The following is a 72,089-nucleotide window of genomic DNA, read 5'->3' as shown; positions in this document are numbered from 1 at the left end:
GCATTCGTGTCCTCTAGAATATACATACTTTCCTCTTCTCTTGCTCTTCTTTTTCACTCCACAAAAAAAGTAGGATCTCTCTCAGTATGGGGATCATGATGTCCCCATTCAAAAAATCTTCCCTATGTTCCCATAATGTCAAGGGTGCAACTTGGGCACCTAACCTTACTCTACATGAGGCCTGGCCCTAAGATGGATCTATTAAAATCTTAACAAATGGGCAACTTAAGCTTTCCCATGTTGTAGCTACATAATAGTTTGATGTGAATGCAATGGCATTAGAAATAATATTTACTAAATTTAGACACTAAAAATTATCTTCTAAGGCAAAAACACCAATGTATTCCTACTACTGTAGTTTGGCAATAAAGTGAGCTAGTAAAGATCAAGAGGTTGAACTACAAACATAAAATGAAATTTCTTTACCTACTTTTGAAATTGTTTCTTATATCCTAGTGACTAATCTCTAAACCTATCATGTATAATACAATACAAAACATGAATTCAAGCACCTTCTTGCCAAGGCTGAAATAGGAAATAAATAGCTAAAATCCCTTTAGAAAGTAAACCTTAAAGGGAGGAAGAAAATTAATAGTTCCAGTAAAATAATAAAAAAACAATCACTTTGCTAGAGTTAACCAATGATAGGAAAAGCAATCCTCTAGAAAGTAAACCTTTAAGTAAAATGATAGTTACAGATCTAGTCATTCACAGTTTAACACTAGTGACATCATTGATCACACTGTAGTTCTACAGGTCTACATCTCTATTTTCAATCAAATTGAATGTCCAAAACACTTTGGGCATTCAATCAGATTAATAAAATTCCTCTAGAAAAGTTCAAAGAGGTAAGATTAAACCCATGTACATCATCTTCATCATCTATCTTGTGGAGCTCAATCCAAATATCTATAAAGTAGAGGTAGTGATCCTTTGGTCTTTAGGAAACAAACCAAAATCCAAAAAACAAGGGGGTGAACAAAAAATAAAATCAGAGAGAAATATGTGAAAATTGTTGCCATATCCATAAAATAAGATGTGAAAAAGAAAAACAACAAATACATACCAATTAAAAGGCCTAGCCATTGGTGAAATTGACAAGTTCTTCTCTACTTTTTAGGCTTAGGGCACACTAATGGGGAGAAATTGACTAGTTTTCCCACCTATTTGTACCCTCTCTCATGAGTATTTATATTTTCTTGGCTAAAATTCCTCTATAGTACATGATAGGTTTCCCTGAAATTGACAAGTTTTCCACTTCTTTTGTACCCTCTTCCGCAAGTATTTATTCTTTGTTTAGCTAAAATTCCTCTACAAAGTACATGATAGGTTTCCCTTTAAACCTATCATATACAATACAATATCTATATTCAGGGGACCTTCTCATGATTGGTGTTCTCTGCCACTTTTGCACCCTCCACCCTAAACCCCAAAAAAGACTCAAGCCCCAGCACCCCCACTCCCCAACTGTTGCATTGGGAAGACCTATTGCAACATCCCCTCCCTCCTGAACTAGTACAATAGGATCTAAGCTTGCTTTTGGCAAATGACACTCCATTTTGGTCACTTTTCTTCTTCTATGATGTGCTAACCTGTCTTGGCCTCAAACATGCAATGATCACCAATACACCTCCAACAACACTCAACACAAAAGCATACTTCTAACGTGCTCTCAGCAAACACACCTCCCACAACACCCAACACATAAGCAAATCAACATGAATTCTCTACCACTAAGACCCTTATATTTCCTCTAAAAGGGCAAAAAAACCCTTGTAGTTTTAGTAAAATGATAAATAAAAAGCAATCACTTTCTAAAGTTCAATGGTAAGAAAAAGCAATCCTCTAGAAAGTAAACAATTAAGTAAAATGGTAGTTGCAAATCTAGCCACATAATAGCAACCATTACTTTCTTGTATCTAATCCAATAAGATAATAACATTTGTATCTAATATATTTGAGCTGAAAGTCTAATAAACTAATCTTATTTAGTCACATCAACAACTATGAATGCGTAACCCAAAACAAATTGTTACAACAAACATTATTTAGGTTTTGCATAAGATGAAACTATGATCTCTCTGCAAGTAATGAATCACCATTTAAGCTTATTCACATTCTTAGGATTGCCATATCATGTGGTAGTTTCTAGTCATTCCATTCCCATACTATTAGATTCATGTGTTAGGCTTCAAAATGTGATTGCACCACATTAGTATCCTATATCCCATAGATAATAGGCTGATTATTTTCTCTACTTTTTGAAGAAAACTAGATGTCAATAAGTTGGGAGGGATTGGTTGTGTTTAGCAAAAATGAAAGCAAAGGCCTCAATCTGAATTTCCAACCAAATCCAAACGCAAGCCCAAGCTGACGTTAAATGAGATCATGATTACCATCCAAAGAACTAACTTAATTGAATCAGATTAGGTTGGTTGGGTCCCTTTTAGTTTCAAATACAATGTTAGCAATTTAACACTTCAACCATTAAACCAAACAAAAAGTTGTCGTCAATACATTCCCAGAAAATTATGTGGTGAATTAACTAATTTTTTGTTATGTTTTGCTATTTTTACTTTAATAGTTAACAATTTATATTTGAAATTTTGGGCTATGAAAAAAATGAGGTTATGATTGTTTTTTCAATGAATTGTTTCAATCACTACGGGAAAAATGATTTTTAACGGCTAAAGGTCCACAAAACTACTGCTAGAAACTTTATTGGCAATTGGCAAATAGCTGCTAAAAGAACTGTCGCTAGAAGTTCTAGCGGCAGTTAAAGAACAAAAAACTACCACTAAAAGATGAACTGACTACAGCTATAAGTGCCTTTTAGTGGCAATCACGACTATTGCCAAATCTCTCTCTCTCTCTCTCTCTCTCTCTCTCTCTATATATATATATATATATATATTATAACCTATTTTTTTAATTTATTTCTAATTTTCTTAAAATTATCTGTTTTCTCTACATTTATATAAATTAAAATGAAACACAAAAAAAATCAAAACATCAATTACAATTAAAATTTAAAAATATATTATCTATTCAAAACTTTTGAGTCAAATACATTTTTGTTTCAAATTGATAAATTCTTGGTTTGTACAAGAGATGTTCCCTTTACAATGCCATTGGATCTCCTTGGCCATTGCTAAAAAGAACTCCATCTGGATTCATCTCTAGTGTCTTTGAAGCTAGCCATGTTGAAGGGACAACTATTATTTCACATTCGTAAGATGCCAAGCACCTTAGTATGTTGTGCTTGATCCCAAAATCATAAGCAACAACCTTCATTATACAAATGCACAATTAGACAATCCCACCATTTTTGCCCAATAGAGCATGAACGTGATCACATCTTTCTTCTCACAAGGGACAAACAAGTTGCTGTCTGGATGAAAGTGTGAGCCCGACTTTCCGAGACTTTTACTCTAATGTAACATAATTAAATTGCAAACAAAGAAACCATAAGAAACACATACATAAGTTGCTCTAATGGATTCTGAAGCAATCAGGAAATAGCTAACTTACCAGCAGATAAAAGGAAATGTAAGCATGGGACAAGGCACCATGAAATGCAACGTTCGGGTAATGTCCAAACTCTTGTAAATCTTCTCCAACAACTGTAAAGGAGGAGATAATCAAATATAAATAAGAAATTAATAGCAAAAAAACACTAAGAAAACAAGAGCATAGAAGAATTTAAAGAAAGAAAGAAAACAAGAGTAGACAATAGGCCGGTACAGAAAATTAATTGATGGGATGCCATGATTCGTCATTCTCAACATGCCCATGGTTTTGATGGTGAGTCATGTTGCTAATTCTCCTGAAATGCCATCACAATGCAATTCGTTGAATCCTAGGATTCCTAGAGTTGATATTTAAGTTTATGAAATATCTCAAAGAAGAAATAGAGCTATTAGAATAATACCAAACCACACTATTTAGCTTTGGTTTTTTAGAGAAGCTCCCAATCACACTATTTAGCTGAGTTCCAATCAGCCCCCCCCCCCAACGTCAAACAGCACATCCCTATCGTGTATTGGGAACATCTCCTGACGATGAAATCATCATTTCTGGTATTATCATGGTGGGATGTGCTGTGGGACGTTGTGGGGGGGGAGGGGGGGGGAATCTTGTGGGGGGCTGATTTGAGAAGATCCCATGGCCGTTGCGGAATCCAAAACTCATTCTGTAATACTGAAAAGAATAGAAGCAGGGGACCTCCCCAATCATGGCCAAGTACAAAGAGAGTGAAGAACATAGCTCCCTGCACAACCTAGTAAAGCAGCCAAACAACCCAATTGTTGATGTAAGTTGTAGTTGCTGCCAATTCAAAGACGACAACAACATCCCTAACGATGAAGCTCATAGACTGCCATGACCCAACAGTGTTTGGGAATGACAGCTCGGACGTCAACTAATCAAAACAGAAGAGGGGCACTGGGATCAAACTCATCGAACTTCACCAACCCCATTAGCGGCATTAATCTTCTCTTATCCTCTATCCTCATCAACAAACACGAACCTCATAGGAGCGTTCACCTTGAGTGCCCAATCTTAGTGTCTACACGCACTCGAGACCTAGATCAGAGAAAAACTAACATCTGTTCCATGAAATTCACCACCTTTACAAGAAATGAATCTAATATTGGTGGGGTTGTTGGATAAAACTCTGGTTCCACGATAACTGTAAAGGAGTGATTCTTGCTCATCCTTTTGCAATTCTTTGAGCAATCACTTTCCGCCCACCCTTGGTCTCCTTATTGTTTACACCCAATAATAACATCAATTAAAATAGTAAAGGTTCAACAATTTGTCATTTGTTTGCACCATGATATCATAGATGAAAAGGGATGGACTTACTGAGCAAAGAATCCATGGGTTCTCTTACGCTTGATGTAGTTGGGTTGGTATGTTCTTTTGGGAAGCAAGAGCATTGTTGCACTGGAAGAGCCTTCTCCTAAATAATAAAAATTTGCACAAGTTTAAGATATTAACAGTATACACGAAAACTAAGAACCATAAGGTCAGAGGCATCAAAGTATAAACATGATTCAGACAATCATGTCTATTCCTAATCATATGATATGTATCTGGATTTTAGGATAAAAACTTCATAACAAATGAAAATTCAAACCTAAATTCCATCCAAGATTTCCTTGTTTTAACATATGGATCTAGACCTACCAAGCAAGGGTTTACCAAGACATTGTTGGCCTTTATCCTACTTTTTCAGTCTGATGTATAAGTTGATATTTTCGCTTCATTTCATTTCATTTCTTTTTCTTTGAATGATTTTAAAACAGACATTTTAATTTTTAAGCACATAAAAAGCAGAAAAGTAACTCCATGTTTACCAATGGATTTATCAAAGGATCACCACTACTTCTTGGCTTCATTTTTATTCATCTGTTCTTTTAACAAATACATTTTTTTCCTAGTTTTTATGACTTTCAAAATATTTGAAAATTGTCATGCCACAAGTACAAATGACATACTAGAATAAATAACTAATAAAATCAAATACCTCCTCATAACAATGACTTAGGCTGAAATAGTAAAACCATCATACTTGGGTGTTACCAACGATTGCCAACCCTGGATCCAAGGCTAAAAAATCAAAAGGAAAACAATACTAGATAACATTTCATTGAAAATACCATTAGAGCTCTTATATGTTTCTAAAGCAGTATTAGACCAATAACAAAGTATGCTAACCTGATACTTAAACTTCTAATCATTAGCTGAAGGGGTTTATATTAAGCAACTATAACTTAATAGCCCATCTTCCCTCAACCCTTTGTAGCATCCCCTTCCTATTGTCCAAATCAGAAATCTTTCTGACACTCCATACAAAACAAGCTAAATTCAACAGGCCATAAACTCCTTTGTTCTCCTAGGAACAGAACATCTGTGCCACTCCATAACACCAAAAATCAACCCTAGTAAACAAGTCTGTTACTAAAACCCTAGCAAATATGACCATCTGGTTGACAACCCTGCTCTGACTACAGAATAAGCAACAGATCAATGGTTACTATTTAACCAATCAGGTTAGAAAAAGAAAAAAAATTAATTCTTTCCAATAACTAAAGTCTATGTCTGGTTAATCTTTTGTAGAAAAATCAACCTATCAGTTATCTCATTGGCTATTTAGCATATTCTTTTAGATTGCTACAAATAGTATATAGCCTATTTTGTCAATGCTAATAGATTTTGTTCCCCAAAGCTATGAAGAATTGTAATTTCAAATTTGATGCAATATGCCAAAAATTACAGTACTTTTTACACAATCATCAAGTTCTCTTATCAAGGAATGTTCAGATTTTCCTGGGTTATTTTGTAAGCTGAATAAAAAAATATGGTGAGGTTGAGGTTTCAAACGATGTGACAAAAACATTAGAGGGTAATGATACTGCAAGATAACATGGTCATGATAAACTTCTTTTGGAACTTCAACCTTCTCAAAGAGGCTTAAAAAAAGTCAAATTCTGGAAGCAAATTTTGTACTATGGATAGCTGGTAATAAGCCTCTAGGGCCTCCACTTGAATACTATGATCAACCACTAGCTTTTCCTATTGATGGTAGGGCCCAAGTAGAAAACACGAAATCTATTTATCATCTAATTAATTCAAAAACAAAAATCTATTAAGTAATGAGGAAATCCAGGTTTGACCATTACCATGGGTCCTCATGACCTTAGCTACCAAAGGAAACACTATTCCATCCTAAACTAAAATGTGTGCTTCATATGTTCAGGCAAACAAATATTTATGAAAACAAAAGCTTGGTAAAAGCTGAAAAGTAAACAAAATTCATTTCTCTTCCAACATCCAGCATGGTGCAAGTAGTTCTATCAACATATAACAAAAGATCGCAACATATTTTACTTGGCCATTGTTGTTTGAAGGGACAAAGAAACTTTTAACTCCTTCAGATTCTAAAATCTTTGACATCCCAAACATCTGGAAAAACTCCAAAATACATCCCATCACAAAAACATAGTAAATTTACCTACTTGGGCAAGACCAAGACCAACTGCTTACCTACCTTCTGTGTTATCCTCTCATCACAAAAATTCAAATGTTATTCTTCTTGCTATATCCTTTGTTTCTTGATCCTTGTTGACCACTCGAGCACGAAGTGGGTCCCCTCTTGATGTAATTTTGTTTACCATCAAAAGTGCCAGAGATTGGATATTGATAGGGCAGAGAAACTCTTTGAGTGCAATGATCAAATGTATGCAATTTCATTTGTTCGGAAACAACAAAGAGGAAGATTAATAATGCCAGTCAAGTGCATGTTTTGAAAATTTAATTTAGGACATTTTGTCCTTCAACTGTTTTCGTCAATCTTAAAAAATTAAATGCTCTAATTAGGTAATATAAGTAGTTTAGTGAAACCACAGGGTATAGCAAGTAATTAACCCTATATTCTATTTAACTACTAACATGTATATATCCATTTATATTTTGTACTAAGTAGAATGGTGTCCATATAAACTAAGTGTTCCAAAAATCTTAACAGGAAACATATAAAAAAAAGTTCAGTACCAATCGGAAGTCCAACTGCTTGAGAAGCAATACAGCCTTTACTCTTTCATTTGTGGGCTCAGAATCCAAGAATAGCTTTTCTTGAGATGGAAAAAACAAAAGAAAAGGAAAAGGAGGCATGAAATTGTGATGTGCTCATCCTAAAAGAAAAGTTCTTTTATTAGTTACTGTTTATGTTTTATTGGTCATCCTAAAATAAGAATGTGGAGGCTATGGTGAAGAACATAGAGAATGAACTTCAATAGTATAACCCTTGGGAGAATAAAAAAGTTCATCTATAACATCCAATGTTAAAATCAGATAACTGTTCAAAGGAAACCATCAAATGGATTTGTTCCTATACACATTGCCATCTTATCAAAGTTTCCTTCTGATTTTTACATCTTATCCCATAACTCCTAACAAACTATTTAATATTGATAACTCTGCTCATTGCACTGTGTTAGAAGCAGAATATTAATCCTTGATAGATGTGTAAACCCTTGTATCCAAAGGAAATATTTAAATCAATTAAATTACTACTATCTAGAGTGGGGAAAAGAACACAACTTCTGACTAAAGCTAATCCAAATTTTGGATTGCCTCCCAATAAAGAGGTAACATAAGCCCAAAAAAAGTGTACCTGAAGTTTCTTTGTAACTATACTCATTGCTTCTTCGGATGTTCTCTTGCAATCATGGAAGGATGAGTCCCCATATGCCTAGACAAGAAAACAATAAGAACTATCTTTCTCATGAACGAGAAAATTTAAGTTATAAACAAAAATAGAATGCAGAGGGGGGGAAAAGGAAAACGCATAAAAAATTAACCTTAAAAATTGGTGTGGCTCCAATAAAAACTTGACCGCATCTGCATAAAATTTTGATTTGATACACTTTCCAAGTCGAATGGGAAGATCATAAATGAATTGCTCTTTTCCACAAAACATGAAACCTCTAGTGACTCATACATGGCCAATAGACCAAAACTTGCATGAACTATCAGATATGAGAAAAAGACACCCCACAACGTGTTGTCTTATCTAAAGATAAGCCTTGATGCTGCATGTGGATAAAAATGTAGAACTTCCTTAAAGCAAAACCAGATTTTGATACCAATAACTTGTGCATAGTGGCACATAGCCTCCACTTAGCATGTCCTAGGTGAACTCTTAGGTGGATTATGTCATTCGAACAATTTCTCATTTCAGGACTTACAAGACAGTCATGGCACAAATAATTCTATGGTTCAATTTATACATGTACTTTCCTTAGAAGGTTCCTGGTGTCGTGCAATTTATCTATATGTTCTCTCTTTTCCAGAAGGAACGTTTTAACCCTATAACTTCTAGATTGCACAGGCATAATCTAGAAGGGATATATCAATTAATTCCGTTGGGTGGAGAGCTGAGACAAATCCAAATAAGTTAGGACAATGAGAGAGAGATTACCTGACGCAGACGTTGTTGTTAGGTGTTGTCTAGGTGAAAGTTCGAATGTGAGAGAGCAAGCAAGTGCGAGAGAGAAATAGGGTGGGACAAGAGTGAGAAGGGGTAGAGACTAGAGAGGAGGAGGGAAGTAGATCTAATTCACGCTAGACTTTTAGTGGTAGTCGATCCTGTTTATAGCGGTAGTTTTAAACATATGCTGCTATATAGTATTATTTTTAGCCCCTTTCAAAATTGCCGCTATTTCTTAATTTTCCTGTAGTGAATTTAAATCTCTTGTTGGGAATAATTTTGGTAGATTTTAATGTTATTTATTACTATATATTTTTGGGAGTTTATACTATGAGTTATAGGGTTTTAAAGGCTTATAAAGCTCCTAAACACAAATGTTACCATTGATTACTGATAAGTAATTTTTATTCCCCTATTTGATTGCTTTAGAGAAATTTTTGTTGCAATCTTAATGTTTATTTTTCTTGATCATTTGATGGTAATAGGTTAAAGAGAATTAGTGACAAACTTAAGTTTATTTTCTTTTTCATGCATATTGTATCCAGTACAATCTACATACTCGCCTTACATTCTAGTTGTATTCACTATAATGAATTAGATAGGGGATTATGCTGAAATCAGATATCAAATTAGGTGAAGCATTGCAACTTAGGTTACCAACTTCACAGTTATAAAATTGTTGTATGTCTTCTACTTAGGTAAACCGGTTTTGTAGATAGTGTGATGGATACAAACAACCACATTCTGATACCTATTTGCTTTACAAGTTTGTTGAATAAGTTGTTGGTAGAATTAGACCTTCCTGAACCTGAATGGTACTTAGTTGAGTTGATGTTGAGTATTGTGTCAAACTATCATTTCTAGTCAATGGAGAGGAATGGAAACTTATTGGAGATCCCAACCTCTTAATTAATGAATATTGACAGTCTGCCTCAAAGAGTGCAGTTGGTGGAACTAAGCAGGAATATCACATTGACATTGAGGATGCAAACTTCATTTATGAAGGAAATTAACTAGCATTTACTTCCCTACAAGCATTAATTTCAGGGATATAACTGATAGAAGTATTTCTCACATTGTGTATTTTCTTTCTTGAGAGCTGAGATATTGTAGATTGTAGTAAATTTTATAAGTAACATGTACAGGTGCCTACATAAAGACAAGTAGGTAAAATGACAATCACCTTTTTTACCTTGGGAGTAACAACCAAAGGAAGGGTAAAATGGTGGATTAAAGGCCTAGAAGTGCTATGCCTTACCAAGAAAGGTTGGGGAATGAGGGCAGTTGGTTGAGGATTTGTCTAGCTGATGTGATTCACACCAGTAGGGCAAAACCACTAAAGGGTTTAAAGGTTAACTTGCTGTTATAATTCAAAATAGCAAAACCAAAGAGAATTGAGATGGCTTTAGGTTTATTACAAGACTAGTAAGTGGGCACACATGGCAATTCTAAATGATGAAAATGATAGTAATAATGTATCCAGAAATTTTTATAAACTTTATGTATTTTTTATTTTTATTTTTGTTTTAATTATTATTCGAATGTAGATTGCCAATTCAAAATCTTATTACATAAACACCTCATACAAACATATGATAATTGGATTGAGTTGAAGTTTCAAGTATCATTGGCAGGCCTACCTACTTTGCTATATTCTTCTTTTTGTAATGTTTTATCTCTTTAGTGTATTTTTTTTTATTCATTTATCAAAATAAATGTAAGATTTAAATAAAGGGAATTGAATGGGGGTGAAAAGTAGTAGTTCAATTTACAATTTAAACCTCACAATTAAATAGGAACTAAATTCAAAAATGAGTATTTTAGTCAAAAGAAAGTTCTAAAATCTTATTCGTATTTTTAATAGTAGTGTAAATATAAAATTATAAATGTGTTAAATTTTTTTATAACTTTTTTGTATTTCTATGTGTAAAAAATATTTTTGATTTGTCACACTTTTTGTTTAATGTGATAAATATATGATATTATACATGTGCCTGATTTTTTTTGTAAACTTTATGTACTTTTTCATTTATATATTTATATATTTTATTAATTTTTATTATTTGTTTATGATATTAAAGGTTAAAACATTTGACCCAAAAGTTGAACTATTAATCTAGAGGTGTAAAACGGGCTGTGTTGGGCCGGCACAACATGGTCCACATGCGGCCCATAGGCCGTCCTAGGCCGTGCCTCCCTCCTCTAGGATATTTTGGGGGTCGGCTTGATATGGCCCATGAACCAAGCCCGTGCCCTGCCATGGGCTAGGCTGGTCCGTGGGCCGAGCCGTGGACCAGGCCAAAGCTATTTATTTAAAAAATTGAAAAAAAATCTTAAACATTTTATTTTATATGAATTTTGATGTATACAATTGTTTATATATACAATAATTAAATAAAATAGTATAATAAATTTTAAAAACAATTGTTTGTTTTATTAATATATTATATACTATATATTATTATATAATTATAATTTATATAATATTATATATAATATATATATAAATATATAAATATATATGGGTCGTGTTGGGCCGTGCTGCAAGTGGCATGACCTGATTTACACCCCTATTATTGATCCTTGCCAAACAGTAAAATAAATTCATTTTTTGTTGGTTCTAAATTATGTATTTCATTTTCATCATCAATAAAATTAATTCTTGTTTATTACACTCTTTTTTAATTTGATTAATAAAAATGTCATAAATGTGTCTAATTTTTCTACATTTTTGTAATTTTCTATATCTATTTGTATTTTAAAAATTTTATTACCTAACTATCACTTCATAGGTTGATCAATTTGATTTGGATGGTTGAATTTCTTAGCCACCACTTGAATAAAGAATGCTTTTGTTTTTTAAGTCAATTTTAAAATATATAGGTTTATACTGTTAAAAATATTGACATAGATTTAATTAGTAGTATTTATTAGTAAAAAACTAACTTAAATACATGATTTAATAAGAGAAAATGAGACTCAATGCCTTAAGTATAAGAGTTAATGAGAGGGAATGAAATGAGGTGGAAAGTAATAATTGAAGTTACATTTTCGACCCTTACAATTGGAGATGGACTAAATACGCAAATATGGGCATTTTAGTAGCCATTAAAGTTGACATTAGAACTATAATAAAATGACTCTTATACACTTTCTGAGACAAAAAAAAATAAAGGGTAAATTATTCTAAAAAAGCATTCACTCTACATCTACACTTTTATATATAGTATAGATTGATGAGAGAGGGTCTTACGAAGTTGAGTTATGAGCCATTCCAAGGTTCAACTTCAAATTTGATATATGTATACAAAATGTAGGCAAAAAACATTTTTGGTATGTGAAGTCAGTTAAGTGTGGGCTACAAGTATTTTTTTCCTCTTTTGCCCCTCTTTTGTTTGAGCTTTCCATTCATTTTTGCAAGGTTGTCATCTTGCTTCTGATGTTCTTTAACATTTGATTCAAGTGGAGAAGTATATGAGAGGAATAACAAAATAACAGTGAGGGGAAGAGAGGTAAACAATAACTAATTTCTTGGTTACTGTAACATTTAATTACTTTTTATATTCTTTTATGATACATCCCAATATCCCGTTTATGTTGCCTAGAACAATGGAATGGATTAATATGTTTCTTGTAACATAGACAAGAGAGAAGTCTATACATGGGTCTTAGAGTGAAGTAAGCATTGTTGCCAATTAAATTTCATATATTATATAGAATTTGCATCCAACCATATGATATGCCCACTTTCTATACAATATGAACTCATAGAGTCATGCACTCATGCTCCAAAATAGACACTTAAACAATCTTGGTTCTAACATAACTTAGTGATACTTTAACAATCTTTTCCTTTGTTTCTTTGTCAAATATTACTCCCCTTATTTTGCCATCATTACTATAGGCCGAAGCCTTGTTTTTCCTCTTTCCTAACTACATCTTCCAACAAATCACCTTCTATCCAGCATTTACTTAATGCTAAATGGATTATTTGGTAAATTCCTTTTGTACTCCCCCTTTGATTCCTCTATACTGTGAAGACTAATTAAAATTATAAAGTTCACAATTTTATATTTTTACTCAGACTAACTACAACAATTGAGTTCTGCTAGTAATATATAACATCAAGCTAAGCCAACAAGTTAGTCCCCCGAGGCCAACAAATTCATCTCAACCGTCCATAATGTATTTGTACTTTAATTAACTCATGCAATATTCAAGTAATGCATGGAAAATCTTAAAAAAATCAAAGCCATGTAAATTAACATATCAAATAAATCATGAGACATTGACTGTCAAGATGGCCTCCTAAAATCAGCTAATCAATCTTAGGGTCCGTTTGGTTTGCAGGAATAAGGGTCTGGAATTAGAATCAGAATGGTCCATTCCGATTTCAATTATTTGGTTGGGTGGAATCGGAATCCCATTCCTATTCCTAGGTGGAATGGCATCCCCCTCATATAAGGGAATGGTCATTCCTTCCCCTCCCTTAGGAATGAGAATCCATTCTAGCCAATTCTAATTCCAACTCCAAACCAAACCAAATAGGTGAAGAGAATAGACCATTCCGATTCCAATTCTGAAGGATTCTGATTTTGGTCGTGAACCAAATGGGCCCTTAGTCATTTAAATTGTGTGCCGATGCCGATATTTTATCTAATTTACTATGTCCAAATTATGTACTAAATCAATCATCAATATGATCTTCGAGAATTTATCTCAGCCACCTAAGTAATTAAAAAAAAAATCTATCCAAATAAATATATCAACATTTCAAAAAATAATGATATCCAAATTAATAATGCAGTATTGCAGTGAAACAACCTAAACTCTAGACCATTAGAGATACATAAGGAATAGTTGATCAATCACATTCATCCGAGTGGTGTATCAAGATTTTAGCTACATTCTAACATGTTTTAAGATTATTTTGGAATGCCATTTTAGATGGTTGAGATTAATTGATTGGTCATATCAAGCCATTTTGATGGTCATGATTTTTTTTTGTTTTTTTATATCTTCACATAGAATATGTTTTATTTTATTTTATTTTTTTTGCATTACTTGAATTACTTGGATAAATTGAAATATTAGTAACTTAGATGATACTAACTAATTTGTTGTTTTTAAGAGACTAGTTTGATAGTAGTGATTTTTCACGTTGATTTAGTATATTATTCGGATGTCTAATATTGGTTGAAATTTTGGTACATCAACTAGGTGGTTGGGATTAATTTACTTGTCTTAAGAGAATAATTTGGTGGACTATATACCTTTGGTTGGTTTGACACACCATTTGGATGTCTTACATATATGTGGAAAAATCCACACATTACTTATGATTGAGATCAAATGAAATTCAAATAAATCATATCTACAAGCTTTGTTACTATGATGATCATGGCCGAGGACTGAGCTGGAGCAATTATTTTCAGCCTAGCCCAGAAATTTTCAGGTTTAAGCCATAATATTATTTATATTTCTGTTCAAGCCAGGTCCATGCCTAGGGTATAACCCTTAACATAGATGCTAAGCCCAACTTGGACTTGCCCATAATCATCTCTAACATTGAATATACAATTGGTTCTCTATTCAATGGGCTTATGGGTGAAAAAAAAAAATAAACACTATGATGGAGGATCCATATGAAAATGATAAGCTCAGGCTCTTATATTATCTCTTTATTATTATTATTATTATAATAATAATATGATGATGATGATGATGATGATAAAGAGAATAAGGTGCTGTTTGGCAAGTCTTTTTAGAAAGATCTTTCAATAGTTCAAACGGCAAAAAAACATATTGAGCTTTTGGGTTCTTGTCTTTAAAGACAAAGACCATTTGGTAAGTGACTTGATCTATTGGGCTTTTAAAAACCATCTAGAGGCTATTTATCACGTAGAAAGACCATAAAGTGTTATTTGAAGCTTCCCAAAATTCGACGTTTCTGGGTCTTTCCACAGATGCATCCTTTCATCTTCATGTTGCAGGTGTGCATTGGGAACATATCCCCATGAATGACAACATACAAATATGGTAGATGTTCCCAACAGTAGCACGTGTTGTGAGGAGCAAATCCAGAATATATATATATATATATATATATAAACAAGGTTGTCCACAAGGTTGTCCACATCACTAAATATCTTAAATAACAAAATATTAAAAATAGCTAAATAATTATATAACAAAATGCTTAATATTATGTAATATCTTTAAAATAAAAAAAATAAATAACAAAAATATATATATTTTACATATTATTTAAATATTTAACATAACTAAATTTTAAATAGTTAAAATAGCAAAATCATGTAGGTTCCAAACAACCTACATGAGAATTTCCCACTTTCCCATATTAAAATTATATTTAAAAATGGCCAAAGAAAAATTATATATATATAGTTAATTTACAAATGGCCAAACCAAAATTGATCCAACCTGGTTGGGTTGGGAAATTTTGAACCAAAGCCGATCAGAAATACTAGAAAACCGATCAACTCGGGTCGAGTTGGGTTGGGTTGGTTTCATCGGTTTGCTAAACAGCCCTAGCTGAAATTAGTTATTGTTATTTTTGTATTGTAAAAAAATATTAAAAGCAGTATTATAAAATATAAATATTTTTAATTATTTAAAAAGTTAAAATATAAAACAATTGTATACTCTTATGTATTTCTATTGTTTAGCTTTTGCTTAATAAAGCCCATGCATTGCATGGGTCCCACTAGTATAGAAATATAGCATGGCTTAAGAGACTAAAGGGCTATGGTTTTGTTTTCAAAAACACAAACAATTGCCTGAAAAAAGCCAAGTGAAAAAAAAAAAAAAAAAAACTTAATGTAGAGGTAGAAACTTAATGGAACATGGTGATGGTGCTTCCAGTTCTTATTCCTCCTTGCTTGGATACCACCTAAAGACAAGGATCAGAGTATTGGTATCGGGTACCGTATCAAATAAGTCGGATACGGATACGCTTTGGAAACGTATGGATACGAATGAAAGATATAGAAATGCTTGGATACGCTAGTGAAATGCATACAAATCACATAAATACACTAGTAATACTAAACCAAAAGCTGAATTATCTATGAATAAGATATAAAGACATGAGAAATGCATACTTCAATAGGTTATATGAAGAGAAATATTACAATAAACAATATCAGGACTCTAGAACATTCAAACATTGTACAATAATTATCATTCTTTCAATTTTTATTAATTTTTGAGAATATTTATTAATTTAGTATTTTATTTAAATAATAACTACTTTTAAATAGTAAATATGTTTTCATTTTTAACATATTATATTTTTATTTTATACATAATTGTAAAATAAAACAAATAAATCATTTAAGGTAGATAAAATAAATTATATTTGATTTTCAGTTTTTATTAAATATTTTGGGAAAATTAAATCTTAAATTATTTGTTTCAGTTTTTATAATTATAATTTTCTGTTTTCCATTAATTTTGTTGGGAAAATCTATTTATTTAGTATTTTTATATAATAACTATGATTCCATTTTTAACATATAATTATGTGTAAAATAGAATATATAAATCATCTAAGGTAGATGAAATATATTATTTTTATAATTTTTAGTTTTTATTAATTATTTTGAAAAAATTAGACCTTAAATTATTTATTTCATTTTTCATAATACTATTTTTAACTTGTATTAAAGATGAAAAACAATCCAAAAGTACTCAATGTACAATTTTGTAAAACTAAACATGGATATGCCTCCGTATCGGTGTGTATGAGATCATATCCACCGTATCAATGAATACGGCCCGATACGAAGGCATATCGTACCAATACGCATGACTCATGGGATACGTATCCAGTTGTAGCGTATCCTATATCCATGACCACGGATACGGACCCGATACGTCCCGTATCGGGAGTATCGTATCATACCTTAATCTTTGCCTAAAAAATGGAGATGGAACTTATTTTGTGTTTGTGGTAATCCAAATGTAGACCTCATAAAGGGATAGTTAAAACTTAGTGGGGCTAAGAGAAAGGGGGTTAAGAATGGAGATATAGCTTATTCTGTGTTTGTGGTAATCCAAATGTAGACCTTATAAAAGGATTGTTGAAACTTATTGGGAAAATAGAGGCTAAGAGAAAGGGAGAATGACGTTATCATATGGGAGATGGAAAAAAGGTGTATCTTTGTTTTTAAAAGTTCAATAGCTAGTATCTTAAGTGAGAAGGAGCATTCCCATTCTACGACCCAGATTATTTTTTACCTCGCAAGGAGATGAAGAAAATACCCACTACAAGAAAATCGGTCTATGACCGCCGGCTAGGTTAAGACCGCCAGCTTTGATCTAAGGCAGCGGTCTTCAGTCCACCCCCTAAACATCTGCCGGCTTAGGTCAAGACCGCCGCCTTTGGTGGCCGGTTCAAATTGCTCTAAAGCAGCGGTCACACCGAGCCACCGGCTTAGCATTAATCAGGCGGCGGTTTGGACCGCTGGCTTACATACCAAAAGACTGCTGCCTTAGATTTCTACCAAACTCCCTCATGTTCTTAGGTGGCAGTCTAGACCGCCGCCTTAGGTCCATTTAAATGTTGTTTCCGTTTTTAGGTGGTGGTCTCGACCACCAGCTTAGATCTCTTTAGAACGCCGCCTTAGGTTTTTTTTATGTCTAAGGCAGCAGTTGTATGACTGCCGGCTCTGTCTTTTTTTCATTATTTATATCAATTTGATTTCTACATTTTTTTAGTACCTGTTTAATATAGATCTCATGGCACATAATACATAAAAATCAATTTAAATAAAAAACTTTTAATCAAATTATTAATTATTATAATATCCAAAACAAATTGATTCAATACAATATCCAATTGACATATAAAACGGTACAAGGCATTTAGAAAAAAAAATCTTCTTGAATAATGTGACACATCTTCATATTTAACTCTAGCACCCACAACTGCAACAATAGTAGAGCCACCCTTCTCTGTTATTAGGTCTTCTTTACCACTTTCTTCGAACCTAACAACTTGAGCAAATCTCTTGGTCATCTATTTTATGAAGTCACTAGATAGTGAGACTGGATTTCGGTGCTCATTGCCGTCAACAACAGGGACAACCATCAAGTTGGCTTGCTGTTTCTTCCTTTCCTACATGGCTTTCAATTCCTTGTTCCAATTTGACCTGCAAAAAATACTAGTATTAGATAGGAAAAGAAACTAAGGTTGACATGAAAACCCACATGGGCACTACATCAAAAGCAAACAAATAAAACACAACCAACAGTATATCATGCATACATAATAAAATGGGCCAAGGAACCTACAAGGTAAAATTTAGCTCCGCCCCTGGTATTCAGTCCCTGCTACTGCTAACCTCTCTTTATTCTTATTATTCTTTTCAGGAGAAGTTAACCTTTATCTAAAATTCGGCGTGCATTATATGATATAATAAACCCAACCCAACCCAAGTCAAGTAAGATTTAAGTTGAACAGTTCATGGTAATCTTCAGGTCAGATTAGGTTAAGACTGAATGTTCAGTACACATGGACTTGCTATTGTTAGCTCCACCAAACCCAAACCTGCCCAAGTTGTCCTCCACAGCAGTTGCACCTACAAGAATTAAATCTTTTTCCATCTTATCTGGTACCTGTTCAAGCATCACCTCTCTATCACCACCTACATTAGTCTTTGCCTTAAGAAATTCATTGTTCCAATTAGAATACTCTGCCACTTCTAGCTTTCTATATGCAAGTGCCAAAGTCCGCAAACCTGCTTCTCAATATTCACTCAGATGCCTACTTTTCTCCTCCAAATATGTTCTTCCATTTTTGGCTAACCGGTAAAAAATTATGCTGCATGATCCAAGCAAGAAAACATACAGTGAGTGTTTGAAGATGAAATTAATGTAGCTTTAGGAGAACACAACCAAAACGAATGGCTTGACCTATTAGAAAACTTGAAGATCTCTTGGGGAAAACACATTATACAAACAAAAAATAGCATATAAATCAGACCTGTCTGCACCTTTGCACAGAAGAAGAATCTCTCCATTTTCATCCTGAACAATAACAGACATCCGCTTCCATTTGCTACTAAACTCCAACAGATTTAGAATTTTGAACTCCATGAAAATGTTCCAACAAATAGGTGGATTAGATGCCATGAATCAAAACAATGAAAAATTGAAGACCCTAAAATATATTTGTATTCTAACCTTTCAATCAGGTGCTCAGAAGAAGGATATCTTTCTCGAATGAAGACACTTGTTTGAGTCCGTTTACAGAATTCAAAACCAAACTCTCTATCTGCAACAAGAAAAGCTCCCTCATCTAGTGATTCAGCCTCATAGTTGAAACTGCCAGTTTCCTCATTTAGCTTAGGAATTGTTGTGTGGCAAAGTGCCAGTATCCGAAAGAACAATATGGTGTCTGAATTGGGTTCTTTCAACCAATTTCCATCCATGCAGCTATTTCAACTTCACTAGAACCCATACCAAAGGCAACACCAGCAATGGAGCACTTAAGGAAGTCCATCTGATTGCATGTTAAAGTGACCGTCTTATCAAAAAGAATAGTGTGAACCTGGCCGAGCTCCTCATTCAGATTTGATGTACGAGCTTCAGTAGGATTGCTCGTCTCCTCATCATACATGTTTATGTCTTGGTTAAAGAACATTGCTTGCAAGACCTTCACTACTTCAATTGAGACATAGAATGATATGGGTATTAGATAGCCATAGAGGATAAGAGTAGTGACCAGATGGAAAGTACCTGACAACATAGGCTTTGATGGATTATACAAATTTGTAGTATCTTCTGGTTGCAAGTACCACCAGTCTGGCATCCCAAACTTTGTCTTCACAGCAAATCCTATCGAGCTGATCAGCAATATCAGAACAAGAAGGGTACAAAGGATGTATATTATTTTACCCATTTTATCTATTTAACTCCAGACATGTCACATATCTACCACACTCTTTTTTTTTTTGACATGTTTCTTCTACTCAACACTCTAATTCCATACCAGATTGGGTTTAAAACCAAACTACAAAAAAGCTTGTAATATCCATATAGAAAAGCAAAAGTTAGATACATTATTTATTTATTTATCCTCTTCTCTTCTCAAACAAAAGTGCATGATCAAACAACTCAGTCCAACTTAATAAAGCCTTAATCCAACTATATTAAACCTGCTAAAATGGGTTTGGTTGGCCTCAATTAACCCAACTAGAAGGTAAGGAAGCAGAATTCCCACTAGGCTTCAACATCAAAGCAGATCCTTTACAGAGGCAGAGAAGATCATCCATGCCATTGAATTGTAAACCTCTAATGGATTCATTGTTAGGTAGAGCTGATCGGTCCAATAACCAGTGGCTGGTATCTGACATTTCTTGAACTCCAATCTCTTTACCCCCACTATGAGATTCAGGCTACAATTTCAGTAAAACAGATACTAGATTTAGAAAACTAATAATTAAGACAAGAGTCCCTTGCTATTGTGCTTAAAAGAAGATTGTGTTTGGTGTTTTTACTCCTTTTATAAGATTTAAGCTATGAATTGCAGTAAGTAAGTGAATGGTCCAGCAAATTAATGATCAAGATTAGGGTTCCTTGCTTATGTGCTTCAAAGAAAATTATGATAGTGAAAATCCATTATATGTACTCTACATGTAAGTAGTTTCTTCCCTTCTTTCTCTACATAAAGGTATAGAACAGTGCTGAAAAGCCTCAGATCAATCATTTTTAGTCAAAATTTGTGTCAATTTTTAGGTCAAACCCACTGTTTAAAGGGTTGAGTAGAGAGAAGAAAAGGCAATACTGAAAATTTGCAGTGGCATTCAAAGAGCATGAGCAATAAATCCTATGTCATTTGGGAATCCAGATGAAATTGTTCTTCCTCCTGCTGAAGGATTGATGTTGAGGCTGCAGCTGAAGCTTTGCCAAGAAATTTGTGGAATGCAATCTGAACTTTGCTTCATGTACTATACTCATTGATGACCAAACCAAAATGACTATTATGAGACTGAGGGAATCAGGAAAATAGATGTGTATCAACAAAACGGGCTTTAGAATTTGGGCTGAATTGCAGAGTGCCATCTAAACAATCACCACTTACCAAACTCGGCCATGATGCAAATCAACAGTCATGCCACAGGAAAAAAAAGTGGAAACTAGGAATGCATATGCGTACAGAAAGAAAGAAAGAAAGAAAGAAAGAAAGAAAGGAACACAGGGCATATAGTCCATAAGAGGAAAATCCAGAAAACAAAAACAGTAACAAAAGTGTATCAAGATTTTAAACTTTTTATATTTAGCAATAAAAAAAGAAATCAGGAAATAAGCATAATTGCATGAGGCACCAGATGCCAACCACAATGCATTCAGGTTTTGCAATAAGTGATTCTAGAATACTTCACATGTATAACAGTTTAGTATATCTCATAGTAAGTAATTAGTGAATTTTTACCACATAATGGTTTTGTAGAAACAAACAAGCCTTCCTAACCTCGGAATTATGTGTATTTATGTGAAACATAGATTCATGAAAGCATCATGCAACAGAACCTAAAAAAGAGGTTCACATTTCACCATTTTTTCAGTTCTGTATAAATCTAAATCCATGAATTTTGCCAAAGGAGATTTCAGAACTTATAAACATAAAAAAAAAATATATTTTCTATTGTGAAGAAAAGTCTTCTTAAAGAAAAATCAAGTGATGGAAATAAAAGTCTTCTATTGTGAAGAAACCCAACCCACCCAAAACAAAACTCCAACTTCTAAATCTCTACCAATCTCTAATTGCTTCATATCTCCAATTCCTACTAAACATCTTTCACCCGCAAAATCAAGTGGTGGAAATAAAATCCAAAAAAGAAAAAGAAAAGGCAAGAAAACAAATATAACATCAACAAATTAAGAAAAAACAATGTATAATGAACTAAAGAAATTAAAGCAAAATTCAACCATCAAATAATTACAATTAGTACCCTAATTTTCTAAAACCCAGGGAGACACACCAAGGATTCCCAATCACAAAATAAAGTTATCAAAACATAGCAACATCCATATTATTAAAAACAGTCTAACTTGTAAATCATGCCCACCGTACTAGCATTTAACAAAAGGAGAAATGAAGTATTATCATGTTAGATAGCATACCACAAGTGTGCCCAAAAAATTCTTTTGATGGTGATATTGGGTTCCTCATATCCCACAACTGTTATAAATATCATAAAAGGATTACTTAGACTAAAATTGATAATATTTATAAGATAAGACTATGATAATAGGACCAAAATCCTTAATAATGACATATATTTGTACCCTTAGAGAAGGTGAACTGTCATCATCAGATGCAAAAACAAGCTGAGTTGCAATATCAAGATTCCATTGTAAAACAGAGCTTCGCCTTCTATTTGAATCTGACAAACTGTCAGAAACAGAAAAGCCATGTCTAAATATACAATTCACCATGTAGATTCATTACCAGAAAAGTGCCACACCACTGAAAATAGTAGAAAAACATTCACTCTCAGATAAACAATGTGCAAATTCTAAATAGGTTTTTAAAATATTCTAGAGAATAAATATATATTCATTGTCCACCTGTCGTCCCATTATGTGAAATGGATGCAAGTATATGTTGAACCTTGTCATTCCATGATAAGAAAGAAACATCACTTTGAGCACCAGAACCAACACCCTGAAAAATTTTTCACAGATTAAATGCTACAAATATCTTAAAAGAAATAGGCTTGCATAGTCAAAGCTCAAGTCAACTAAACATAGCCTTATCCCAATTGCTAACTATTGGGATCAGCCACATGAGTCCTGTCTCAAGTCTTATGAAATTCACCTCTGCAGTTTGGACTGGATAATACAGAAGAAAGTTTCTCTTTCTCTGGTATAGGTTTAGGGTTTTCCAACATCAACTGTTTCCTTTACAAATAGGTTTCCGGCAAGAATGTAGAAGTGTTGGAGGGTGAGGGAGAGTGAGTTTTTGAGGTTGGGAATGATGTTTGATTGAAGTTGCAGGTGGAGAGACTTGGCATTTCCCCAACACCGTGCTAGACTAGATGGCAGCGATGAGAGGTAGAGCTATAGCTAGCTATTGTGAATATTTTTCTACTTTAAAAATGGAAAATGGAGAGAATGACAGAGGAGGAAGAAAACTAATAAAAGAAGTGGTGCTTGATACCCAAAAAGTTCTCCTTCTCAAGCACAAAAGGATTATTCCCCTTTCTCAGTCGAAGAAGTCTGCTACATTGCTCGTGAAGAAAACTGATTCTGCTCTGCAATTTATCTCAATCGAAGAAGCCTGCTACCTTGCTCGTGAAGAAAACTTATTCTTCTCTAATTTATCTTGCTCGTGAACCTTCTGTCTTCTTCAAAAATTCTCTGCAAGGTTATCTGGAATGAGAACCATGTGTTTGACAAGAGAACCTTGTGTTCGGCAAGGACCTCTACAAGGTCCTTCTATTTGACATGAGAACCTTTTGTCTTGTCGAACAAAAGGAGCCTTTGCACGGGAGAAAGTAGAAAATTTTTGCCTCCCCGCGTTTGGTTTGTCGAATTGAAATTTAGACCGGTTTAACTATAAAATCCGCCAAAGTTATTATAATAGACTGCCGCAACAACCTGTTAAAGCCACCTTAGATATGCCTATTAGCGGCAGTCACAAGGACCGCCGGCTTTAACCGTTTTTCTTGTAGTGACCCTTGGATTTAAGACATTTTCAACTCTATTATCTGTTTAGCATTCCACTTTCAGTAATTATTTTCAGAAGTAATAATAATAATTTTGGGCTGCATGGGTCCAGCCCGGTCTGCAACTAAGGGTTGATAATATATACCCAGGCCCACCCCACTTATATGTAGATCAAGCAAGGCACCTACTCTTGCCTGCATACAATAACGTGGTTGAACCTATTGCAAAAATAAAATTTAAATCTAAATTATATTTAAAATTATTAAAAAATGTAAAGTTTTAATCTATCAATTGTATAGTTATTTTGATATTTGAAATTACAATTACGCTTTAGGCTCAGTTTGGAAGGAATACAAATGCAAATTTGTAGAGTGTATGTGAGATTGGATTTCAAGTACATTTGCATCCAAAACTAACATGCACTCTCCGATCTGAATTATGGATGACATTAAAAAAAAAAAAAACTGTTCAATTATATGACCCAAAAGGATTGTTTTCATTCACGTGAATACATCCTTTCAGGTATCCGTAACAACTCACCTGATTCAACAAATCCAAATGCGGCTTCTTTAAAAAATGTGAGGAATTAAATAATTGAGGAAGATGTTGAGGCATTACCATCTCTTCAGTCCATGCAAAGGAGGAAGTAATAATGTCATGCCTCAAATTTTTTATAATGCTTTACAATTTATTAATCTGAATATGTGATAAATAATACAGACCCATCAGTTCATGTAATGGTAAAATCTTAGATGCATAAGCATGAGAACACGGGTTCAAGAATGAGAGCGGCCGCTATGCCAAACTCTCCCACTATCCCAAATACCTGAAACCAATATCTAGTCCATTGATAAAAGATAAGAATATAAGTGTCAGTGGATCAGGTTTGGATTGGATTGGGCCTGGTACATTTGTAATGAACTTATATGGGACTGGATGATCAGAGTGGACCAAATCCAGTCCAATTGACGCCCCTAATTGTAATGGTGAGCAACACATTAATTCTTTATTGAGGTGAGGTTCAATGCAGCCTTTCTTTTGCAACATAAAGCTGGTTATGGGTGCTAGTGATTTGACTTCCACATTTGCAAAGGAGGCTGCATATGCAGAAAGACCTTATAATGGATCCTTTTGATGACTTGGAGGGGGCCAAGTCTCTCTCATATTGTGTCAGGTATGCGCTATACTTACCACAGGAACTACAGTCTTCACTGTATTACTTACTATTGTCACAGATTGAAGCTGCATATGGGATGAAGTGATAAAGCCCAACAACTCACGATCAATATGTGGAAACACACAGTTTCATTTTTGTTTTGGATGAGAAAGTATTAGTTTATATATCTTTATTTTTTTTCTTGACTTTTCCTTCAATCCTTAGCTTAATTTAAAAATAAAAAACGTGCTGCAGAAATAAGTTAGCTGATACCATCACTTGTTCAGCTCTATTGATATTAAGAGGTGGGATCAGGTAGGGTAGGTTGTGACTAATGAATCAAGATCTTTTTGGGTATATTTTTACAATTATTTTATTGTTTGTATCCTAATTTATTTTTTTTAAGGAATTGTTTAACTTAAAAAACTTAGTGCATGTTTGATTTTACTTCAAACAAGTAATTTTTTTATAAGTACTTGATAAAAGTGTTGGGACCACACATTAAGTAGAAAATAAGCATTTGTGGGTGTTTAATAAAAAAGTATCGAAAAAGTACTTATTAAAAAAGCCACTTGGGAGTTGCTTTTTTTTTTTTTAAGTACATGTTAATAAGTGGACTTGTGAAAATTTTGGGACTAAAAAGTCCCTATTTATTTTTTTAAATACTCAGAATTCCCCCGTCTCTCCTTAAACCCCTTTCTTCCTCACTCGAATAGGGTCGAGCATACCAGCGGCAACACCTTCTTTGGGAGTGACCGGCGACCGGTACCTTCCTTTGGATTTGTATATATGTATGAGTGAAGTAAGGGATAAAATTGTCATTTGTGTCAATATAAGCACTTATGGGGAAAGTAACTTACCAAACATCCCCACCTCAATAAGTGCTTAAAAACATAATAAGTGATTTGGCAAGTGGACCACAAAACAACTTTAAGTGGTTGTTAAAATAAATACTTCTAAAAAGTACTTGTGCAACAAGTACTTCTTTTAACAACCACTTAATCATCAAACAGGGCCTTAAGTTGTAAGATAAAATCCTTGAATAGGTTTTAATTCTCTAACACACCCCCTTATGTGAAAGCCCATTGGGCTTGAAACCTAGGCAGACACAGGACTACCCGTACCTTATGGTGAAATTTGATTTATAATAATGAGGGCAACAAGGATCACTTAACCAAACAAGCTCTTATTCCATCCCAAGAAACCGTTCAACCTAAAAACTTAAGCTGTTAGATAAGATCCTTGAATAGGCTTTACTGTCTAACAAATTTTGCCCTAGTGGCTATGCCTAGATGTAGACAAAATTGATCCTTACCCTATAATGTGATTTAGATGGGGCAATTCATTAAATTCTGGCTTTCATATACAAATAAGTCATCTTCAGTTATGTTGCATATGTGGAGTACATGGTCATTTTCCTTGTATTAAGTTATGTTGCATATGTGGAGCTAAAGTAGTTGAACTTAAATTTGACTACAACAGTTGATTATTTAAGTAAAACATTATTATGCTTGTGATTATGGATCGACTAAACCTTTGTCTCTATAACATCTATCGTTAATTGTTAAATTCCCTATATTTGCATATAAATGAGCAAAATTATCATGTTGTTTTGTATACAACTGTTTCTTAGATTGTGTTTAAAGTTAATTCTGGTGACTTTTTCTTGTTACTAAGAATCACCTTTCAGTATGGATTTATGAAACATTTCTAGCTCCAAGCTCATTCTTCAAACAGTGATTGAAGTAGAATTCTAGCCAAACGTAGCCTTAATGGCCAAAGCTGCATTTTTTTTCTTTTATTTTTAATTGGTAATTGACCATTTTATTTTTCTTCCTGTTATTGGCCCATTACATTTACAAGGATTCATCATATATGGGTGTCTTAGCTTTTTATGAATCATTAAGGTGGTGTTTGGTTCCATAGAAAATGATACCATGCCGCCGAAGCTACATCAGACTTTGATAAAACAGTAAAAGAAGCATCAGCATATACTGTTTAGTTAGCCATTTTCATGGAAAAGAAAAAAAAAAGTTTTGCCATTTTCTCAAAAAAAAAAACAACGAAAAAGTACGGACATGCCCAAAACAGATTTCTGAATTCCACTTGCAGATTTATAAACATTCAAATGTCAAATACCCACATTCTATGCATCAATGTCCGCCCGTGAATTGGCATCAATTCTGAACTGGCATCTACCCCAGCAGTACTTTGGGCCTAAAAATTCTGACCCTGGGCTGAACTGTCATTCTCCCTAATTAACCCATCTCAGAAAATGTCATTTTTGACAAATTTTTTCTTTTCTCGAAATGTTTGTTTCTTGGTGTGGTGGTTGACGTGGTGCCTAAACAGATTTATGAAAAAACAGCTATGGAAGCAAACGGCACTTTGCATAAATGTTTTCACAAAATTTGCAAAAACCAAACACCTCTTAAGGCTGCATATGGGTGTGTTTTTTGGCCTAAATGGATTTATGAAAAGCCACTTTTTGAAAAAGTGCTTTTTTAGTGTTTGGCTGCTCTCTAACTTTTTCATTCAAAATAGTTTATTGCAAACATAAAACATTGAATATAGTTTTTTTGGGCTTTTTTCAAATAGATTTTCTTTGATGTAAAAATCCCATTTTGAGTTTTTCACCAACTGATTTTTTTGACCGGCTTTTGACTTCTCCAACATGAAAAGCCCAAGTAATCCATTGGAGAAGTACTTCCAAATAGGGGTGTTCACATTAAATATCAAACCAACCAAATCGACCAAATCGGTCGGACCCAACCCAAGTTGGTCGGTTTTACAAAACCATTGGTCGGTTTCAATTTGTGTGAGAAAATAAATTGACAATTGGTGTGGTTTCAGTTTTCATACATGAAAACCAAAACCGAACATAACTGAGCCTGTATGTTTATGTAATTACTAATTAGTCCCTACCCTATATGTTAAATGTTGATATATTTTATTTGTGTTTTCCTTGAATTTTGAAAAAAAATGGTTATTTATGATAAAAACTAAAAACACAAAATCAATACAAATATAATACAATGGTATAATATTTAATTCAGTTTTGTATAAATTTAAATATATATATATATATATATATATATTGACAAAAAAATTCAGTTTTGCATAAAAAATTAATCGATTTAAATATATATTTTTTTGGTTTTGCATAAAAACTAAAAAGAAATAAACAAATATAAATAGATATTTCAATTTAAAAAAACATATAAAAACCGACTAAACTGGCCCTTCATATTTGGGTCGGTTTTGCTTTAGGGTCAGTCAATTTCAATTTAATCAATAAATAAACCGACTAGATCGGGTTGATTGAAGAAAATAGTTCAAACCGAACCAACCCAACCCATAAACACCCCTACTCCCAAATGCATCCCAAGTCTACATCTTCTCATGAGAAGGACCCTTAGGTCAATTCCATTCAATTTTAAAAAGCTAGGTATATATCATTCATGAAAGTGGAGACATCATTACAAAGGATATCATCAATACAAGGAGGGTCTCCTCAAACCAAGTTGTACTACAGGAAATTGATGAATAACAAATTTTGCAAGATGATGTACAACCTGTTTTCATTGCTAATGCACATGGGTGATCCAGATGAAAGTAAAAGTGAGAAGAAGTCTCATGGCTCCTACATAGATTAAAGTTGGATTACATCTGAAGTGTCCCTCTTAGGCTGCGTTTGGAAACGATGCAAATAAATGTGAATAGAAATATGTAGAGTGTAAAACGATCTATATAAATTCCGCAATTTGGGTTAGTTTTGCACCGACAAATTCATCTTCTTATTAAATAGACTTTTAGCTGCAATTGATGCAAATACGGATTCCAATAAAGCATATTCCTTTTTTATCAAAAGCCCACTTGAATGCAAATTTACTTCTTTTTTATTGATATACATTTACATCTCATTATTGATGTAAATATGCATTGGAAAATGTATTTTTTATCATTTATCAATGCATGAATGCAATGTTGCCAAATACAGGCAAAAGTGAACTAGAGTGCAAATTTACCCTGAACCAGGATTTACACTCCATTTGCATCATTTCCAAACACAACCTTAATAACAATAGTTTCCAAATTGATAATTTTGGCAAACTTTCAAACCTTTACCATGCATATGCTTCACCAATAATAGTAATACATAGATTGATCAAATCACTACATGAACTCCCTTATAGTCATGGCATTTGGCATTTGACTTGTATTTGGTTGCGGTGCAAGTTTATTTGCACTGATGCAAAACTATGGTAGTGCAAATGATTTGGATGGAAATTTTTATTTATTTTTGTTTTAAATTTTATCTTATTTTGTTTGACTGCAATACAAGTAAAGTAAAATAAGATCTGAAGTTGAATAAAGTAAAACCCAAAACATAATTAAAATGAAACTTACATTCTATTCATTTACACTCTTATGCATTTATACTAATGCAAATAAAATCGCACTGCAACTAAAAGCAGACATAGTGCCAATTCCTGTTGCAAGATCTGCAATAGCGGCATCCACATTGATTTTGAATATCCCCATTGTGGGTGCATGGTCTCCATATTTCTACTACGTACACTGTGGATGCAAGAAAATTTGTGGCTTTGAGTGGCATCACTGCTCTCCACAACAAGTGTTGTCTTGAACTCTGCAAAGGTGCCACGTTATCTATTAATGTAGGATCAAATAATAGTCTGTTGAGTGTCTCCAAAGGTGCCACGTAATCATAGTCACCTCATTAAGGCAGTGTTTGGTATCATGACTAAGGCGGTGTTTGGTATCGTATCCGTTTTTTTCTCCAAACTTCACTTCAAGTGTAGAGGGATACCCACCTTAAAATTTTACTAAAATGAATCTCAATAAGAAACAACATTATGGTGGAAGACATGTTATTATATTCCACCTTACCCCAAAGGCACTGATTACACATCTCTCCCTAACACACTATGCCCAACCCAAAAAACAAGCAAAGCAAAAGAAAAAAGAAAGACAGAAAGAATTTCCATCTTCTTCACAATTTAGAAGATCAATTATCCGATCATCAAGGAAAAAAAAAGGTGAAAACACACCTAGGAGCAAAAAAATCTCAAAAAGTTGTTTTCACCAAAAGTAACTTTCACATGAACTGTGAGGTAAAGGAAATAGGGCTGTCAACAAATTCCAAAAGTCTAAAATCCGATTTAACATCAGATCCAATTATATTTTAATATACACAACATATAACTTTGTATATAAATATAATAATATATAATTTTAGATATTATATTATATCTAAATTTATATACAATAAACTTATTATTTTATACTCAAATTAATAAAGAAATTAACCTTTTCTTTATCTAAAATAATGGAATCCGGTTGGATTAAATTTGAATCTGATCCAAATTGGATTAACACAATTCCAACCAAATAAGAAATTGCATAAAACACATAGGTCATGGTTTATTGGGAAAATGGCCATACTATCAAACACCTACTAAAGAAATTAGAAGAGTAAATGCCTAGGATATAAGACTCAAACTAATAACCATCCAACCAAAGGGAGTGGAAACAGTACTAGTACTGGATATTTTGAAAAAAAGATGTTCCAATGTGTACGTCAGTCAATTCTTCTGTACATTTTTCTGTTACTCCAAACAAGGTATCTTTGTTTTGGAAACTTAAAAGCAAGGATTTTTCCATAAAAAAGATATTAACAAGAGCATAAGAGGTGTACTTTTCTAAATGGAATGGTTTTGACCCCTAAAATGGTGTTATGCTAGCTCTTGGTGTTGGATGGAATGCAAATATGGTATTATTGATTGACAACCTACTTACCACTGGTGGGTCAGCTTTTCCAATTGTGTCCTGACACTTTGGCTTTGGGTTCTAAATCAAATAATTAAGACTCAGTATGGGCCCTTCTCCAAGTCATTTCCACTTTCCAAACAAGGATTGAGAATAGCTGGATATAACAGTGGTCAATGTGGTCCATCCCTATGGTTTGATATCAGACCAAACCCAACTCTACTGGTCTGTCCACTTCAACATTATGTAAAAGAGAAGTAGTTGCATTTGACTTGAGATCTCTTGCTCCCTATCTTTATGTAGCAGAACACATGCTTTTGCAATGCGACAAAACCGACCAATTGATGAAACCCACCCAACAGACAATCTTTGTGAGAAAATTCAATCTGGGGAATGGGCTTTGGAGCTTCACTCTGAAAACGATAACTCATGAGTCATGGTGTTGATTGAACCACCATTGAAACTAAATATGATTAAAACAACTATTCAAAGCTTTTATTTGGGTTATTAGTAATCATCGAATTACAAATGAAAAATTAGGTGGGCCTTGGTGGATATCTTGCCTTGGCTAATGTTCTAAGGCCTATGAGCTAGGGCTGCAAATGGTATCTGTTTGTTCGAATTTGAATTCGATTTATTTATCATTCCATTGAATATGAACAAACCTTAATTCGATTGAATTCATTAACTTTTCACTTTCCTTTTCTTTTTTCTTTTGGTATTTTAAGGGACTACACAATGGGGGAGCCCATCCCCCATACCCTTAACCCACCCAACCTTGGTGGCAGTGGGATTTGATCTCGAGTCTCCCGGTTACAAACAATCAGAGATTCCACCAACTGGTTCAGAGGAGTACATCCCCCAAGTGAGCACACATACAATATCAATTCATAATATATGATGCCAAAAAGGCATGATACAGGAAAGTATTTGACCAATCAAAGAAAATCCACTTGATTTGGTTAACTCTTTTTAGGATCCCCGTTAATTGGTTATAAATTTTTCTGGCATTATATCTTTCTGACATCATAGTCAAACCCCTTTGGTTTTGATTATTGATAGCTTAATTTATCATTTCTTATTCCATTTCTGAGTATAAATGTATAATCTAGATCTGATAGATATGATTTGATTCGAATTCAAATATTAGCAAATTAAATTTGAATCTAGGTATATCCAATATTCAATCTTATCTATTTGAATCCCTATCTTGAGTTGGTCAAGTGTTGTGATTAGGCTGTGGACCAGCAGGGGTGAATTTGGTGCAGACCCTCAATGACTCACATTGGAGCCCATATATTAGAAATTTTTTTGATACATTGGGCTATTCTAAAGAGTTTATGGGTTAACTATGCCCTAAGAGTGCAGCTGCATTGCAAGTTATTTGCTCCATCTTGACGACCATTTTCTCCAAAGCTCTAAATTTTGACATGCTAGAGTTGTCACAGTCATGGATCAAGTGAGAAAAAGGGAAAAAAAAGAAAGAAAAGCTACTCATAAGGCTTGCTGTGGTGGATCATACCATGTTCCCCCACTTTATGCAGGCTTTATGATTCAAAGTTTCCAAATACAAAGTTGATAGATTGAGCTCTAAATGCCTTCCAACTGTGATGAAAATGTCTCTCAAAATTTCCCCATCGACTTTTTTTACATGAAAATAAGAGAACTGAGTGAAGAATGATTTACTTTTTGTAACCATGCATTGAAGCCTCACTGTCCTCATCATGTGAAAATAGTGTTGATGTACTTCTCAAGTTCTGATCTGAAGATGACTAGTCATATATAAATTTAGTTGTAGAACAGAGCCAAATGTACTAAGACTTATTCATTAATTAATTAAGCACAATGGGTTGAAGTAGTAAGAAATGATTTAAGCATTCATAATTTAATAACCGACATGACACTAATTAAAGAGAATGGAATGGCAAAACAGGATTCATGAAGGCGACCGACCGCATATGGTTGGGACAAGGCTCGAATGATGGCAATGAATTCGATAAGCAATCTTCACTGATCACTATATTTAAAGCACAATCATCAGGGACATGAAACATTGCTGATCTTACAAGCAATGTGTGGTTCCCGCAAGAAGAGTTGCTTGATGCAACTCCCAATCAATTGTTATCTCATGTACTTCAGTCCATGGATCCTAGTTGTCTATTTGTGAATTTGATTGTGGTTGAATAGAACTTTCAGTCCTGTAATTCACATTTCTTGACTATTGTTTCATGAAGCTCCAGTTAAATGAACATAAAAGTTACTGTGACATCCACCTCTAGTGAATTGGAGATGAAAGCAGAATGCCCACAATATTCTAAATTTGAAAATGTGATACACAGCATTTCAGAAACTCAAGACCTACTTAATTGCAGGATGATGATGCACAGACAATGGGACCATTATTAAGCTGGGATTTGGATTTGTCATTTTTTGTTCGTAATATTTCTGTATTCCACTCTCAACAGCTACCAAATGGCCCCTTAAACCCCTATAGGCAAATTAAAACAAGTCTATCATGGTTCTACTTAATAATAATTTACAGGACTATGAATATTCTATTTTGATAAAGGCAAAGAACTATGTGTTATGACAATGAAGCTATAGAGAGTTTTTGTTAGTAAACAATGGCTAATCCATCAAAGAAGGATCCACCACAAAACACTTTAATGAACTGAGACCCAGGCTGTTCCATTTGTGCTGCTGCAAATGAAAGAATAATGAGATCAGTTGCAGACCCTCAGTGGGTGAGGGATTCATAAACCCCATCACATGCGTGTGTCCCCATTCTCCAATATAATCAAGGATCAAAATATCGATACACATACCATATCCATGTTGGTGACAATGGAGATGCATTGATATACACCAATACAAAGGGCATATACGAGTTTTAAAAGTTTGGGAAGGCTGCCAGCTGGGGCCCTCTTAGTATGTTAACACAAAAATAAATTAACAAATAACGGTTGAGTATCAGCCTATATCAATACACCGATACCCAAAATCACGGTATCCACCATATCGATATTTTGACCCTTGGATATATGTCAGAGTCTAGACTAGACTTTAGAGGCTCAAATTCTATTTATTGTACAAAGAGTACATATTTTTCTTATGTGCGTCGTACTAAGGCTGCATTTGGCATTCCTTATTTTAAGAATTTATTTCCTTTTTGCGGTTAAAACATTCTTATGAACACTGAGTTTTTAAGCAAAAAAGAAATAAATCTTTAAAATAAGAAATGCCAAATACAACCTAAGTACATGGCCAGTGTTATGATATTTTCTATTCATGTATTCTGATATAATACTTGTAAGTTAGAAGTGAAGCAACCAATCACCAATAGACAATGGGGATTGTGTATCAATTTGAATATAAAGTCCACTACCAAACCATGGTGCTTTTACAATTGGACAGTGTAATAAAGCATGATTTATTGATTCCAATCCAGTTTACAAATTGAACAAACAGGACCTTCGAGAACAGATGCTCTTCTATAAAAAATAGTTGGATGTGAGGTATGAGGCCTTTAATAGTTCAAAAACACTTTGAAGTAAGATTTCCACTAAAAAAATCGAATCTTCCTAGTCTTCCCCATTGCCAACTGCTATCCTTCGCTTTTGTTCTTCAATCAACTACTGTCTTAATGTCAGTAGTCCCTGAGAAGATCTATCTTGAAGACAAAACTCCTACTCTTCATTGGGGTGAACCAACAATGTTTTTTTTTCTAAAGAAAAGATCCAAAGATCACTGTTTTCATTGAATTTTGCATTGATTGGTAAATGTGTTCATGGTCATCCTCCATTGTAGGAGATTAAAGAGCTATTGGCTTAAACTTTTCATCTAACTAAGAATCTAATCATTACCGCCTTAGATTCTCACAATTCTCTCATTGGTTTTGCTAATGAGGGAGAGTATTTGAGAGTTTGGTTGCAAGAAATGGTTTGCATAAAGGACTTCCATTTTCAATTACTCAATTGGACTCATTCGTTTGACGAGTCCAGATCTGCTCCTCACACCAACCTCACATCTCTTGCATTTGTACATTATTATTCATGGGAGATGTTCCCAATACACGATGGGATGTGGCTGTGAGGAGCAGGTTCCATCGTTCGTTTGACCTAGGACTTGAACCATCCATTATTCTGGTATGGATCTCATTCCCCAAGCTCCCTACTAATTTATATAATAATTCCTACATTAGGTCTATCGCCCAAATTGCAAGTAAAGTTTGTGTAGAATGGATTTGTTAAAAGACAATCCCCAACATTAGTGGATAGGAACTGGTTGGGATAGATTTTGGCAAGAGATTATTTATGAAAACCTCTATGATTATTCCATTTTCTATACTAAAGTAAGGCACAATGAGGGTGTATGTCAATTGAAAAAGAAACATGATAAGAATAAAACTAGTAAGAAGAAAGAGGAGGTGAAGGAAAATAATGAAAATAATATCAGTATCAATGTTCCTCCTAATCCAACTCTCCAGAAATTGAAGCCCAACCAACCTAAGAAGATGAAAATGATTTTTAAGCTAGTAAGGGGTTGTTACTATTGCGATTATTCAACAAAAAGGTGCTGATAATAGCTTGGAGCATTCTCAAGATAGGAAGCCCATGGTTATGGTGAGTGTTAAGTATGAGTAATCAGAATGTTCTAATCAGGATCATATTCTTGATGATCAACCTGCTATCATTGGGGACATGTCAAGTGTTTGGGAAAATGATTCTATGAACAATGGTGCAAATTATGACACACTTGTGCAAGTCCCAGAACAACATGAGATGGAATCAACAAAAAGTATTTGATAAAATGTTGATAAGGACACAAAGAAGAACTAGGAAAATTAAGCATAGGAAGGTAGTCATAAGCTTTTTGACATAGAATTGCAAGAGATGACAAAAACAAAACAAGTAAATGAATAGTGCGATGATGACAAGCCATATCTTCTAGGGATGGTGGGTTCAGGGAGGGCTTTGTAAAATTTGGACCCTACCTACCTCCCTAGATCTCCCTACTCATACCCTCCCAAAACCAGTAACAAGTTGGATCTTCAAATACAAACTCTCCTTGTACATGAAATTGTAAAACCCTCTCAACCCTACCCTTCCCACATTTGAGAGTGGGGTAAGTTCCCACGCCTAATTTCCTATTATATGCAGGTAATAAACAATTGAAATAGCATGAACAAGCATCAAAATTTCCAATTATTTGATGAAATAGGTAAAAACACATAAATTATTCTTCACATAAATTCAAAATATTATTACATTTAACACCTAGTACATAAGTTCATATTCCTTCTAACAATATGTGGGTCAGGGAGGGTCAAGTTTAGCCTAATACTGCACCATACCCATACCCATATGGGTTGTAAAATCCCAAAACCCATCCCTGCCCCAAAATCCATTTTAGGAAAAAACCTCCTTGTTGGAGTAGGTACCCATCCAATAGGGTTGAAATTGCCATCCCTAGTATCTTTGGCCAATGGTAAATCAATGGAGTCATGTGACATGGAGATTGGAATCCATGACATTGTACACTTACTTTTTGGAAGATCTCATGGTTACAGAACTGAGGGTGTTTTTGATGATATATGCATGATGACCTCTATTCATACAACTAATCCTTAAAGGTGATCCTATGGATAAGAATCCGATTAAAACTTGTATACTCAAGAAAACAAATGGCTGAAATCAGGATTGAGTGACACTAAAAAGTAAGAGGAAGAAAAAAATTCTAAATCCAATAAGACCTAGGAGACATTTCATTCAAGAAATGTTCGTAGATCCTTTAGAATAAACAAAGGCTACCACTTTGTTATTCTTAAGTTACTCTTGTTCTTTTGTTTTTGGCATTTCCTTTGTATCAAGCTTTGGCTCCTATCTTTTTGATTTGAGGGTAAGGTCTCATGCCTCCTCCTTTTAATTATTAATAAACTCTTTTTCTTGAAAAAGATATTCACTAATAGCATATGACACATCTTGTTTGAGAGCTTACCCCTCACACAAGTGGCATCTTATTTTCTTAAGAAAGAATATCTCAAAAGCAGTTATTCTCACTTTCAAACAAAAGCTTCATTCCTCACATGTGTCTACCTACTCAAAAAAGGTTCAAACGAGTAGTTACTTCCACCCTAAAAAGGTTATAATAGTTATCTCCACTAAAATAAAATAAAAAAAAGTAAAAACTCATTTCAAATAATGTGTGATACATAAAAACGGTTATTATTTAGAAATAAAACCTGATCTTTCTTAGCACGAGTGTCAAACAAAAAAATGGATGCCAAACAAAATTTATTAGAATACATGAATAAAAAATATCAAAATACTGGCCCGGTGGCCCTGTACTTACCAGGGGTGTCATTCTCTAATTGTACTTATTGCATTAGAACAAATACAAATTGGTCCAATGAGATTGACTTAACCTAGAAAAATGCATTAATGATACTAATAATTGACATAGAGCTGAATCATCAAATCGATCTTTAAGGTAAAAATAGCAATTTGTATTGATCCACCTAAAATGTTTTAAATAAAAAAAAATATCTCATACATTTATATTGAAAAACCTAAAACATTTCAGGTAGAAACAGCAATAGTACCAAACATGAAAAACTTTGGCTGTTTGGGGGTTTCCTGCACACAATACATTACCCCACTCAGTCCCTTGTTTGCCTTGTTTACATTTTAATGAAAAAATTGACTGCAATTATTCTTTTACCCAACACCCATTTTCAACTGCTATGCATGTGAACCTTTTCTTTTCTTTTTTATGGTAGAAGTATATGAAGCTTCAAAACAGCCAACGTTGTATTTTCCAAACAGCCAAAATTTTCTCACCAAACACAACCTTAATGTCATATAATGTAGTCAAATCATAAACTTCCACTTCAATAAATTCCTCTTCCATTGCTGCTGGCCTGCAGCATCCGATAGGCCTGGCCAGAAAGAAGAATCTTCCAGTACTTCAGTAGAACACAAGCTCTTTTACTCTTCTTCTCCCCACCAAAAGAGGGATCTTTCCAGAGGGGTGGCCCTAATGTAGGTAGGTGGGGCTTAAGTCTCGGTCTCCACTACAAGCAGCCAGAGACTTTACCAGCAAGCTAGCTCAGACTTTCGTCAAACTTTTTTAGACTGTTCATCTTGTTTGTGTAAGGGCCCGCCCCGGGGCAATTTTGTACCCTATTTCTTTGGTACAACATAGGGCATGTTATGTTGGTGAACAACAACAATATAGTTAGATGCCCAAATCCAGTTACACTTAGGGGTGCCAATTGGGTTGGATTTGGTCCAATCCGATCCAGTCCAATGTGAGTCCATTATAAATGGGCCAGGTCCAATCCAGTCTAACGAATATTTTGGATCATTTTGGACGGGTTCAATTCAATATTTGGACCATCCAATCTGTTCACATTCATTTTGATTTAGATTGGCTTCAACCCAAACCTAGTCCATTGACACCTATATTCTTATCTTATATCAATAATAGACCAGATATTGGCTTAATCCAATATAAATTTATTATGGATGGACCAGGTCAATCCAATCTAATAAATATTTTGGCTCGATTGGTCCAATCCAATATATCTTGTTGGTCCGTCCAATCCGTCCAAATTGATTTTGGAGCAGACGGAGTCCAATCCAAAACCGATCCATTGACACCCTTAGTTACACTTGTATTTCTAGCTATGTAAATGAATCAAATTCAAACCAGTTAATGTTTCACATATCTGTCAAATATCAAATCGAATTTGAATCTCTACGATTCAAATATACCCCTGTGTGAATTAATTCAGTCCAATCCATTGCAACCCCACATATATAGAACCACCCAAAACCAAGACCAAAGGTGGATCAGTAAAGGGTTAGTGGGTCCGGGCCAACCTATAAAGAGAACACGGCTGAAAACAGCATTCATTCTGGTCAAAACGCCATGAGAATGACTAATAATGAAGATGAAGCAACATCCTTCATACTCAAGCTATACTTTGTAATTGGGCTTTATTGTTTCTTAGGTCTACTGTCCCCAACATTTCCGCCACTAAAGTTGAAATGGAAGGAACATGTGGGTCATTTTACATTTTCATTTCATATGGGATTTTGGGCTTTGTAGAGATGCCAAAAGATGCATATGGAGGTTGGAGGGAAATTTGTGTTAAATTCAGGCCAAAAGGATATCAGGGTGAAAAACATGACAATTTCAAACCCTCCCCTTCATAAAGTTCAATACTCTTTTTGGCGCCTTTGAGTATTTTATCTATGTTTGTAAGCAGAAGAAAGAAGGTTTCAGACCTAATCATCATCACTTTAATTGCTTTTATGGTTTACACTCTCTCTCATCATTTCCCAATAAGCCTTCTCTCCCCTTCTTACACTCTTCTTCCAACTTTATCTCCCTTTCTCTCTCTCTCGTTCTCTTATCAATATCAAATGGGGTGAAGTTCCTACTCTACCCATCAAGCAAAATGTTCAGTCAATAGAAATTAGGGTTAGGGGTGGCAGCAGCTTATGGTTATGGTCCGGACTGGTGGGACCAGACCACTTTTACCATTTATTTATCTTATAACTCACTTTATGGTAAGATATCCATGTTTACTTTTTTGGTGCAATTGTGATTTAGTCCTGTCCCTTTGTTCTCCTTATGCTACCATTGTTTATTATTAATTAATTAATTAGTAAAAGCTGTGTGTAGGTAGGTTCTTGAACCTGAGGCACTTTCCTTGATCATATTTACTTTCTTAATTTGACTTGTAAGACAATGACCGACTACCTACAATAGGTTGGTAAGTAAATTACAAAGATGTTGGTTTTTGCCACGTGGCTTTTAAGTGCATCACCTCACCTAGGCCCAAGCTTCAAAGTATCAATTGCATATCACCAACGTTCAAAATATCCATACGCCCAATATTCCGATATGGGCATATCGATGAATCAATACCCTTTTTTTATATGTTTTTTTTTTTTTAATTTTTTCTGCAACCAGTTCAGGGGGACCGGTTTAGGCCTCCTCCATCCCCTGGACCAGTCAGACCCCCGATACACCCACTGTAGGGGTGTATCAGAGGAGTGCTGGAACAATATATATCGGTCAATACGGGCTAATACTTTGAACCTTGCATATCACACGATTCATAGAGGTGATACTCTTAGATATTAATTTCGTTTTGTTGTTTTTATGCCGGTTCATACATGTTAATTATGGTCATTGTCTGTTGGATTAACCTGGGTGAACCTGTCGGAAGAACCGGAAAGACCCATCTTGGCTCTAATCGGTAACTCAACACAGCCCCTTGTACATATACATTGTGAAAAAAATGAGATCCAAGCCTCAAAGACATTAATTCTGGTTTGTCACCACAGAAGAGAAACACGAAACATTCGGTGCCAAGCTGGAGCCTCGGGTGTCCGGTATGTACTATTCCATAATAAAATAATTTCAAGAAGGGTAATTTGGTCATTGGAAGGGAATCGCACTGCTGCACCATACGACCGGTCGGCGTAATTTAAGACCATCACGAGGGCGGTTTCAGTTAATCTCTGAGATAAAAAAGGTTTTTCTTTATTTTTTTTTCACATTAAAAAGGGAAAAAAATGGAAAGAAGCGGGGCCCACTGAACGGCGACCAGCTCCCTCCTATATCGGGTTCGGGCCTTCCCTCTCTCTTTCACTTGGGAGGAGCAGATGCTGAGTGGGCCCATTACCCCCCCTAGTCGGACGGCAAGTCATCTAGTACGTGCTTTCAAAAACTTCTCTCTCATAATTTAAACAGGTTTCTGAGATTTCTCTCCTCCAGTAGTCCCATCTGTAGCGATTCAATTGCTTCCCATTATTTCTTCTCTGTTTTCGTTGGAGCTTTGCTGTCGTGGTGTCTGTGTCGCTATAGAATCAGGTTTCACTTGCTTCCGTCCGAGATTTCTCCTTCTTTCCGAGCCTTTGATGGCGAGGAGCTTTTGAACTAGGGGAAGATATGGCTTCTGGTTACAGAAATGGGAGTGCAAAGGGGGGCGTCAAGGTTGATAGGCCTCTGTCTGTCAATTCTAACATTAGGTCTTCTTCTATTAAATCCAAGCCCTCTCCATCGCCCTATAACTCGCATGGTCTTCGGCGAAGTAGTCCGGGTTCGCTTGGTGGTTCCGCTGGACCGGTGAAGGATGATTCTGCAGGTGAGGTTTTTTTTTTTCACGTTTTCTTTCTGTTTGATGTATGAAATTTGTATCAATGTTGAATTTGAATCACGTCCATTTTTACTTAAGATTGCTCAATTCGTGAGTGAAGATGACAAGATCTGTTTTCTACTAGGAGATCGACTATGAGGAAGGGTTTCGAGCTTTTATTTCGGGCTTTTTCTAAGATTGATTTGCCTGTTTTTTAGCTTGGATATGTTAACTAACGAACTTTTTCTTACATTTGGTGGAAATGAATGGAGGTCTGCTTAGATGAGAAGCTACTATACTCTTCCCTCTTGCCTCCCCCGTTTCCTTACTTTTCTTATCATTGGAATTCAAAAGTTGAAGTTTCTGTGTTGAACCGTAAAGACTGGGAGCTTCCGCTCAATAAAGTTTGCTGAAAGTGGCGAACGTAGTGGGCTTCTTCAAAACTGAGCATTTGAATTTAAGAACGGATTTGATATGGGAGGAAGTTTACAGGAAGGATGAAATCCCTGTTGTGTTCTGGAAGCATTTCCTTTTCTTTTACTGTCTTCACTTATGTTCAACGTTTTTCTTTTTCTTTTCTTTTGGTTGTTGTATGGACGATAAGGGTGAACCATTCTATGGTTTTGTAGGGCAAATTTATACTGGCCGAGATCAATGTTTTAGAAGCGAGAAGTTCAACTAAAGTGCATGGGGTTCCTAAAGCCTGAGGCATTTACCTAAATAAAATGTGGTGCCACTTAAAAAAATTAAAGGAAAAACTTGATATTTCAAATCTAAATTCTGATAGAAATAGAATATTTCAAAACATCCATTGGTTTAATTGTTTAGTGTATGGTGCCATTTACACTAAGGCTGTAGCCTTGTACCTTCAAATTCCTACATAAGTTAAACAGTTTAAACTCTAAAATCGTAGGCCCAATCTATGGAATGGTTAAATTACCTATTCAACAAGAAACTTAAGAATAGTTCATCAAAACATAGCAACAACTAAGGTGATGCGCACCGGGATTCAAGTGCGGCACATCCCACAAAATGAGCCTTGTCTGTGAGTGCACCTATTAAAACACTTGCTAAGATGCAATAATTTCCCCAGGAAAGTCAAGAATTCTTATCCAACAAAAAAAAATTTGAGTCTTTAATTTTGCATCCTATGGGGCCTTTGGGATGAAGCCCGTGTTCTTGGTTTTCTAACTGTCCATTTTTTTATATGTTTGTCTTAAAATTTCAAGTTTACTATGTGGGATTACTTGGGTGATTATTGAATCTATAATTTCCTTTCTATGTACTTCCTGGTATAGATTATTCATAATTACACAATCAGTATTTTGATCTGGTTAATCCTTGCAATCATAACATCATCACTGAGTGTCTGCAATTTTGGGCACAAAAAATACTCCAAGGTTTCATGATTAACTTCCGATGAGAAAGTGGTATGGAATTGCTATAGTGATATCTTATTAAATATTTTTCTTTGTTTACTAATTTCTATCTTAAGTTTGAGTTAGAGCACATTCTGTTAAGTATTTGTTAGGGCTGGTGTTGTTTTCTCCCATGATTTTTCTTTTTGTGTCATCTAATAGCTGACTTTTACATCAGAGTTTTGGTTGTAACTAGAAATACAAAAGCTCCTCTTTGCTTGTTAGTATTTTATAAGCTGTTTGGCATTTAAAAAAAAAGCCTTATTTGTTGATTGTGGACTCTGCATTGTTCTAATTGCTATGATATTCGTGGACAGTTTCTGGAAGAGTAAGAGTGGCAGTGAGATTGCGGCCACGGAATGCAGAGGAGTTGGTAGCAGATGCCGATTTTGCTGATTGTGTAGAGTTGCAACCAGAGGTTTGTACATCATGCTTTCGAATATTACAAGCTATCTCCATCCTTCATATCTGGGTTTGGATAAGAATCACTATTTATTAAATGTTGCTACTTTTTCTTGCTAATTTATGGTTTTCTTGCTGTCACAGCTCAAAAGGTTGAAACTTCGTAAAAACAATTGGGATTCTGACACATATGAGTTTGATGAAGTGCTCACTGAATTTGCATCACAAAAGCGGGTCTATGAAGTTGTAGCAAAACCAGTTGTAGAGGTTTGTATTACAGATCAACTAGTAGACCTTGCTAACATGATCTAGTTTCTAATTTGTTTTTTAACATGAGTTTGATGAAGTGCTCACTGAATTTGCATCACAAAAGCGGGTCTATGAAGTTGTAGCAAAACCAGTTGTAGAGGTTTGTATTACAGATCAACTAGTAGACCTTGCTAACATGATCTAGTTTCTAATTTGTTTTTTAACATGATCAACTAGTAGACCTTGCTACCTTGCCCTTCTCTTTTTACATGGGCCTGTGTTGTGAATCTGGATCTGCTGCAAAACTACTTTCTGTACAGCATGCTGTATATACAGCCACAAGAGGATATCTTTCCATTATTCATCTATGGCTTGGGCGTGTGCCAACTTGAAGTCAGGGTATTGAGCCTAAAGTTTGAGAAAACAGAACCCTAATCAAACTTAACCTACCTTGGCCTTTCTGTTTCTCTTCCACAGCCCTTTTTCTTACTCCCATTTCCCTGTCCTACCTCCTCTCATCACCAAAAAGAGAGAATCACACGTGAATCAAGATGGAGCAGAAGATTCCCCTCTGGAGTTTGCTTCCATCCCCCAAAGTTATCTTTTCCTGCAGTGATGAGGTACTTAGGTTCAATCTCTTTCTAGAAGAACCTCCTTTATTCATACTCACTGCTGAGAGAACACAAATGAACCCTATAATCCTATATAATCAATAATCCTCTGGTAAACCCAAGCATATCTACAATTAATTAAAGCAAAGAGAATACCCAACAATAACTGAACCCTTAATCAAAATTAGCAGCCCCAGTAGATGATAAAATAAGGGAAAGCACTAAGATGGTTTGGATGTGTGCATATAAGATAAGCTTGACACCATTAGCAAGTGATATATTGCAAGTTGAAACGTCTAGAAGAGCTAGGGGCAGGCCAAAAATAGGATAGGGGTTGAAGTGGTTAGAAATGATTTGAGAGCCCATAATTTAATGATGTACAAGATACTGAGTAGAGCGGAATAGCGGAATAGGGCTCATGTAGCCAATCCCATGTAATTATTTTAAGGCTTTAATGTGTTGAGTACTTGAGTTGAGCTGAATTATGTACAAGAAAAATTCTTAGGTTGCTAATTTTATTTCTGAAATTACTTATCAAAAAACATATTTCTGAACTTGTTCTTCCTTCTTGTCTTCTATTTTAATGCATTGGGTTGTTATTGTAATGGAAGACATATGAAAAGGTAACTCAACATTGAGTGGTATATGCCCATTCTTTGCTTTACATTTTCCTAAATGTCCTTTCATCTGTTTCATTTTTGATACTCTCCATGCACTAGAAAAATTTAAACAACTTAACAATGGATATTACATTAAACATAATGGAATGGGGAAACATGATTTGTGTAGCCAACCCCATATAGTTGGGATTAGGCTTGGATGATGATGAAGATAATTATTGTTATACTATTTTCTACTATATAGGAGTCCTGATGTTTTTGTCTTAAATTTGGGCAGCAAGTGCTGATATTAAGTTTCATCCTATTCTATAGAGTGTTCTAGATGGTTATAATGGGACTGTGATGGCATATGGACAAACTGGCACTGGGAAGACTTTTACTCTTGGACGGCTTGGTGAAGAAGATACTGCTGATCGTGGCATTATGGTGCGCTCAATGGAGGACATTTTAGCAGATATCTCTCCAGAAACTGATTCTGTCTCAGTTTCCTACTTGCAGGTTGTTAGCCACATAAAACAATGGATAATTGCATGGTTGTTGCATTCTGTTTAGCTTTAGTGTTGCACAGTTGTTGCATTTTGTTTTTCAGTGTTTTTGTTTTTTGAATTTGGCTTCCAACATCTCAAGTTCACTTTGGATGTATGTGAGTGTTGATTAGTTATATTCTTCATTAACATGTGCAGCTTTATATGGAGACAATCCAAGACCTCCTTGATCCGGCAAATGATAATATTCCTATTGTTGAAGACCCAAAAACTGGGGATGTTTCATTACCTGGGGCAACCCAAGTAGAAATCAGAGACCAGCAGAGTTTTGTCGAGTTGCTACGATTGGGTGAAGCTCATCGATTTGCTGCAAACACAAAGTTGAATACTGAATCTTCTAGGAGTCATGCTATACTAATGGTGAATAGATGAACTATTCTTTTAGTGCAATTCAGGCTAATTAGGGTGTCATTATATTGTTTTGTTGGTTCTTTTACCATATTTAGATTATTTTTGGAATATCGAAAGATTTACCCTCTTGATGCAGGTCCATGTTAAGAGGTCTGTCAAGGGAAGAGATTCTTTTCTTTCAAGTGATAATGAGAACACTTCTCACTTGGTAAAAACTCTTAAGCCACCCCTTCTTCGTAAAGGCAAGCTAGTTGTTGTAGATCTTGCAGGTTCAGAGCGTATTGATAAATCAGGTACCTAAAGTGCTGCTGCTACTACTAATTTCTTTTTGACGCTTGATTCAGGAAACTGATTGGTTTTGTTATATTGTTTTGGTAATGGATACCACATACTCATTTGTGTATCATTTATGCCTCAGACATATATTTATTTTAAAGTGAGATGGAGGCAAAATTGGTGTTCAGTATCCTTCAACATGTTCTTCCATGCCCACTGCATATATAAATTATATAATGTCACTAATGCCTTTCCAACCATTTCTCCATGCTTGAATGTTTTAATTCTTGAGTAAAATCAATAGTTGACTGTTGCTGGAATTATTCTTGTTGACAGGTTCTGCTTCTTGCCTACTGATGGCAGTTAACATTAGGAAGTAAAAGCATATATGACCATCCAAGCTTTATTCCAACTTTATGGGGTTGGCTACATGAATCCTGTTTTGCCATTCCATTCTGTTTAATGCCATATCCATTGTTAAATTATGAGCGCTTAAATCATTTCTTACTACTTTGACTCATGTCCCTTTTGGTCTACCTCTAATCCCTTCCAGCCCCTTCAAAGTAAAAGCATATATCCTTTTAGTTGAATAGAATTTAGTGAACAAACTCATGCTTCAAAATGCAATCATTTATTGTGCAGAACCACCTGGGTATCCTTAAAAGTGTTTCAAGGTCGCAAATATTACGTTGATTGGTTAGCTATCTACGCTGTTGTAGTTTTAACTTTTAGGCCTGTAGTATGTTCCACCACATATAATTTGGAACTACGTTCGCCTTCTGTCATCTCTTTTCTGTTTTTTACTCATCCTGTTTTTTTAGTTGCAGAATGCTACCATCTATCTCTGGATAATGTTAAAAGTTGGAGAGAAATACTCATTAGGGTGTTTTTCCATATCTGTTACATGTCCCATATGTTGAAGTAGAGCATGAAATGGGTTGGATCCGGAGCACATTGCCAAATCCATTTCTGCATCCAGATGGAGAAAATGGCTTTGAAAATGTGATGTTGGTAAAGTCAACAGATTTGAATGTTTTATATGCTTGAAGCACTCTTCAATTCAAGCATGTGAAACTTCAAATCTGTTTACTTATCTCTTAGTTGCATTACTTCATGTAGCAAGGATTTGTGGATTTTTACCCTTTTTCAATGTACTTAGCCATGTTGCCTCATGACCACTTGTTCCCTTTCATTTGGTGATTAGGATTGTTGTTTCCATTCTGATGGATGATTGGTAAAGCCATCTACTGTGTCCAATGTGGGATCAAAGTGGCTGTTTTTTTGTGGGGGTAGATACTATCAAGAATTCAAGATCTGGTTGGTGAACCAAAAAATTGGCCCAAAGTATCACCCTGATCTTTCTCCAGTTACAGTCACTTGGCCTGACATGGCTTGTGGTTGGTAGAGAATGCCCAATATTAATCCCTTCTACAGTTATATATGCCAAGTTTCTAACCTTGAATAACATTTGAACCTGGAGTAGTTCAATATTCTTGTGATAAGCCTTTGGTGGCATTTTGAAGTTTGAAATATTACCACTTGTATCCGACACTAATCGGCTAAGTGATTATCCCCCTTTTAGTCCATCTGGTTATGCTTCTAATAGGTGCACACAAACCTAGATATGTTCACAGACTTGGGTTTACACTGTTTTAGGCTCGGGCTTCGGGCTGGGCCCATTCAAAATTTAGCAAAAGCTAAGCCTGAGCCCTGCCCATGAACATGTCTTACTCGTATCTGAAATTTTGCTCTGAACTGAACAGCATTCAATGAGAGTTTGGGACCATGGTGTTGCTTTTCCATTTAGAGTCCACTTAAGTGCCATGTGGGCATTTTAACTTCATATTATCAATGGTTTGGCAGATTTAACTTCAAACCTTTGTACCATTCTTTACATCAGGTTATGGTGTTGAGGGGAGGGGGGTGTTTCCACATAGATTGTCTTATTTGGCACCTAGCAGTGCTTAAGTGTATAAAACTACAATAAACAATTGTGCATTGTGTTATGTGCCAACCATAGTTTTCAAGGCACCAAGGTGAGGCTGGGCGTTAGGCCCCGCCTTGTCGCCTAGTCGCCTAGGCGATGGATGCTTTTATATAGAAAACATAGATCCTAGGGTAGTTCCCTAGGTACCATAGCCATAGAAATAGACTTTTTTCCTAATAAGATTCAGTCGGCCATTACTTGGTGCAGTGATAAAATATCAAATTGACAAGCATGATAATTTGGGTTTGAATCTGCAAGTGTCCACTATGTGCAAAGAAATGTGAAAGATTAGGTCCATGTTCTCTGCTCCCTCCACATTGGGTTATGGCCCTTTTCTTTTATGGCTGAGCAACCAATACTTATTGTGCTATTAACTAAGGTTCTAATTCTAAATGCTGATACAGACAGATGCCGGATGGGGCGTATTGGTCTTTACCCTGAGTTGCTTTATATATATATTTTTAAACACTTAGTTTTTGTGTATTGGTGACCCACCAATACGATACATATTATTGACGTGCTGGTATGTTGCAAAATTTTGATCTTTGCAATTAACACATGTAATGTGGCATTTAAGCACATTTTCTATATCCACCTCTTGCTGTTGGGTTAAAATTTAGAATTATTGTGGTTATGCCTTATTAACAAGTTAAGTGATTGAGTGGGTGCTTTTTGATTACTAAGTCTTGTGAATGTATTAGGTAGGTATTCCCCTGGTGCGGGTACATATGTGCTTGTTTACCATGTTACTTGCAAATTTTAAACTTATGAAGTGCATTAGAAGATTACATGGTTTTTGATTATTTTTAGTATGCTAATGCTGATTACTTTGTATTTTATTATCAGAATCTTAATTATGTTGTGAGGTTTTCATTGTATTCCCTTCATTGGCAGGTAGTGAGGGGCATACACTAGAGGAAGCTAAGTCTATCAATCTCTCATTGAGTGCATTAGGGAAGTGCATAAATGCACTGGCAGAGAATAGTGCTCATGTGCCGGTCCGTGATTCAAAGCTTACGAGATTGCTTCGAGATTCATTCGGAGGTGTGGCATTTTTCATACATTGGGAGATTTTAATTACTTCTGATGTTATTAAGCAAAATAGCATGGGATGTTTCTATGATTCATGTGCAACCATTTCTTTGATTCACTACTTTTCTGTTTCTGGTATTTGAGCAGTTCTTGCTTACTCCGGACCTATTCTTTCTTACTATTTTTTATTTTTAGTGCTCCATTTCAGATCCTATATAGTTTGGATGCTGATGATGAGTACTCCATTTTAGAGTAGGGGCCATTGCTTGGTGCTATGGTAAAAACTGCTAACAAGTGTGATTTTTTTTTTTTGATTCATCTGACAGAGCCTAAAAAACAAAATTAAAAAACAAAGCACAAAAACCAAAAGACTCAAACCAAAATTAAGCGAGGGGTGACTACCCCCATAACATCAACAAACAGAAGAAAGTTAAGCTCTCTAGGAGGTATAAGGAATTCCCTATACCAAATCTTAGTGCTCCAAGCTAAATTAGCCATAAAATTGGCACATATATTGGCCTCCCTGTAGCAGTGATTGATACTAACTTCCTAATCTCTATTCAGAAGAGCTTTGATCTCCTCGCTTATTGTAGAAAGACGCCAATGGTTATCCCTACCACCCTTAAGAATTTGATTGGTGGAACGTGAATCTGACTCCAAAATGATTTTGCGGTAGCCTGAGTTCCACGCCAAGACAAGCCCACATTTGACAGCCCATATTTCTGCCAAGTCGATAGAGGAATTTCCAATTTAAGTGGTGAAGCCTCCTTTCCGTTGTCCAAGTTGATCTCGGAGAAGACCCCTAACCGCAACACCACCATTCTGGCCCTTGACTGCTCCATCTGTATTGATTTTAATCCATTGGTCACCCGGAGCTTCCCATTTGATGTCTCTCCAGACGTTGCAATTAGGTTGATTCTTGGCAGGAGCATTAGTATGTTGGGCACACAGGAAATTGTCAACATAGTTTTTTGCAAGATTTGTAATATAAGTGGGAGTGTAACTGATATTGTTGAACTTTTTTATTTTGGGCTCTCCAAATCAGCCAATTTAAATAGCTAAAATAAGTCGCCCTGAGAGCATTACTAGTCTCAAGATTACTTTCAACCCAACTCTTAAAGTTTAGTGCACTAGTGGGTGTGGGATGATTATCATATAAATTCCAAACTTCCTTACAGAACCTAGAATCCATAAACAAATGATCAATCGTTTCCATGCTTTCATTACACAAGGGGCAATCGTTTCCATGCTTTATTAGAGCATTGCGAGTGGAGAGTTTTCTATAATAGAGCAGCCACAAAAATATTTTCACCCTTGGTTGACATGGAGCTTTCCAAATCAGATTAAAAGCTTGAGCTTTAGGGAGATCATTTTCTTTTCTAATAAATGTATAAGCTGATTTAGTTGAAACATTACCATCTTTAATGTCAGGCCATATCCAATGGTCATTTTTTTTGCGACCCTAAATTTAAAGGGATTGCCATGATTTTTTTCAACTATATCACTTGGCAAGAGAGAAGAAATCAGGTTGATGTCCCAATCACCAGAAGCAGTATACAGTCTTTAAACACTCCTCAAATTAACATTTGGGACAGGCCCATGCAACCGATTCTGCCTACAGGTAGTCCTAGTAACCCATGGGTCATCCCAAAAATTAGTGTCTTCTCCATTCCCAATGGCACGTATAGTCCCTCCATAAGAAATTTACAACCTTTAGCTATTCCCTTCCAAATCCAAGAGTCATGACCTTTTACGCATGGGTCCAGAACATCAGTTCCCCTACCGTATTTACTAATTAGGACTTTGGACCACAAGTGTGAAAAAATAGGTTCTAGTCTGGGAGCAGCCACTTTGTGCAAAGACTGACAGAGGTTAGGTCCATATCCTGTCCACCCCTCCCAAAAATTGGGTAATGGCCTCTTTTAACGGTTCACATATAGAGTACATATTTTGATCAGCAACATCATCATCAAAGCCTTGTCCCAACTATATGTGGTTAGCTACATGAATCTTGTTTCACCATTCCATTCTGTTCATATCCATTGTTAACTTATATAACTTTAATCAGTGACATGATCAAGTGAAATTTATTAATATTAAAGGAAAGTTGGTGTGTGTGTTTCCCCAATTTTGATGCTTCTATATCTACTGCCTCACATTTTAAATGTTTGATATAACAGGCACTGCACGAACTTCATTAGTTGTAACTATTGGTCCATCACCACGGCATCGAGGAGAAACTGCAAGTACCATAATGTTTGGGCAACGGGTGGGTCTAGCAATTGCATTTGCAGTGTTTTATTTCTTTAAAATTGCTCTCTGTTCTTCCAATTGTTAGGTCATAACAATTTAATTTGATTATACATGTTAGAATATATGGGTTGTGATGTAGTAAATGCCATCTTTTTGTTAAATCTTTCTTTCTTTGGCTCCCTGAACAAAGTGCATAACTTATGGGTTTTAATGTGCTACCTATTAAATGTTGCTTATTGATATTTTCTGTTAAAAAAACTCCATTTTGTCATTTATATGTTTGCTTTTCTAAATGCTTCAATTGCAAATTTTAATCAGGCTTGGATGATGATGATATTTTTTTTCGAAGTATTGTTGTTTTTATTTGTCTTTCTTGAAAGAAAATTTTAAAAACTTGCACTTGCTTTGTCTGGGTGTATGCCTCTCCTTGTGCCTTGGGCGCTAGAAGGCCCTTGCACTTTTCTTGCACCTCTTTCTTTTAAACCATTGTTCTTACCAATGCACTCATCACTAAGCCTTTCTTTTTGATCAGTAACAATGAATATTATTGATAATAGAAAGTTAACTTGTATAACAATACTGACTACTCTCCAGTTGACTTGGAAGAGTAGTGTAATAGTGTTAGAAATTTGCACTAATACTTTTAAAACAGTACATTCACACTAGTACTTTTAAAAACAGTTAGAAATTTGCACCAGGCCCCGACATTCCCCATTCTAATCCATTCGTGTTAAACACCCATCCTTCCTAGAGTATTTGCCAAACTGTTAGCAGACCTATGAATCCATCCTAACGAGCCATTTGGATTGGAAGACACTTGTCTCCATGTCTTTCATTTCTCATTTTAACACATCCATCTCAACATCCTCTTTGCTGCCAAACTTAATTTATGGACTTGTTGCTTCTTGAGAAGTTATTCTAAAACTTGTAGTTCTCTTTCTGTTGTTACAAATTATTATTATTGTGCTGTTCTCAATTTTTTTTTTTGTTTCTATTCATAAGTTGGTATATCTTTCGCAGGTTGAGATTGTATTCCTGACTTGACATTGTTATTGTTTATTTGGGTTTATTTCTTTCTACTATAGTTTTTTTTTTTTTTTTTTAATTTCTTCACTTAGTTTTGTGCAATTAGAGATTCCTGACCATTGAAGATATATTGAAACAGGCTATGAAGGTGGAAAATATGGTAAGAATAAAGGAAGAATTTGATTATAAAAGTTTGGCTAGAAGGCTTGACATACAATTGGACAAGCTCATTGCTGAAAATGAAAGGCAACAAAAAGCTTTTGAGGATGAAATTGGAAGAATAACTTTAGATGCACAAAATCGTATCTCAGCAGCAGAAAGAAGCCATGCTGATGCCCTGGAGGTTAGTTTTTTTTCCTATCTATATTTATCTATGAGAATTAGCATCAGCAATATGTGTGAGCTACCATGCTGTTGGACCATGAATATATCAACTGCCTATGCATGATTTTGACCAGAGCTGAAGCTGCAATTGATAGATAGAAGCTGTTTGTGCTAGAAGAGGTAGTATACTAAAGTGGGCTCAATCTCCTTTCCCACATGATATTCAGGAGATATTGGTGGCGTTCGGTAGTGTGTAAATATCGTGGACGAGACCGTTTTGGTCCTGTCCACGGTAAGATATGGTGTTCTGCTATGTGTGGACGGTCCCCGTCCACAAAATAGCGTGTACAGGGGATAGGCCACACCCCAATTTATCGTTCACAGTATTTTCTCGTGGATGGTCCATACTATAGTGTGGACAGTTTGTTGAAAGGTTTCAGTGTAATGCAGGTGCGTTACATTGGTCCAATTACTCATTTTATTTAATCTTTAATAATTTTTAAATTTTAAATTTTTAACATTTTATCAATAAAATAATAATTTTTAATGTTAATTCTAGCACAAGTCTGACGGTTCTCCTTCTCAACTCTTTTTTCATTATTTAAATCAATAAAATAATATTTAAAATATTAATTTTTATTTTTTAATATTTAAAATAATATTTTTTAATTATTAAAAAAATGCAATTGTTGTCTACATATTGATGCCTTTTTTTTTTCAATTTATTTACCATATAAAAAGCAAAATTAGATATTTATGATCGACAGTGTAGATCTCCCATAAAATGTATATGAGATACATGGATGCCACTGTGGGTGTGGACTGGTCCGGTCCACATAATCTATCCACAGTTCAGAACAGCTGTGGTCTTTGGTGTTGTGGACCAGTCCACACCCACCAATTTCTCATCTACACTACAGAACACCCCCATAGTCAACATGCAACTCAGTGTTGTATGGACTCTATGGGGTCTCCTAAATGAATGAAATTTCATGTCATATATGTAGGGTTCCAACTCAACAGTACTATATAATATTTTTCCTTTTGCTTGCATATTTGGCATAAATGGACAGTTAATGTATATGATGAGCGGCACTTTTCTTATAGATGTTTACTAAGTAACAAAACTAAAATTTAAGACATTTTTCTATAGGTATACTCTGATAGAAACAAAAATGTCCATACAAGTATAACAAGAGGCCATTGGATAAAGACCATGGGGTTGTTTAAGAATTTCTCAATAGATGTTATAATCAGAAATTGGTGAATAGTAGCCACCTCTTCTTCCATGAAAGTTAGGGTCCAAGAGATGTGAAGGCCACCTGACAATGACTGAGGAAATATGAACTTTGATGTCATTTTGGTGGGTAATTCAGGCTCTGCTGGGATTGGGACTGTATTTAGAGATGGGAATGGCTCTATATTGGCTCTGTTTTCTGGGCCAATTGACCATGCTGACTCTGAGTGCAGAAATTTCTGCATTACTACAACAGTTGAGGTTAGCCAAGCAAATGGACATTAGGCACTTGGTGGTGGAAGGTGATTCTCAATTGGTAGTGAACTGGATGAAAAGTGACAGTGTTGGTGTGTGTGGAATCATAGGCAAGTGTTGAGGGTAATCAGACGCATAGCAAGAGAAATGGGGGTTACTTTTAGATTGGTTGGATATACATTAGCCAAAAAAGGGGTTTCCAGGGAACAAATGTTTTGGGCACCATTGTAAGAAACAAGGAATGGTGTATGAGGTTGGGTGTGAGCTGCTGGGATGCAGAAATATTGTAACTATTCTGAGTTAATAAAATTTTATTGTTAATGATCCAAAAAAAAAATATAACCAAGGGTCATATGTACATTATTACATGCTAAAATAAGTTTTGCTTTATCGTTGTATAGTATCAAGAGGATTTATTTTTGGTAGTGTGACTGTGAAATAAGTGTTTCCATAATCGGTTGTTAAAGTCTCTTAATGTTCTCTTAGTTGTCAAAGCAGTGGTTTCTCACATATATTGAAGTACATGCATAACTATACTTCTTTTAATTATACCTGGAGCTATGTTTTAAAGCTATGAGGTGTGATATGTAGGGCTGTAAAACAGATCAAGTTTGGGTCAGATTCAGAAAAACCCGAATCCGGTCTGGTTAATGAAAATGGGAATCCGAATGTGTTCCGAAATCTGATCAGATTTAAAGATCCTGGATCGGATTCAAATCTTATTGGACTTGAATCAGATTCGGATTTAATCCTACTCTGCTTAATTTTTTTTTAAAATAAAGAAAATTAAAAAAGTTAATTACTTTTTCAACTTATATATAGAATAAATTAATATAAAATGAAATATTAAATTATTATATATATAAATATATATTATAATATATAAAAATATATATTGTTATATGTTTTATATATTAAAATCAATAAATATTATTATATAATTGGATTAGGATTCTAATTGGATCGGAGGGAGTTAAATCTGCATTCGATCTGATTATATAAACAAGTCATCTGAATCCAAGATAAGCAGATTTTTATATATTATTATATGTTTTATATATTAAAATCAATAAATATTATTATATAATTGGATTAGGATTCTAATTGGATCAGAGGGAGTTAAATCTGCATTTGATCTGATTATATAAACAAGTCATCTGAATCCAAGATAATCAGATTGGATTTCAGACTTTCGGAGTCTGTTGACACTTGACAACCCTGGTGATATGAGACACTCGTTATCCTATGGCATAAGTTGTAAACCAGAATGCAAGAGGTGTAAGCCTCCAGAACATAGATTTTTTAATTGATAATTAATTAATATAATAGAAAATATAATGAATTTCCTCAAAATAGGGAAAGATTGAAAAAACATATTTACAATTTGTAATAACAAAACCATCATAATCAATATCACAAGTTATGTCAGAACTTAGAAATAAACTGAAGTGAAGACCTAATAAATTGACAAGTAACAGTCATTATATAATTTATATTGCAAATTTAATTAGGGAAATTGCAAAGGGACTTTTCTGTGGGATGGGGGAGGCAAGAAATGAGATCACTTGGTGAAGTGGGAAGAGGTCTGCAAATCAAAGAAGGGGGATTGCGGCTAGGTCATATTCTGGAAAGAAATTGTTCTCTCCTGGGAAGTGGCTGTGGAGATTCCCTTTGGAACAATCTTCTCTCTGGGCTACTGTTACGAGAAGCAAGTACCTAAGGAGCAGGAATGGATGGGACTCCAATCAGGTCTCTTCTCGTTTCTCTCTTCGCAGTCCCTGGAAAGGTATCTCTTCCCTCCTTGATCTGTTCTCCTTTTTTATGTTTTAGACTGGTCAATGGCTCTAGTATCAAGTTTTGGACTGATCTCTGGCTGGGCAAGCAACCTCTCTGTTTTTCCTACCCTCTCCTTTTTAGTCTTAATCCGTTAAAAGCAGGCTTCTGTCTCTTCAGTTATCTTTAGAGGAGACAATGGCCTCTCTTTTAATTTTAACTTCCGGAGAGCCTTGACAGATTCTGAAACTCAAGATATCTTTTCCCTGCTGTCCTCTCTTTCAGTTGTCTTCCTCTCCCATTTGACTCAGGACAAAAGAATCTGGGGGCCTTCTCCGGATGGCTTGTTCACTAAATCCTTCTATAGTGTGTTGACTTCTGGGACAACTAACCCCCATTCCCTGCATAAGAAAGATTTGGCTTTCTGCTGTTCCCCCAAGAGTGTGCTTCTTTGTTTGGGAGGCTTATTGTGGCAGTATTAATACTTGTGATATGATCCTATGAAAGAGAAAAGGAAACCTTTATATTGCTCCTCATATCTGTGTTATGTGCATGAAAGATGGGGAGTCATGTGGTCACCTTCTTATAAATTGTGAAGTAGCCAGAAGCCTTTGGCAATTCTTTTTGGACATCTTCTATAGAGGTAGTTTTCACTGGACCCCTCCAATTTCTGTGTCTGACCTCTTACAATGGCCTGGATGTACCTCAAGTAAAAGAGGTGCTCTTCTACGGAAAGGCGATCATCCATATAGTTTACTGGTGTATTGGGAGGAACGCAACAAAAGAATTTTTGAAGATAAGTATTCTTCCCAGGATGAGCTAAAAGGGAGGGTGCTTTTCCGAATTAACTCTTGGATGAAGGTGTCCAGTTTGTTCAAAGGCATCTCAATGGGAGACCTAGAAAGAAACATGGGGCTGATTCTGAGTTTTTCAAGTTTAGAAAGAGTTCTCACTTTTCCTGTGACCCCTAGACCTACAGACTTCATCCTCCAGTAGTCCAGTTTGATGGCAGCTGCTATAGTAGATTTAATCACAGAGGTCAGGCTGGTATAGGTAGCAGAATTTTCATCTCTCTAGGCACTCAAGTTTGGGCCTACAGTGGTCCCAATGGAGAGGCTGAAGCTGTTGAAGCTGAGGTACAGGCCTTGCTGACGGGTTTGAGATGTGTAAAATCCTTGAACATCTCTTTGGTTGTGGTGGAAGGTGATTCAAAGGTGGTCATAAGCTGGATGCTAAATCAGCAGGAGGGGCCTTGGAGATTCTCTCATCAGATCAATGAAATCAGGGTTATTCAATCTCAGATCCATTGTGTCTTCAGGTGGATTCCAAGGAATTTGAACTCAGTAGCAGATGCCCTTGGGAAGGCTTTTTGTTTTGTTTTTTTTTTTTTTTTGTTTTGCTTCTGATAGATCATTCTTATATACATATTGTATATCCTTCCCTCTTTTAACGAAACTTTCCTTGTCTCAAAAAAAAAAGGACCGAACCTCCTCATCATTCATCAGTCATAAATTATCAATGAAGCAACAATGCCATATAGGTAGCAAAATAAGTACACAAAAATCAATAGCTCATATAAACTACATGGCAGAACACATCGAGGGAGTTGACATAAATTTCTTGAGCAATTAACAGAGTGCATTTTTTTCCAATTTCATTTGAGCATAAATCACTAGATTTGAACAGGGATTTTTCTAAAAAATACTGTTGAAATGAACAAAGGGGTGTAGAACCTGTTTTTTCCTAGACAGACAAGAAGAAACAAAAATGGAAGGGGCAAGATCCAAGATCCCTGTATTTTTATAGGCGTGGAGAAGAAAAGTAAAAGAGGAAAACCTTATTCTGCACGTGCCACATGTAAAAAGTAAAAAAGGTATGGTGAATGTGAAGAGAAAATGATTGCAGGAAACCCTTAAAGCCCTGAAAAAAGTGTTACGCATACCTGCATATCACCATTGGTCTGTAATATGTATTGTAAACATGGTTTAAAATGTCGCGAAATGTCACCCAACATATGTCGGTGTCGAGACCCAGCGACATAAATTTTACATGAATTAAAAGAAATACAATATGTTGGTCGATATTTCGACCATTTCGATAAATGTCGACAATATCGTTCCAAAAAAAATATATATATAATATATCGAAATATTCAGCATATATGTGAACTACAAACATCTCATATCAAACAAAAAGAGACGTTAAAGGGGGGAAAAGAAGAGGGTTTTTTGATAAAAAAAGAAGAGGGTTTTACGTTTTAGCTTGTGTACCTGGAGCTGGAGTACAACTTCAGGATCTAACCAAGCACAAGAGTGATCATGTGCTGAAATATCTTTTTCTTGGAAGCAGGATGTTCAGCTTATGAAACTTTGAAGAAATTTCTCTCATCTTGATTCAGATATGCAATAACCCTATTTCTCTCTCATGGTGAATAACCATGAAAAACCTAGGAAAAAAGAAGAGAGAGAGAGGGCAGCGGAAGGTGTGAACTCAAGGTCGAGAAGGAGAATGCTCTTCGTCATCTTCTATTTTTTTCTTGAAGGGCTTCATTGAGTGCTGGTTTGCTGCTCACTGGTTGCAGACACACTCTGCGTCTCTTTGACATTTGAGGAAGCTGAAGTTCATTCAAATGAAATTGAAACCTCAGCCTTAACTTAAGTTTATTTAAACTTTAAAGACTTGCTATAGTCCATGATGGTCTATGGAAGCCTATAGACCATCACAATAGCAAGCCCTAAAATGGAATCTTTAAAACACCTTTATATAAACATGTTACAATGCAAGAGGGTCTATTGTAATATTATAGACCTCATAAATGAAAACTTAAAAATAGAATCTTTATTTCACTCTTATTACAGTACATGAAGGTCTACAACAATAATGTAGACCCTCACTACAAAAGCCACTAAAATGAATAAATAATAAGAAAATTAATATTTGAGATAAAATTACAATATTCATTAGAAAACAAAAATAAAAATCAGAAAATATTAACTAGTTAGTATTTTTATAAAATATTTATAAAAAAGAATTAACAAAAAATAAAAACAAAAGAATAAATTAATTACTTTATAATATAAAACATAAAATATTTTCAAGTAATAAAGTATTAACTAGTTAGTATTTTTAAAATATTTATTAAAATCAGAAAATGTTTATTAAATTTTATAATAAATCATATTCTACATTTAATATAAAAGATCAGAACAAATTTATTAAATTTTCTACTAAATCATAATTTATTATAAATTTAGTATTAAAAATCATAATAAATTCATTAAGTTTCATAAGAAATCAGAATTTATCATAATCTTAATGCTACAAAAAGGAGAATCAGTTTATTAAATTTACAATAAAACATAATGTATTATAGCTTTAATATTTAAAAAATCAGAATAAATGTATTTCTATTTACTAGTGTGAAATAAATATATTAGAATTTATAATAAATCAGAATTAAAAATAAGAAAAGAAAATATCGGATAACCTTGTAAAAACATCAAAATGCATAATAAATGAGTAAATCGTCATTTACTAATTTGTTATTGATCTTTGTTTCTTAGTTTTATATAATGGTTGGGAATAAGATAGTAGTCTAGAAATATGTATTAATGCTTTTTTTATCATTTTACAAAATATCATTGCATATTTCCACAATGTCTCTAATTTTACAATATTTTTTTTTGATAATTGAAATAATTTTATTAATCAACAATAGACAATAGTATAAGTCCCCAAGGAAAGGCACGAGTTGCAACCTCTCCGGGCTAGTTAAGTACATATTTCCAAATTAATAACAACTTACATAGAAGCACAAAAAAGATCTTCCCTAGAAACCCTTGTTTGGCTGAAGCATCAGCCAAAAAATTAGCAGACCTACTAACCCATTTTACCTCAATTCTCATATTGCTGGTTAACCACTTTACGTTTTTGATGAGATCTTTGTAGCCCCAAATGGTGGTATCCAAGTTTAGGAGCCACCTTGTTACCACCTGAGAGTCCCCTTCAACTAGGAGATGCTCCACCCCAAGCTGGTTGGCGATCTGAATTCCTTGTACTGCAGCAAGGATTTCTGCCCTTGTGGAATCCCCCACTCCCACCGGTCTTGAGAATAGGGAAATTATGTTGCTGTCCTTATTTCTCAGTATACCCCCTATACCTGAAGGCCCGGGGTTGCCTTGGTTGCTTCCATCAAAGTTCAGCTTGATGACACCTTCCAAAGGCGGAACCCATTCTGACAGAATTCTATCATTCTTTGTTGAAGTGTTAGCTATTACTAGCCAATTCCTCCACAAGTCATCAAAGGAGAAATCATCAAAGATGTCCACAGTTTTCAGCCAATGGATTGCTCTTGTTAGGATACAATCCTTCATTTCATCTAACCCTCTTTCCTTTTCTAAGAAAATTCTTGCATTCCTTTCCTCCCAAAGAGTCCACAGAGTGGCTGCCCTAACACATTTCCACATGACCTTACCTCTTCTAGTGTGCCAAACAAAGACAGATGGGTTGAATAACAAGCTTAAATCAGAAGGCATAGACCACCTACCTCCAAATAAACAAAGGCTCCACCTCCATATAGCTGTAGTGAAGGAACAAGAGATTAGCAAATGGAAACAGTCCTCATTCTCGGCCTTACACAAGGAACACTAATTTGGGGAAAGACAAAGTGAGGGTCTCTTTTTCTGTAAGTTTTCTAAAGTATTGATTTTCCCATAGAAGACTTCTCAGTAGAATACAACAATTTTTGGGGGAATAGGTCGCGCCCAGACTTCTTTGATAGGGAATCCTTGGGAAATGGGGTTAGAACTGAGGGATTTTAGAAAAGAAGAGCAAGTAAAAGTACCTTTTGGAAGAGGAGTCCAAATCATTTGATTAGAAGAAGTGGGGTCCAAGCAAACGAATTCTAGTAAATGAATTAGCTCAATAACACAACTCGACTCACTATCCCTTGACCCTCTACGAAACCCAAAGTCCCAGTTTAAAGATAAGGGGTTTAACGGGCTCGGGAGAAAAGTTGCAATTGGCTCATGTTTGTAATGGGAAATGGAATAGAGCGAGGGGAAACAATCTTTGAGGGGTTGAGTACCCACCCAAATATCCTCCCAGAACAGAATAACATTACCAAAACAAGCATCATACCTGATGAATCTGAGGAAGCGAGGGAGAATACCATGTATAGCCTTCCAAGGTGTAGTTAGGGTAGCTCAGCGAGATATCCCGGAATCCCAACCATTTCCTGCACAACCATGAATGCTTTCCACCACCTCATGCCATAATCTCTCTCTCTCTCTCTCTCGGGGCCATCTCCATAGCCACTTCCCTAGAAGGGCTACATTCTTCAGCACTATGTTCCATATCCCTAAACCCCCTTCTTCCTTTGGTTTGTTAACTATCTCCCATCTGATCAAGTGATCATTTTTCACCTCTCTTGGTTCCCATAGAAAGTCCCTCATTCTCTTCTCTAGTTTCTTAGCCTCCCTTGGAGGAATCCTGAACACTGAAAGGAAGTAGGTTGGAAGGTTGGCAAGTGTAGCCTTAATTAAAGTCAGCCTACCCCCTATTGAAATGTAATTCTTTTTCCAAGCCGCCAAGCACTTATCAAATTTCTCCACAATAGGGGCCCAGAAACTACTTTCTTTAGGGTTGGCTCCTAAGGGTAGCCCTAAGTATGTCAAAGGCCAAGAAGAAATATTGCAACCTAAGCATTCTGCAATGGATTCAATCTCCCTATTCTCCAAGTTTACTCCAGCCACACAACTTTTATCAAAATTTACCTTCAAGTTGGAGACCCTCTCAAAAGTACTTATTAAAATCTTAAGGTTCTCCACTTTTCTCAACTCATTCCCTTCACAGAAAATAACAATATCATCAGCAAACTGAAGGTGAATTACTGGAATGCCTCTGCTCCCTATTCTCCATCCCTTTATTTGGCCCTCCTCTTCTAATTTTTACAGTATTTCCCCTCGACATTTCTGACATATGTCCTATATTTTGGTAAGCGAGATTTCCATCGACATCGACATTTTAAACCTTGATTGTAAAAGAATCCTTCACCAAGCCTCTTTGCTGCCCACTGCATGAAAGTCAAGATAGACTTGGGACTCAAGTTTTCTTTTCTTTTGATATCTTTTGATAAGCTAATATGATATAAGATCACATAATATTATAGTTCCTCCCATGTTTCTCCTTTTTATATAATAATTAAATAGCACACAGTGCGTTTGCTTCCCATATTAAGTATTTCTATATCCTTTATGTGACGCATGTACTTTTTGTGTTGCCTCTGTAGAGGAGGCTTACTTCCCATGTGCACCTGTGCTTCTCTATTGCGCTTCTTGGATTCTGTCTCCCACACTTTTCAGAGCACTGCCCTCAAATTTATTACTAATTCAGTGCATCTCTTAGTCTTTCCCAAATGTTTCCCCAGTTTCTCTAGATATTTTCCCAAATTTGTGCTCAAAGCATGCAGAATTTCTCCAAACTTTAATTTCAAACTTCAAACTATGATCTTGTACTTGATTAACCAGCTGTACTTCTTGTACTTGATTTAATTTCTGAATTTCCAATGCCATAATCTTGGTTGGTATTTCCTCTTTATAGAAAGAGAGGCTTAAATACCAAAGGGACTACATGGAGTCAATAAAGAAGCTTGAGGAACAATGGGCGATTGAGAAGCAAAAGCGTAGCAACAATCAGAATGGAGTTGGGACCAAAGATGGGTGCTTGGATAAGACATGTAATGGAGAGGTTTGAACTTCCTCTCCATCTTTTTTCTTCTTCCATCTTGTGATGTTTGAACTTTGAAATATATCTCTTTCTTGTTCCTTCTTGCTGTTAGAAATATGCCTTGTCTTTCATGTTTCTCTTATGTGTTATTATTTCAAATGACCATTCATTTATGCTTGTGTCAAACAATGAGAATTTCAAGAATATCTTTTCTTTTCTGATTTTCCCCTTTGCCTGTATTAATAACAAATAAAATTTGATAGGGAGGGGCGGGGGCAAGAGGAACTTGGGATTATGATAGACCCAACAACTAACTGGGATCAAAGACATGGTTGTTTTATTTGATGATATTTCTTGCTCTCTTGATGATGTACACAGTTATAATCGTAATAAATTTATGCTGTGGTTACATTTGTTTTTTGGTTTTAACAGAGTAGATTAGTGTATGGTAAATGTTAAACTGTGTTGTCATTAGTAGTGGATCTAGCTTCTTCTGTCTAACTCATGCATGTTTGAAGCTATTTTGGTCAAAATATGATGTTTTATGATGTTTCCATTTGTTTTTCTTGCTAGAAAAGTTGGAAGTTATAAACACTGCATTATATTGGGGCTAGAACTAGAAGGACTGAATTATATTGGGGGCTTTGACTGGGTGAAAGACAATTGGCACTGAATAGAGTGGAATAGCAGAGCAGGGTTCATGTAGCTGATTGCATATAGTTGGGGCACATAAATGTTTTCATGCATGTATTTGGGACTTGCTAATTGCCTATAGCTAAACATGTCTTCTAAAATTCTGCTTGAACCGTTGTTGATAAAAATACATTATGTGGCTTCTATTTTTTGATTGATAATGATAACAATTTTAAAAGGGATGACTGGACTCTTGGTCAATACTTTTCTGAAATACTCTGCCACCAAATTAAAAGAGAGAGAGGGAAGCATAAGGAAGGAGGATAACAGAAATAGGATGGGATAAAGAAAAGCATGTAGAAAAGAAATACATGTCTTAGTTTTTGGTGTGCCTTGTTGCTCTTGATCATATTATTCACACATTCAATTGGCAAAATTTTCCTCATCAAGGCAGAGTACAATAAGTTATGTTATACAACTGGAATCAGAGACTATTAATTATTTAAAACGATAATTGATAGTCTGATCTTTGTTATTATCATTTTGGCCATGTTGGTTTCAGATAATTTCTTGCTTATTTTGGATGATTATTTCTAGATGAATCTCTTCATGATTCATTTCCTTTCTGGTGTCCAGGACACTGCAGTCTCTATTTCTGAGGAAGTTGCTGAGGTAAAGAAAGAACTAGAGAATGAACTTCGTTTAAAAAAGGCTGCTGAGGAGGAGGTCAACAATCTTAAAAGTCAATTAGCACAATGGAAAAGATCAGAGGTCTGATTTGTCTATCAGGTTGCTGAGTATCATTAATTCATCTTGGCATATTCTTTATTTTATGCCAGGTGGTATATAAAACAATACTTTCTGTTGACCTAGGCAGCTGGAAATGCTGAGATCATAAAGCTCCGCAAGATGCTGGAAGATGAGGCACATCAGAAAATGAAACTTGAAGAAGAAATCACAATATTGAAGAGCCAACTGTTGCAATTGAGTTTTGAAGCTGAGGAGGTATGCTGTGTTTCAAATTATTTTCTAGGCTTGATTCCTAGTTGTTGTGGAATATTCTATGGGAAAGATATCATTGTTTCTAGATTTGAGTATAAATATGTTCATATGCATGCATGATTTCTCGTCTGTTTGCTGCTTGATGTATCATCATTACACATTCTTTGCCATATAAATAAAATACTTTTTTTACCACCTGGAATATAATCACCTTATGGTTAGTATTGTCTTTAAAATATAGATGTATCCCAAGGGTGACCTGATACCCAGCTTCTGGTTGTATTTGGGCTGGCACATCCATCTTACCTCAGTATGGGAAAGCTGGTGGCATGAACCTTGGGCTGGGCTAGGTCAGCGTGGTCTGATGCTCATCCCTAGCTGCAGGCTTAAACAGAGGGCATATTTAGAGCCTCTTTGGGGCCACCAACCAATTTGTCACATGCAAGATTTTGTTTTCTAGATCTCCAAAATGACTAATCTGACAAAAACCATTTCTTCTCTTTGTTTGTAACTTTGTGTTCTTAAAGTTAATATTTGTCAACTTTATTGATATGGTCGGAATAGTTACGATCTACATCATCCATGATGTATTACTTAAATGTTGGCAGACAAGGAGGAGTCTTGACAGAGGTGGGCCTGGAAAAATTTTCAATGGCCTTGATTCCCTTGTGACTCAAGTTAGGCATCCACATGCCAGAGATCCAGGAAATGGACACAAAGCATCGATTGCCAAACTCTTTGAACAAGGTAATAAACAAAGTTTGAATTGATTGTTGATGCTGCTTAATACTAAGCCCATATGGTTTCATATCGAACTTGTTTTTTAAGTTTTCCTAATAAAATACTCTAACCTGACAGTGGGATTGCAAAAGATCTTGTCACTCCTTGAGTCAGAAGATGCTGATGTACGAATTCATGCAGTGAAAGTGGTAGCGAACTTAGCTGCGGAAGGTAGTTACTTGTATATCTCAATTGATTATTGGTTTGATTTTATTCAGGTCTCTAATTCTTTGCTTTGTGTTTCAGAGTTCTACTTGTACTTGTTTGATTTTACAACGCAAGCAACTAAGCATAATCCACTTTGATGTGCTTCTTGAAGGGGCCCTGAGTTATATATATATATATATCAGTGTTTTAAAAGGCTTGGGAGGCGTACGCCTGGAGCACTCCCAAAACGTCCTGAGGCGTATGCCAGAGGTGCTGACACCTTTGAGGTGTACACCTCAGGTGCAAGAGGTGTACGCCTCTTGTGCTTTTTTCATGAGGCGTGCTAGAGGCGTACGCCTCATGTGCCTCATGCACATTTATATAAAAAGACAGAAAAAAGAAAAAAAAGGGAAAGGAATGGAAAGAAAAGGAAAAGAAAGGGAAGGGAAAGAAAAAGAAAGAGAAGAAAAATAAAGAAAAAATGAGATCTCCCCTTTCAACTAATGTTATGCATCTTTATTCTTAATATAAAAGATTTTTATTAAAAATAAAGAAAAAATGAGATCCCCCCTTACTCTTCATCCTCCTCCTGACCCCCAACTCTTAAGGAGGCTTACGCCTCTTGCGTTCTGAACTTCGCCTCACGCTTCGAGGTAGTGGAACGCCTCGCGTCACGCCTCCGCATTTTAAAACATTGTTCCAAAGGGCATTTCTTTCAGCAAGACAGGTTGATATAATTAAATGTGTTTTTGTTGCTCATATATAAGGTTTCTAGGTAGGGAAGCGTGTGCAGGGACCCACATAGTAGAGAAAGTACAACATTTTGATCTGGGTCCCATATAATGAGTATGATATGTATAATGAGCTCTTCTTTTTGTATATGATTTTAGTTAAGGATGTAGGTGGAGAGACAGGCATAAATAGAAATATTAAGTACATTCTTGGAATTAAAAGAAGGAATTATTCATGTGTATGTGTCTGATTTCAAGGGCCTTTGGCTAGTACATAAGGAAAATTTTGAAGTCTTTATTTGGCTATGGCATATGAATTTTTAGAGACAGGCCTGGTCTCTTCATAACAATCTAGTTGACAAGTAATAATCGATTTATGAAATTTGTTATGTCTGTAACCATTCTATTTTTTTTTCTTTTTGTGTTATAAGTCATATGCATGCTATCTGAAGAAAATAATTTGATTTGTTGTACTTGGTGTTGGGAGGTGTCATGGCACCACTAGATGCAATTGCTTAGGTGAGGCATCTGTTTGACTTGTCCTATTATTTTTCTGTGTAGGAGATGCTAAAACAAGTCTTAACAGTTATAAACATTTATTATTTAGATTTTAGATTACTGTAGTCAACTGGAAACTTGCATTTCTAGCAGTAATAATGCTTTCTTGGAATACAATATGCAGAAGCAAATCAGGAGAAGATTGTAGAAGCTGGTGGGCTCACTTCCTTGCTTATGCTTCTTAGTAGCTCAGAGGACGAAATGATACGCAGAGTAGCAGCAGGTGCAATTGCTAACCTTGCAATGAATGGTAAGTACTTAAGGTGTGTTGTATCTTTAATGTGAGGCAATGATTTCCCAGTTCTGCAATGATCAAAAAATAATTTTGAGTGTGTTGTATTTCCATTGAATAGATGTTATGATGATAGATGATGCCATTGCTCTTTCTCTTGGTTTAGTTTTATTTATTTATTTTGATAATTTCTCTTGGTTTAGTATTTCCTGCTGCTAATCTTTATTTTTTTGTGCCAGAAAAAAACCAAGAACTTATAATGGCTCAGGGTGGCATTAATCTATTGTCAATGACAGCAGCTGATGCTGAGGATCCTCAAACTCTTCGAATGGTTGCTGGAGCCATTGCAAATCTCTGTGGCAATGGTAAACTGCCACATCATCAATTATCTTCTCCATAGTATTTTTGTCACTGAGTGGGCCATTTTCCTTGACTGTTAATTCATATTGCCATATTTGCAATAAGGTTCACCGATGGCAAAATAAGTTGGATAACAAATGGGAACACTCGCAAGGGAAGGAGGAAAAATAACCAACTCACCATTTTGCTTTTTGTATAATCACTTCTGGAAGGCACTGTCTGTTTTTATTTGGAGATGTTTTCTCACCTTTTTTTCTTTTTTATATGTTTTGTCTTTTATCAGTAAAAGCTTCTCAACTTACTGTAAAGTCTGTCATAGTAGAAAACACAACTGACTAAAATTTTAGAGAACTTCAGATAACAATTTTACATGCCATGAATCACCTTTCTAGCTTTGTGCTTATATTTGGTTTATCTGGCTAAGTACGAGGTTTTAGCTACTCTATCTTCTCTTTCCTCATCTTCTTCATGGGGAACATGGATTTACAAATTGACTTTTTTTCAGGAATAGTAAGTGTCGAATTTAATAATTGACTTTGTAGTGAGAAGTTTTTTTTTTTTTTCTTTTATTTCTGTTCATCTTGTTGTGTATTTGTGTCTTGTACTTGTTATTACCCTCTTTCTACTTTCTTTGAAATAGTTTTGCAATCCCTAGAAAAGCTTGAAGCCTGACTTGTATGGTTATCCGTTATCCTTGAACTGCTTGTGTGGTTCTATTATTCAGAATTTCTTGTGTAACGAAATACTGACATATGCTGTCATTGACTATCTCTTTTTCCAGATAAGCTACAAACCAAACTCAGAGGTGAGGGTGGTATTAAAGCATTACTAGGAATGGTGAGATGTGGACATCCTGATGTTCTTGCCCAAGTTGCACGCGGAATTGCGAACTTTGCCAAATGTGAGTCCAGAGCATCAACTCAAGGTAAATATCCTGCAAGGCCACCACTTTTGGATGAATGTAAATTTTGGAGAGTTTCAGACTTTTCCTAAGAAAAGTTGGTGTTTCCAATATATTGATTAATTTTAGATGTCACATTAGACCTTTCTGAAGAGTACCATGCCATTCAGATCTCTATTTGTTTACTGATGAATTATCATATGGATTCATTGCTGATTAAAGGGGAAATCTGTCTAAGCTAGAAAAACAATTTGTAGTTTAAATGGCAGAAGAAATGGGGGCCAGAAAATTTTGACTTATAGTACTACTGGTGCTGCTTAATACCACAGGGGCAAAGACTGGAAAGTCTCTTCTGATTGATGATGGAGCTCTTCCATGGATTGTACAAAATGCCAACAATGAAGCTTCACCAATCAGACGCCATATTGAGCTTGCCCTATGTCACCTGGCACAACATGGTAAGTGGGTTTTTCCCCCTCAAACCAGAAGTTGGAATTCTTTTTTCTGCTTTGTTGCTTGAAAACTCTGATTTGTCTTGTGTAGAAGTCAATGCAAAGGACATGATTAGTGGGGGTGCCCTCTGGGAGCTTGTTCGTATTTCACGAGACTGTTCCCGGGAGGACATAAGGAATCTTGCACATCGGACATTGACCTCCAGCCCTACTTTTCAAGCTGAACTGAGGCGGTTACGGATAGAGTGTTGAAGATGACTAGTGCCAGGCTGTTTGTGGTATATATTAAAGTAGACTGCAGGTGTGGTGGTGTGAGGAAGCTAATCATAGGCTACACTGTTGTGGCTTGCACACGATGAATTGGTCTTCTATGGATGAATAAGCAGGCATTCTATCAGGTGGGATCCATTTGAAGTTTTGTTAAATGTTGGGCTTGTAATCCTTAAATGGATGCGCCTTTAGGGCCCTTTATTCATATTCTTTTTTTCTTTTAATTTCTTTTCTCGTCTCTGTTGCATTGTTTAATTCAAGTGGACCTGCCCAAGTGTAGCTTCTTAAGAAAAATGGTGTAGAAATCAATGTATATGCAATGGAAAAAGGTATTCTATTTTCTCTATACATAGTCGTTTTACTCATTGATATTCATAGTGCTTCAATGTGTTTCTTGTCTTGTGGTTCTGCTGAAGAACATTGGTTCCTGAGTTTTAAGCATGTAATATATATAGTAGAGCTTCTGGTATGTGCTTAATTCTGGATGCTCCATTCTAACTTTACATGAAGCTTACAATACCCGAGCCTCTGATTGGTTTCTTCGGGGTTGTCTTTTGAAGCTAGAATTGCTTTACATTTAAAAGATGATTAACAACAATAGTCCCCGGTTCCGAGTGATGCTCGTTGGGTTCAAGTCTGAAGGTGCTATATGGGATAATAGAAGGGTATGTGTAGTTTTTCTTCAAATAGTCTATTTGAATCTGTCTAATGCCAGTTAGCCTTCAAGGGCTTTGTTTTAGTCTATATGCTTGTGATCTTACACTTTTCAGTGAGCCAGGAGAGTTCTTGTAGAGATTAGAATGGTGTTTTTGGTTTTCTTTTACTCGAAGTGTTATTTTGGCTTGGGTTTACCGTGTACCTTTTAAAACCTTCCGCTTCTTACCTGATTAGGAAGGTATTTATTTGGATAAATGCGTTTACCCGTGCAAATGTTATCTAGAAACATTTGGTTCCGAATAAGTGCACTTTAATGACTGGTTTATCCAAATATCATTACTGAGGGAATAATGTTGTTTCATCATGTATTAGTAATTTTTCTTGTAAACAGATAAGTTATTTATCTAAATGGGTGGAGTGTAATACTTATCCAAGTAACTCTTGGCGCTTGATGTTATACATGAAACAAGAATTTTATTGCAGCACATTGGTATTAGTTTTAAAAACCAATTGATGTTGACTAAGTGGGATCAAATCTTGTTGCCACTAGGGTTTTGGGGGTTAAGGGGATGGGGGATGGACTACTCTCTTTGTATACCCATGAAAGGTTTTAGCATGTTAATGAATCTCATGTCACAAGCGTTAAATAACATCGGGTGATCAACGACAATGCAAATTAGATTGGTTTCACACTTTCTTATTGATCTGGGTAGCATTATATATTATTCCAATTTAACAAAAAAGAAATTCATTCTATATGAAAATAAATAAACAGAAAATTGAGAGAATGAAAAAAAAAATCCAAATTAAAAACAAATACGGTGGATCTTATTCTATTTGAGAGATTTAAATGTAATTGCTTGATATCATAATTTGGGTCCAGGTTTCTAGGTCAGTTTTAATATAAGGCTGTTTGGTTTGAAGTAAAAGGTAGGGACTAGGGAGTAAATGTATGCAGTCAATCTATAAATCATAGGGTAATTAGTGATTTCTGATTCGTTAGCATGGGGGATATATAAGAAATTGCGAAAATCATGGGGGCGTGGATGCAAAGAGGTATACGTTGAAAATATGGCATTGTGAGGATCCTAATTGATGTCTATTGTGCCAACCTGAAAAAAAAAAGTGTTAGCTTAGGATATGTTGAAGATTTGATTACGATTAGGGTTAGAAAATGACAACCCGAGATATATTGGGTGAAGATTGAGAACCGGTGGGTTGGGTTTGCTTTAGGCTTGATGTTTTTACACATGGTTGTGCTAAGGTTGACCTCAATTGGATCTAGCCCAGCCTGAGATGCACCCTTAACGCTTATAAGTAAAAGAGGTAAGGAAAGAACTATGTCTCAATCATTTAACTGATGGATGAGCGTGTGGATAACAAACTGCTAATCTAGTGCATTCTTGTTGTGTATTAAGTTCTTTATTTAACCATGTCTTGCCGCTTGGTTTCACGATGAGGAGAGATCGAGAATACTGCTCGGACTCGGGCAACATGTAATTACAAACAAACATTCAGACACATTGGGGTTTCAAGGAGGATAGAATGAGAAAATATTGCTATGAATCAAATACTTTTTTTTCTTTTTCTTAAGAAAATGATTTTTTTTTTCAAACTGACAAGGGCCTTATGCTGTTCATTTTCATTCTTCAAAAAACCTTTGTGCTGGTAGCCATAAACCGTGAGCCTAAGTCTCTAAAACCATCGGTATGGATGTTTACTGGTGAATGGCTGGCAGTCAATGTGCGTCAGCATAAGTTCCCATGGTGCAGTCCACCTATAAGCATAATAGTGGTTTTGTAGACCTAGGCCGGTGATTGTCAACATAGAATTTCTTTAAAGAATAAAAATGAGCAAGATGGGACATGGTTATTTTTCATACACAGGCTACCTCATTTTATGTGTTATGAGATGATTTTTCATTCTGAAAAGAATGAAGGTATGACAAGAATTTTGTAACCAAACACTCTAATGTATTCATTCTTGTCCATTCTTATCCAGAATGGTCAAGAATTAAAAGAATGAGGCCGAGAGCAACAAACCAAACATAGCCTAAATTTGCCTATTGAGCTAAAGTATTCAATAGGCTGATGTGGAGTGTGGAGAGTAATGAGAGTTGGGATTGAGGAGAGCTGAAGAGCCTTGTACCTTGTACCTTTTACCTTTTACCTTGGGAAGATTGTGTTATCTATAGAGGGTATCAGGAGTAATGGCTGCTCTGGTTGGCCTGAGATCCTCGTCCAAAACAGCTGCCCTGCCACATGGTTGGTGGCTCAGGGATATCCCTAATTTTCCCTTATGTGTTTTTAAAACTATTGTGCGGGTCAACCATTTAACAGTTTGATTGCTTGAGTCAGCAGTTCACTGACTAAATTAACAGTTTTTGGCCAAAAAATAATTTTAAGGTAAAATGGAATTGATCAGATGACTCATTTCTGATTTTTCCAGTCTGGTCCGGTCTTGAAAACACTGCATAATACATAATACTATTATACTAGTGGATAAATGCTTGTAGTTTGAAAAACTGAATCAGACCATATCCTTGGAGTCGAAAACTGGCAGAAGTTCTATTTTTAATAGGGTAAATTACATATAGGTGCCTTGTATTTTGGGGACAATGACACTTAAAAGGCCTGAACTTTTAAAAATATACACTTGAGTCTAACTCTGAAAACTAACATTAAATTGATGATAAAATTACAAAAATGCCTATATTCAGATTTTCTTTCTTTTTTGTAAGATAAAAAGGTCAAGTGAGCAAAACAGAATCTAAGCATGGCCATTTTTGTAATTTTGTCCTCATCATGACACTGATTTTAACGGAGTTGGAGTTAAGCGTGTATTTCTAAAAATTTTGGACTTAAAAGCGAAAAGCTAAGCCCTTTTAAGTGTCCCTGCCCTTAAAGTACGAGGTAGTTATTAATTTATATCTAGAAAAAACAAGGCTGATCATTTATATACATCTGGTTCATACCAGAGTTTTGGTAGAACGAATGTTGGTGATTGCCCATAAATCATATGGATTTGTGATTTATTTGGGAGTAGGGAGTCTATAGTTTTGTGATTTCATATAGTGTCCTTTGAGTGATGTAATGAACGTGCATGATCTTCCTGTGATGAACCTGTTGACTACTTCAAATATCATCTGTGCAGAGAGCCATAACAAAGGACAATTCCAACACTTGAAGCCTGCTCAAGAAATTTACCAAAATTCATTCAAACCATGTATTCTTCTACATTCTCTCTTTACAACCATACAAGAGTTCAACTAAAGGGGAAAATTAGAAATGGGATTCAGTCGGTGCAAAGCTCGTTCAAACAACCATCATAGAGCCTTATATTGGGAATATCTCCCCATCAAATAAAGCTTACAAGTACGGAGATGTTCCTGATGCAAGTTGTAAAGGCTGTTCGAACAGTGTTAGAAGGGGCCTTGCACTTAGACCTGTTCATGGGCCGGGTGGCTTGACGGGCCGGGCTCAAATTG

At 35.3% G+C, this 72,089-nt stretch overlaps 3 protein-coding genes across 26 annotated transcripts; 1 reads left to right on the top strand and 2 right to left on the bottom strand.

Moving 5' to 3' along the window:
* Nucleotides 1-648: 648 nt before the first annotated feature.
* On the bottom strand, nucleotides 649-9,140 carry LOC104611864 (uncharacterized). Of its 5 annotated transcripts, none has more exons than XM_010279109.3 (6): nucleotides 8,987-9,140; nucleotides 8,367-8,597; nucleotides 8,180-8,257; nucleotides 4,867-4,963; nucleotides 3,532-3,623; nucleotides 649-3,431 (listed from the first exon to the last, which is right to left on the bottom strand). In XM_010279109.3, the coding sequence occupies exons 3-6, from the start codon at nucleotides 8,204-8,206 to the stop codon at nucleotides 3,294-3,296; spliced, it is 354 nt and encodes a 117-aa protein (XP_010277411.1). In that variant the 5' UTR covers nucleotides 8,207-8,257; nucleotides 8,367-8,597; nucleotides 8,987-9,140; the 3' UTR covers nucleotides 649-3,293. The 5 variants fall into 5 exon arrangements, with proteins under 5 accessions (XP_010277411.1, XP_010277410.1, XP_010277413.1 ...); XM_010279108.3 differs by having other exon boundaries at nucleotides 8,367-8,406; XM_010279111.3 differs by having other exon boundaries at nucleotides 649-938; nucleotides 8,367-8,406.
* Nucleotides 9,141-17,783: 8,643 nt separating this feature from the next.
* On the bottom strand, nucleotides 17,784-23,587 carry LOC104611863 (putative phospholipid-transporting ATPase 4). 16 transcript variants are annotated; one of them, XR_016080846.1, is made up of 7 exons: nucleotides 22,845-23,587; nucleotides 22,595-22,691; nucleotides 22,313-22,493; nucleotides 19,760-22,205; nucleotides 19,005-19,684; nucleotides 18,314-18,842; nucleotides 17,784-18,171 (listed from the first exon to the last, which is right to left on the bottom strand). XR_016080846.1 is itself a non-coding variant. In XM_088895714.1 (5 exons), exons 1-3 carry the CDS (start codon nucleotides 22,219-22,221, stop codon nucleotides 19,434-19,436), a joined length of 429 nt encoding a protein of 142 aa, XP_088751840.1. In that variant the 5' UTR covers nucleotides 22,222-23,587; the 3' UTR covers nucleotides 17,784-18,171; nucleotides 18,314-18,842; nucleotides 19,005-19,433. The 16 variants fall into 16 exon arrangements, 2 of the variants coding, with proteins under 2 accessions (XP_088751840.1, XP_088751839.1); XR_002023474.2 differs by having other exon boundaries at nucleotides 22,313-22,418; XR_016080848.1 differs by having other exon boundaries at nucleotides 23,187-23,587.
* Nucleotides 23,588-40,394: 16,807 nt separating this feature from the next.
* Nucleotides 40,395-68,293, top strand: LOC104611861 (kinesin-like protein KIN-UB). 5 transcript variants are annotated; one of them, XM_010279105.3, is made up of 19 exons: nucleotides 40,395-40,803; nucleotides 42,530-42,630; nucleotides 42,759-42,881; nucleotides 44,407-44,592; nucleotides 44,778-44,999; nucleotides 45,127-45,283; nucleotides 48,148-48,297; nucleotides 50,466-50,554; nucleotides 51,704-51,907; nucleotides 61,754-61,900; nucleotides 63,149-63,283; nucleotides 63,386-63,517; nucleotides 64,123-64,261; nucleotides 64,373-64,465; nucleotides 65,855-65,980; nucleotides 66,202-66,327; nucleotides 67,104-67,247; nucleotides 67,553-67,681; nucleotides 67,767-68,293. In XM_010279105.3, exons 1-19 carry the CDS (start codon nucleotides 40,608-40,610, stop codon nucleotides 67,925-67,927), a joined length of 2,760 nt encoding a protein of 919 aa, XP_010277407.1. In that variant the 5' UTR covers nucleotides 40,395-40,607; the 3' UTR covers nucleotides 67,928-68,293. The 5 variants fall into 5 exon arrangements, with proteins under 5 accessions (XP_010277407.1, XP_010277408.1, XP_088751835.1 ...); XM_010279106.3 differs by having other exon boundaries at nucleotides 67,770-68,062; XM_088895709.1 differs by lacking the exon at nucleotides 61,754-61,900.
* The last annotated feature ends 3,796 nt before the right edge of the window (nucleotides 68,294-72,089 follow it).

This window comes from Nelumbo nucifera, chromosome 1 (genome assembly GCF_055504915.1).
Source record: "Nelumbo nucifera cultivar China Antique chromosome 1, China Antique-T2T, whole genome shotgun sequence".
In the NCBI taxonomy this organism is placed as follows: domain Eukaryota; kingdom Viridiplantae; phylum Streptophyta; class Magnoliopsida; order Proteales; family Nelumbonaceae; genus Nelumbo; species Nelumbo nucifera.
This window is presented reverse-complemented; position numbering and strand designations above follow the sequence as displayed.

Bases quoted from the DNA above. Each gene is read 5' to 3' on its own strand.
- LOC104611863 (XM_088895713.1), bottom strand. From the start codon at position 22,221: ATGATATTTATAACAGTTGTGGGATATGAGGAACCCAATATCACCATC. The intron at 19,867-22,147 runs GTATGCTATCTA...ATTGCTGATCAG, and splicing joins ATTTTTTGGGCACACTTGTG to CTCGATAGGATTTGCTGTGA. The intron at 19,685-19,759 runs GTACTTTCCATC...TCTCAATTGAAG, and splicing joins ATCAAAGCCTATGTTGTCAG to TAGTGAAGGTCTTGCAAGCA.
- LOC104611861 (XM_010279105.3), top strand. From the start codon at position 40,608: ATGGCTTCTGGTTACAGAAATGGGAGTGCAAAGGGGGGCGTCAAGGTT. The intron at 63,518-64,122 runs GTATGCTGTGTT...AAATGTTGGCAG, and splicing joins TGAGTTTTGAAGCTGAGGAG to ACAAGGAGGAGTCTTGACAG. The intron at 67,248-67,552 runs GTAAATATCCTG...TTAATACCACAG, and splicing joins GTCCAGAGCATCAACTCAAG to GGGCAAAGACTGGAAAGTCT.
- LOC104611864 (XM_010279109.3), bottom strand. From the start codon at position 8,206: ATGAGTATAGTTACAAAGAAACTTCAG. The intron at 4,964-8,179 runs GTACACTTTTTT...TTTATTATTTAG, and splicing joins TAGTTACAAAGAAACTTCAG to GAGAAGGCTCTTCCAGTGCA. The intron at 3,624-4,866 runs GTAAGTCCATCC...CCTCCTTTACAG, and splicing joins ACCCATGGATTCTTTGCTCA to TTGTTGGAGAAGATTTACAA.